Source organism: Peromyscus eremicus, chromosome 3 (genome assembly GCF_949786415.1).
Source record: "Peromyscus eremicus chromosome 3, PerEre_H2_v1, whole genome shotgun sequence".
Classification (NCBI taxonomy): domain Eukaryota; kingdom Metazoa; phylum Chordata; class Mammalia; order Rodentia; family Cricetidae; genus Peromyscus; species Peromyscus eremicus.
Genome location: NC_081418.1, coordinates 98,307,858 through 98,379,404, shown reverse-complemented (window position 1 = coordinate 98,379,404; position 71,547 = coordinate 98,307,858). Strand labels below are relative to the sequence as shown.

Genomic DNA, 71,547 nt, shown 5'->3' with positions numbered 1-71,547 from the left:
CTGAAGAACGGCTTTGAGACTTGACCACAGAACCTGCTCGTCACAACACTACAAGCCGCAGGAATTCCTAATACCTTGTCAGGTTATTTCCTATCATTGGTCCAAACCTCTGTCTCCTTAGTGAATTCTCTGGAAACTTGCAGACCCGTGACCTGAGGACTGGTTGTTGACCCCTGCAATGTCCAGCCCAGATTCTTGTGTAGTGATGTCCAAATCTTAACTCTAGGAGTGTGTCATTACTGCTACCACTGCAGCGTGACAAGCCACACCCAGGAAGCTCTTTAGATGATGACTATTTCTTCTGATCATAAATCTTGGGTTGATTCAGTTTTGAGGGGACTTCTCTGAGATGTCTTTGGTCTGATGGTGGCAGGGATATCATCAAGGCAAAGGCACCTGGCATAGATCCTTATAAATCTTCATTTTCTCTCTATATGTTCTCCCCACAGGGCCACCTTGGGGCAGCCAAAAAGGTCCCAGATTGCATATTCTACCTCAAAAGTGCAGTGCCCTCCTTTCAACATCCCTTCGGGCAATGTGAGTCACTAAGCCAATTCAGACCCAAGGGAGAGATGGTAACTCTGCCTCCTGCCGACAGGCATATTGACAAATTCTCAATGAATGCATCAGGCACACGGGTCACGTGTGAGTTCCTTGCTATGACTGAGCTTAAAGAGTGACCTAAGGTCCCTCCATTTTCCTACCAGTCCAGGCCACAGACCTCTTCAGACCCCAGATTTCCTGGTTGGGGCTTCAACTTAAATTCTTCATGTCTCTTCTGTTTTCAAACACAAGGGACACATGCCAGGACCTCTCCTTTGAAGAATCAACTCTCACTACATTTGAACTGATGGGCAGCTGCCCACCCTCCACCCAGCTCTGTTTTAACTGTCAGCTAAGTAAATTAAGATGTGTCAGCTGTGAATTAACAATCACTAAAATCAACTTTTATAGAATATTTGTAGATGTGGAAAATATTTTCTAATAGCATAACAGTTTTCCTTAAGTCAAATCATTTTTAGTTTTTAAATACTTGGTAACCCAAAATATCTTAAAAGTACATTCAAGCCAGAGATACAGACCCTTTCAGCCCCCCTGCTTTTTGTATATTTTAAATCCATATTTATCATTCCTCCTTTTGGAACTACACAACAACAACAATAATAATAATAATAAACACAACTCATCTGAAGTTACCTTACCAATCAGTAGAGGTATCCATTTTAACACCAGATTTCTCAGCATCTAATATGAGGACTCAGTGTCATGCAAACAGGATGTTTCAGTGAAATTTTGTCCTGACATTTCCTGGATACAATATTTTTTTGATGAGGCATAAAACAAAGAACTCCAGATTCCACATGCTGCATTTCGCATTTTCCCAAACTTTCATGAAGGTGCTTGAACAAATGTCAGGTATTAACAAATAAATCCAGCCAAATATTGTTCTGTTTTAAGTAGGAGCCACGTGGCGTGCATGAATGCCACCTGCTTGAGGAGTTGCAAAGCGAAAAGCAAAGTGCCTTTGAGACAGCCCAGGGCATGGTGTTGAAAAGCTCTGTGCAGAGAAAGCGAAGACTGAAGTCTGTGTGTCCCCCAGGATGTACAGTAACCAAGTCCCGTGATCTGTCACCTTTGGTTTGTTGTGGTTCGCCATGGCAACTTCTTATCTCTGAGAGATGTTTTTGGATCCAGAGTTGACACTTGAGGAAGTGGCTCTACTTGACTAGCTTGATGAATTGGGACCAGCAATGGAGTAACGGATCTCTGCAGGGCAGATACGGTGGGTGCACTACAACCAGTGTTTCCAAGGCCATAAAGTGATACCAAAACAAGGCACCCATGGAAACCTGATTATTCCAAAGTTCCAATTTTACCAATTAGATGAAATTAATCAGCCACCTACAGCTGCAGGTAATCTGCTACTTGCAGTCGACATGAATGCATCAAAATTCTCTCTTTGGAGATTACACAGTATCTTAAAATTAGTGGTTGGAGATGCCACTAGCTAACTCCTGCTCCCCAGTGATTCAGTCTGACATGAGGTCTGCTGTGGCATATTACTTTAACTAGGCAAAGATGTGTTGCATTTGGTTATGCTGCAATTGTTTAATTATGTAACGATGTGCTGCTGTTTCACCTTGCCTGCCTAAGGCATCTGATTGGTCAAATAAAAAGCTGACTGGTCAGTAGCTAGGTGGTAGAGGGATAGGCAGGGCTGGCAGGCAGACAGAATAAGTAGGAAGAGAGAAGAGAATGAGAAAAGAGGAGAGAATGAGGGAGAAAGAGAGGGAGATGCCCAGGGCCAGCCAGCCAGGCAGCCACCAGCCAGGCAGACATGGAGTAAGACATACAGAATGAAAGAAAGGTAAAAAGCCCCGAGGCAAAATGTAGATGAAGAGAAATGGGTTAAATTAAGTTATAAAAACTAGTGGGGCAAGCATAAGCTAAGGCCAAGCATTCCTAACTAATTAGTCTCCATGTCATGATTTGGGAGCTGGTTAGTGGCCCAAGAGAAAGCTGACTACAGAGGTCCTTGTACGGAGCTGGACCCTTCTCTGCTGCTCTGAGACTGCACAGCTGTCTTCCTGCCATCGATTAAGCTTTTGGTCCTTCTTAAGCCATCAAAGGATCCAGGGCTCTATGGACTGTCAGAACGGGCAACCCCAGGAGCCAGGCAGACAGCAGAGGTGAGGAAGTCTGTGGCTGTGGGGCCTGGAGAGCATGGGTGTGCAACTCAGCCAGTGCCAAGATCTAAAGTAGAAACAGAAGATTTAAAAGTTGAGACGTTTTCCATCTGATTCCGGAAAGTAGACCTCTGCAATGGACAAGAGAGCACATCTGAGAGCTGAGTTTGAATTTCAAGTCTTCCTTTCCATCCTGGTCTGGGGCAGGCCCTGGGAGAGTCCCTCCCTCCTGACTTACTACAGCTGTTCACACTCACCTCTTCATTTTGATGCTGTATATCAAACTGCACGGTTCTTTCTTTCCCCGGCTTTTAAACTATGATAAAGCACACTTGAATGAATTTGCTATACTAATCATTTGTAGGTGTGCAGCCAAGGATGTTAAATATAATCATAATGAGAAACTATCCCCACTGTCTCATCATTGGATAGATGAAAATAGCAAAAATTTCACTTGGGTCTCTTTTTATGGGACTTTCACTGCCAAAGGATTCCATTTCAGACCAACCCCTCCCCTCCAGGGTGCCTGCTCTGAGGAGCTGGAAAATGTCTTTGATGTCATTGGAAGTGTCCAGAAGGTGCTCCCCAAGAATTCTGCTGAAACCCCCCAACTTTGTCTGATTAAGCTCATCCCATTAAAACCAACAATCGAGTTGAGGATATCACTAGCTCAGTTGTGTAGAACACTTGCCTAGCATGCGTGAATCCCTGGGTTCTATCCTCAACACTGCATGTAGCTGGTGTGGTGCCACATGCTTATAATCTCAGCGTTTGGGAGATGCAGGCCAGAGTTCAGAAGTTCAAGGTCATCTTCAGCTATATAGTGAGTTTGAGGTCAGCCTGGTCTACATGAGACCTTGTCAAAAACAGATAAATAAATGTATGATAAAGTCAGCTTCCAACTAAGCCCTTTCCTGGGAGGAAAAGAATAAAAACATGTCACAGGGAAAGGCGGGCATAAATTGGAGGCAGCCAGAGTCTCCGTGATGCTGTGAGCTGGTTTCTGTGGCCCCTCGCTACTGGCACACACTTCCATTGAGGATTATCACCATTAATCCTCACAATTGCCCAGGAGGCTGATACTTGTTTTCTTTTGACAAGTAGAACAGCCAGTTCCCTTTGCTCAGCTTCATACCTCAGCACAGGAGGCAGGGCAGAGTGAGCCAAGGCAGTGTGGCCATCTGTATGTTTCCTGAAGCTTGGGACCCGCGGGGACTCTCGATCTTCCTCCCCATCCCTCTAGCCAGATGAGCTTTGCAAGGCTTTGGGCAAAATGCTGTCACTAAAAGTTTCAAGAGTCCTCTGTCTCAGCTATTCAAAAGCAGCTAATATCCCTGGCAGACCCCCCAAGTAAGCATTAGGCAAAACATGGGCGTGGGTCTCAGAGGAGGAATGTTGCCCCTAATGCCACTGCTTCCTTATAACCTCCAGAAAGCAAGTTTCGCTCAGAGTCCCATTCTGCTCCTTGTAGAACTGCCCCTTTGGTGTCCAGAGACACTTTACTTTCAAACACTGAAGGAAGGAGCACCTGGGAGCTGGGAAGCACAACACCACCTCTGGGTTCATTGTGGACCTCTGTGGGCCTTGGCTTCCAGCTAATTCATGTTCTCACAGAGAAAACTGGGACAGTTGTGGCTATTCCTTTAGCACTGCACAGAAAAGGGGAAGTGACGTCATGGTGAGGCTTCAGCTGTCTGCCCCTGTCTGAACACACATCCTCTGTGGGCTTCCTGGTCTATGTTTCTCACTATTCTTCCTCAGTCGTCTTGGTATTTGATGTTCTTTCCTCAAGACTCCACTATGACCAGTCTAAGTGTGTTGTGGGTGTTGGCCTGGTGATCTTAGGATATTTATTTCCTCAGCCTTCGAGGAAGCAGATTTAAGTATCTGTACTAGATGTGGCTTCCAAATCCATCTAGTTTCATCCTCAGGAGGCTGAATGGATCTCCAAGACCAGGAAGCACTTTCTCAGTGCATTGGCTGGGAATTGCCAAGGCAGGAGCTGACTATGTCTCAGAGCCTGCATGTTCTCTGGGAACCAAGTTCCAAGATTCCCTTGGAGCATTCGCTTAAACCTTCGGTTTGCCCTAAGGCTGACACTGAAGACAGTTATCATACACCACTGCATGCCCAGCACAGTGCCTGGTACAATAGGAGCCAATAACTTTTGTTCAATGGACAAATAAATGAATATTAAAGCATAAAATATGATATTTCTCCCAAAAAGTCATCCTGCAAAGGACTCTGCTGCCGTTGGAATTACATCAGAGTATCCCAGAGTATCTGGGATAATTATATTGGTGCTAAAACTAGTGAGTGGCCTCAAAGAAGTTGTTGGTATTAGGTCAGAGTGTCTCAATGGAAAACCCTTCTGTTTATTTCCAGTGTCCAATGTGTTTTGAAATTGGGCGAGTGAGGAAGTTACGTCACCTGGTCCTCTCTCTGAGGCATGATTCTTTCCCTTCCCTACTGCAGGAATTCCAGACCTGTACAATCTTTTCTGTTTCCACAGGGACAGAGTCTCTGAACCCCCAGACCAGGCCAAATCTGCAGGTACATATTCCTCTACATCTGCCATACTCTAGACCGATGTCTGTCTTCCCAAATACACACTAAGTTTCCTTCCCTGCCTAATGTCCTGTGGCATCGCCAGGTTCTTTAACATACTGCTTCCCTAAAACAGAACTGAATTTCCCAAGTTAATCAGAATGTCTGGAGATGCCTACGTGGCTGGTCTCATTATGGCAATCTACTCAGCCTGTCATAGAAGCAGCCCCTCTCTCCAGAGCTAACACTTCACAGCGTTTCCTGCTGCCTGCCTGCCTTTCAGACTAGGCTCGTGAGTCTTCAGACCCCGGTGGCACTTTATTTTTAAATAAATAAAGTGACTTTATTTTTTTCATGACTCAGGCTCTCTGCCCCTTTCTTTCCCAGAATTTTCAGATTCCCTCAGTGGGAGAGAAGGAAGGTGGAGGAAGAAAGGGAAGGAGAAGGTGAAATAAAGATCTGTTCTGAAGTAGTACACATGCCTGAGGTCTGGAAAGAATGCATTTAAGAAGTATATCCAGAAACAAAACCAGCTGGCTTCATGAAGAAGTGGATTTTGTGGGAACATAGGTAGGGGGTTCCTGGTGGTTCTGAGTGGTTCCTGGTGGTTCAGGACTGGTGAATGATGATAAACTGTCAGGTTGTGAATCTGAAATTCCCCCCTACAGGGTCATGTTTTAAATGCTTGCCCCATAGCTGGTGGCACTCTTTTGGCAGAATTTCCGTTACTTCCTGCCTTCTTTATTCTTCCTCGATTACTGTGGAGTAAGCCATGGTAGCGGCCCAAGCAGGTGCTCTCTAGCTCAGTCTATAGACCAATGACCCCGAGACGGTACACAATCCTTCCAGGGCATCGTGGCCATCTGTGAGGCCCACTTAGTTAAAGGATACTGCAAATCCATTATGTTTTCATGCCCTGGAGCCCTTGTCCACTTGTGGTGCTCACCTGTCCTGCAGATTCTCAGGTTCTCAGGAAAAATGAGATCCCTTCTCTGTATGGTGTGGACTGTGGTGTGTATAACCCAGAGAGAACACAAAGAGTTACACAGTGACTGAGCCGCCACAGCAAGGGGTGATGAGACAGAATAAAAATGATTAAGATAAAAATAAAAAATAGTATCTAACACTTACTTAGTTCTTAGTAAGTGCCAGGCAGTGCTCCAAGGGTGACACCTTGCTAATCCTCATGACAGCTTTCTGAAGTGGGCAGAGCAGATCCCCTGTTTATTCACGCGTCTCTGCTAAGAGATCTCAATTTAGTTCATCCCCATGGCAAGGCAGAGGAGCCAGGATTAAACACACAAACCTATTGACTCTGAGATGGAGGCTGAGAAAAGGAGTTTGAGACTAGCAAGGGAGAATCATGAAACTGAAGCTAAGAAAGACTGAGGGTGCAGCTGAGGGTCTAACTGAGTTTGTGGAGTACTTACCTAGTCTGCAGGAATTCCCGAGTTCAGTTCCCAGCACCCTGCTAAACCGGGTGTGGTGGTACACACCTGTAATAACAGCACTCCAGGGAGGAGGCAGGAAGATCAGGAGTTCCAGGTCATCTTCAGTTATCTAGTGAGTTCGAGGCCAGCCTTGGATACATGAGATTCTGTCTTTAAAAGAAGTTATTTCTGGGGAGTGCCCCTAAATATGGAAGAAAGACAGGGACTTCTGTCTTATGAAAATGGCTGTATCTCTTCACACTGTCTCCAAACAGGCTGGTGAGTAGCCTGGCCTGGGGCATGGTAAATCATGTAATAATAAAGACCAGGATCTTCTGCTCGACTGATGCCACGTCCAGAGTGACTCCTGTCCTCTAGAATCCCCACCCTGACTCTAACTCTTCTACCCACTGCAGTGTGGAGTAGACCCAAAGCATGGAACAGTGGAGTCAAAGAAAGAAGCAGATGAGGAATGGATGGCACCAGGTGAGATGTACAAGGTTTACTTAAATTCTTAAAACAGAGAGATGCACAAGTCCACCTAAGGGAAAAAAACGTTGAACACCGGAGTTCGATTTAAGGACGTGCACCTGTTCAAGGCTGTGAAATGAGCTTAGGACAGGCAGCGTCTACCTCTGCTGCTTGGATGTCAAGTCAGTCGTTTTTAGCCTCCTGTGACCTGGTTCCACATGGCTGGTCCAGTGACTCCTAAACTGATTGATGGCTCTGCTCGGTGCACCGCATCTCCTCTGCTCTGAACCCAGTTCCTCCGAGAGGTCCCATCACTTTCCACATACAGGATTAGCTCTCTAGCACCATCCCCTCCCAGCAGCCCCCTTATCAGCACCAGGGGATCCTTTTCCTGTCTGTAGCACTGTCCTGTACAGGTCTCTGTCACAGCACAGCTGATCTGGAAGCATCTACACTTCAATAGCTTAGGCCTCAGTAGCTTAGCAGCTGTTTGAAAGGACACATAGAAATGGAAAGAAAAACAATGCTTTTAGACTCCCGTCTGTAAATAAACACCATTATTAATGGTCTGTGAGCTCTTGCTGCGTTCTGTGTGATTTCTCGGACCTGGAAATTAGACTAAGCATTGCCACTCTTGTTTCCTGTCCACCTTGCTTTGTGTGTGGTGTTTGCTGTGACTGGAAGGAAGGCAGACACCCCAGACCCAAGCTACGAGAACCCACAGCTGGCAGGCTGCCCTGGGCTTCTGTGGGTGCCAAGGGTCGTGGTATTTCTCTCTGAGGTGTAAAATACAGAGCTGGTGGGCCAGCTCAGTGGGGAAAAGTGCCTGCCACGCATGCGTGCGTGCGTGTGTGTGTGCATGCGTGGTGACCTGAATTCGCTGTGATCCCACTGTGGAAGGAGTGATAACCGGAAGCTGGCCTTTGACTCCACGTGTGCTCTGTGGCACATGTGCTCACATTCACACTCATGCACACAAACACATAACAATAACACAGTAAAAACTTAAAATGTAATGTAAGCTAGCACTGTGCCCCTGTAGATTTGCTTTGGTACACGGTCTGGGACTCTCCAGAACCATTCACTTCCATGTGTCTAGAATTCTTCAAAGAACTGGGTCTGATGCAATGACCCGGACAGACAGTCTGTGCCTCATAGGTCTTATAGGTGATTAGATGTGACCAACATTAATAAGATAACCTTACTCTTAAATACATCTGCATCCGTGTTCTTCAAACCTAGGATGTTTAGGAAGGAAGGGTGAGCAGTGGCTTCAGGAGCCTCATGCCAAACTAGCTGTCAGGTCACCAGACTCCCAGAGCTCACACTACAGGGGAGTTGTCACTGGCCTCTTGACTTCTGATCCAGAAAGACCAGATACCCTTGGTTCTGGTTCTGGTCTCCAGGCTGTAGCCAGTGTGCGGCATGGGCCAAGGGCTCCCTCTAGTGGCAGCAGTGGTTCTTACCTTGATCAACTCTAAGGGGAAAGCTGTAAATGGTGGTTTCTGTGGATTTTCCTGGAACAATGGCTACCCTTCGGCCTTTACGAAAATCTCTTCATTGGTGATCTCCAAAGACTCAGGCATAGGACAGAAATGTAAAGTCATTTGATTCTTTTTGTACCACCTTTACCTATACACACACACACACACACACACACACACACACACACACACACACTTGTACCCACCTTCCTCTCTAGCCCCTAACCCAGCACCACCCCTGTTTATGGTTTTCCCACTCGTCTGCCAGAGGGGAAGTGTGAGGATGGCTGGGAGGTATAAAGTTGAGGGGTCACATAGAGCACTTCCTGCCTCCTTTCAGGTTGATGTTTTCTTCGCTCTGTTTTTCTCTTTGCCACAGGAAGGGATGGAGGAGACTTCTGGGACATCCTTGGGTGTGAGATGCAGATCCACTCTGGAGCCAAGTGCAAGAGCCCTGTGTTGCCTGAGACCCATGACAGACCCTTTGGGAACAAAACTATAGTTCAGAGCAAAAACTTCATAGAAATACAGAATGTGCTGGTGGCCACCTTCCCATGGACCTGTCATGGTAACAGCTGTTTCAACATGGGGCCAGGCCTTCAGGGCTCCTGAATCATATTATCACACAAAACTAATAAAATGTTATTAGACCACTTTCTGACTATAATCCAGGGCCCTTCTTATAGTATCTATGGGTGGGTTGACAAGGTTTGGGAGTCTGATCTTACCTCCTGGGGCAAAGACGGAAAAACAATCAAATGAAAAAGCCTCTGGTTCTAGCCATTCGGATATGAAGGCATTTGCTGATGTGTGAGATTGTGAACAGCGGGACAGCTAAGCGGCAGCTCTAACGAAGGTGCTAAACACTCTCGGGCAGCGGTTCTCAGCCCTCTTAATGCTGCCATCCTTTAACACAGGTCCTCATGTTGTGGTGACTCCAACCATAAAGTTATCTTCCTTGCTATTATAGCTGTAATTTTGCTGCTGTGATGAATCCTAATCCCCAAGGGGGTCTCGACCCACAGGTTGAAAACCACTGCTCTGTGATGAATCATGCTTCCTTAAAATCCACATGGAGCCCCCCCCCCCCCCCCCCCGCCACTCCAACAACTCAGACTGTGACCACATTTGGAACTGGAGACTTTAGGTGATTATGATGAAATTAGGTCGTGGATATGTGACTGGGGTTCTTACAGGGTGAGATCAGGACACAGCTAGACACACAGAAGGGTGACACAGATACTTAAGGGGACACGCAAAGAGAAGCCGCCTCTCAGTCATGGAAGGAGGCCTCAGAAGAAACCATCCCCACCCACACCTTTATTCGTCAGGCGTCTGGCCTCCAACACTGTAACTACAGAAGTTTCTGCTGCTCAAGGTACCCCAGCTATGGCTTTGTTATGCATCCTGGAAAATATTCACCCCATGGTTCAAGTTTTTCTAACAGGCTTAATGATGGTGATACAGAATTCCAAATGGCACCAAGTAGAGCAGAACAGGGATTCCAATTCAGATGACCCTCACTGTATGCAAATGATGAGAATTTTTATCACCCTGCTTGTTTCGAGCCAAGGGCTTTCAAAAGGCTGTTAAAGAACCCAGACATTATCACTGTAAAGAGGACCCACACTGTGAGCCCCAAGGAACTAGGGAGGATTTCTGCCCTGCTGGGAGACTACTGCATGGTGGTAGGCCTCACTAGGAGAGCCTTGTGCCAACAGGGACAGCGGGCCTACAGCCTACTTTAAGGGGACTTCTTTATTCCAGGGGCCTTGGATGCAACACATCTTGGTCATTATGCTCATGGCTGAACTCATACAGCCCGCTTCCTTCTGCGGCAGAATAAGAAAGGCCCAACTTCCCAACCCTGTCTGTCTTTGAGAAGAAGCAGGCCTTTTCAGGACCCTCCTGCTCACCCAGCCTTTTCCCTGTAAGAGACCATCAGCAAACTGCAACCCTCCTTCACAGCCTGGGAGAGAAAACGCTTGTAAGAAAAACAAGGGCTTTGGAACTTGCCAGAAAATCAGCAGTGATTAAACACAAGAAACAGAGGTCAAGTCGGTGTTGATGCCTCACAGCCTTGTTCACAGTGGTCACGTGACATTGATGCTTTTGCTTACTGGCCCAACAGGAGTGTTTAGCAGCCGGACCACATGAAACAGGCCCAGGACATCCGAGTCAGCGTGGGCTGTAGGACTGTGAACTTCCATAGACTAGATCCTATATCAACTCAGAGGCATCTTAAGGAGGTGAGGAATTTGTGACCCAGCTTCCTCCCACCACGCCCTTTGCAGAGTCCTCCACATGCACGTGGAGGCCACCTGTCAATGTCAGGCATCTTCTTCCATTGTTCTCCGTCTTGTTTTTGACAGTTTTTACAAAACCCAAAATACACCAGTTTAGCTAGACAGGCTGGCTAGGAAGCTCCAGGGATCCTTCCATCTCTGCCTCCCCAACATGTGCCATCACACCCAGCTTTCTTAAAAGCTGGATTTGGAGAAGTCAAACTTATGCTGGTACAGCAAGCACTGTATCTACTGAGTCATCTTCCTAACCTCTAAAAGACAGTGTTGGTGTATTCTGCATAAGGGCATGGTCAATATGTCTCTGAACAAATTAAACAGGTTTTCTTTAGTGCCTAGCTCTGCTGTATTGAAATAGATATATATGTATATATATAATTGAGAGCTAAGAGAAATGAACGTATAAGATGCTCTGCACAGAGCCTGGTGAAGAGCGCAGTATCTACTGCTTGTTAATGGTAGTCATTGTTAAGGTGTTGGGACTGTTGCTAAGTAAGAGCCTGGATAAGTTTAGCACAGCGAATCTCCACAGGACAAAGAGGACAGCAATGGGGCAGCAGAGGGCCGAGAGGAGTCAGGGTCACAGCTTTGGCCAATTCTTAGACATGCTTCAGGCAAACAGGCTTTTCCACGCTAAGTCTGATCTTTCTGTAGTGGGTATTTTTCTCACTGTTTTGACATAAGGAAAGGAAGGTGTATTTTGGCTCACACTTTGAGGATATCGATCACTGTCATGGGGGAAGGTGTGGTGGTAGGGAGGTGAGGCATCTGGTCACATTGCAATCACAGTCAGGAAGCAGTGAGAGATGGACTCTCATCCTCAGCTCACTTTCTCCTTCATATTCAGTCCAGGCCTCCGGTCAATGGAATGGTGCCTCCCACATGTAAGGTAGCTCTTCCCACCTCACCCCAACCTAGGAACTCCTTCACAGACTTGCCCAGAAGTTTGTCTCCTAGGTAAGTCTAGATCTTCCCAATCTGACAATATTGTCACACTCTGCTCAGAAGATGCTAACATAAATATGTGTTAATGGTTATAGGCTATCCCCATAACATTGCACTCATGGTGAGTATCCCAAGACTGCTCAGGGATTCTTGCTCTAATATGGTTCTTAAAGGGAGACAGTTGCAATTGAGCTACCCCCAGGACTCTAAATCCAGCCTCAAGTGTTTACCTTCTTTGCCGATGCATTGACTCAAACTTCAAAGCAAGTTGAACAGCCCCCATTGTCAAGGGAATCTCAGAATCCCCAAATTTGTCCATGACTAAATTACTACGGAATTTTTTGTAATGCTTTTGGGGTCAGATTTTACCATCTGTGAAATGCACATATAATAAATCCCCACTTTGTCTCTTAGGCGTCTTTGATTCTTACAAATTTTACTTTCTGTATTAGTCAAGGTTCTCTAGAGTAACAAATTATAAAATGAATCTCTCTACATATATAGAAAGGGGATTTACTAGAGTTACTAATTCAAAAACCACACCAAAACCGGCATGTAGGGAAGACCAAAGAATGGATCTGCGTGGACAGGGGACAGGAGAGGGAAGGTGTCCATTTAATATTATTATTAGTCCTGATCCACACCATACTTAGCAGTTTACAAATGTGTTTAACCATCCTGGTTACAAATACAAATAAGGATCAACTGGGAATTTTGAAAGTATCCAGTTCTTTAGGCCTCCCTGCAAAGATTTTGATTCAGTGGGTATGGAGCAACAGCTGAGAATCAGATTTTTATTTTTGTTTTGTTTTGTTGTGTGCAGGATTGAACCCAGGGCATCTCGCATGCTGGGAAAGTGTGGTGGCTAGTCTTAGTTGTCAACTTGACTACATCTGGAATGAACTAAGACCCCAAAATGGAGAGCACACCTGTGAGGTGTGTAAGTTTTGCTTAATTTGAAGTAGGAAGATCTACTTCTGATCTATGAAGTGGGAAAGCACACCTTTAATCCAGATCTTGCGGTGGGAAGACCCACCTCTAATGTGGGCCATGTTCTCTGCTAGAAGCCTATATGAGGACATGGAAGAAGGAAGTTTTTATTCTTTGCCTGTTTGCTCTTGCCTTGCTAGCAAGTCCTTCACTGGCATTAGAGTCTACTTCAGGATTCTAGCATCTACTGAAGACCAGCTGAGACCTCCAGCCTACTGGATGTTTGGACTGCTCATTGACAGCCAGCCGTTGTTGATGTAGCTGGACAGCAGCCTGGAAGTCATTCTTGTAAATCCCCTTTCTATATATGTAGAGAGATTCATTTTATAGTTTGTTCCTCTAGAGAACCCTGACTAATACAGAAAGTAACAGCCACCCAGGGAATCCCCCAGCCCTCTTTTCATTATCTTCGGATTCTATTGCTGGGATTGCTGGTCTTCACCCACTGCATCCCGTAGCAGAATGCTTGTCGAAGACCATGAGTGATTCTAGTGTGTGGCTGACACTAAGAGCTGCTGTCATAGGCAGTACTGGCGATGCAAAGGAGGTGAGAAAAACAGCTCCACATCCGGTGGGTCTTAGCTGTGACCGTGAGCTGAGGCCAGCTTTGCATTCTGCAAGTACTTGGCAGCTGATGCCAGTGGGTTTCAGCCCATCACTGAGATTTAGGGAAAAGGAGCTCCTGGAAAGATGCCAAGAATCTCCAAACTGTAGACTGTAGGTCCCCCACCTCCTTAATCTTCTTGTTCATTACTCTGGAAACACTGGTCAGGTAGCTTATGTCTCCCACTCTGTTTCCCTGGCCACCGAATGCCCAGGCTGGATTAGATACAGTAGGAGTTAGTCTGTGATGCTGAGTTTTCCTGACAGGGGCACGAGGACCTGCAGTTACACTCATTTTCCCTGCACACTACATTTTGGATGCTGCTCTAGGAATCGGAGCCATAAGACCCAGCTCTGTCTCTCCGCTGCCAATGCCAGATGCCAGCCTGGGATGGGTGTACCTGGAGCCCCATCCTGGGTAACACCTTCTCCTTATGTGATGGGCTGAAAGGCCATCCACTTTACTTGCAGCATCAACAAGTGTTCCCTGGCTTCCTGGTGAGCACATGGCCTGGTCCTCACTGGTATCTGCACAGGAAGTGGTGGAATGCGGACGTTTACCCAATGCGAGTACTCAAGCATCTTCCCATGAACCTGTGGAGCCCAGCCAGCACTTGCTGAGGCACTGTGCTCTTTGCCCTCCTCCCTCATCAGTCTCTAGCTGTCTCCTGGATCTTGTTTCCCTGAGCAGAGCTTAAGGAAGTTCACCAAACAACAAAGTCAGTTTATTGTTTACATCCCATGTTGCAGGCTCTGTACTAGGAACACCACACTTGGCCTCTCCAGGCTTCCAGCCCGCCCCAGCCCACCCAAATCTCTACCAGGAGGAGATTTAACAAAGCCTGGCACAAATTGTCCCATCCAGTCTGTAAACTTGCAAAGAAAGTACCACATCTGCCTTATGCTTAAGACAAATATGCACCAACGCATGCCATGCTCAGTACTGTGAGGGAGAGGAAGCCTAGCTGGGCAGAGGGCAGGTCGAGGGTGCTTTAATCACGTGACACAAGAGAGAGAGAGGGGAAGTGGGGGTGTGGCTGGAGAAGAGTAGGATTCACTATAATCCTGTACTGTGTGTAGGCAGGGACTCCTAGACCTGACAGAGTACCTGACCTGTGAGTCCTGGATCCCTCTCTCACTTGTCCCGTCCTTCTGAAGTGGGAGCTGCTGTTCCATTGCCTCAGCACGAGGGGGAAAAGCACTGCTGGACCAGAAGAGGGTGGGGTTCAAACAGCACTTCTACCCATCCTGACTGCCAGCTGCCAAACCCAAGCTCCTGTATTCCCGACCTTGACACAGACTCCAGGGATCCCTGATCGTATTTTTAGAAAACTATCCTCTGTGGAATTGTGAAACTGCTCACTCTCATGCTCCACTCTGTCAGCACACAAAGAAACAGTGCGAGGTAACGAGAGGACGTGTGTTGGCAGAAGCAACTTCAGGCACTCATTGATTCAAATCAGGTGTCCTGTGCACAGCACCATGCCGGTCTACAACTTACAAATGGATAGTTCCTAGGAAGCCAAATGTCATACTGCCTCTCTTACTGCCGTGTGTGTGTGTGTGTGTGTGTGTGTGTGTGTGTGTGTGTGTGTGTAGGTCAGAGCACGATTTTGGGGAATTGGGTCTCTCCTTCCAGCATATAGGTCCTGGGAATCTCTCTCAAGTCTGGTTGGGTCTGTAAGCAGTGCTGTCACCCACTGAGGCCCCTCAAAACCCCTGACTGCTCTTAGTAATGCTCTGCCGCCCTCTTCCCTGTCTTCTGCAAGCATGTCTCAGAGATGATGCTCTGTGCTCTCCGTGTGCTCTCTCCATCAGTACCATCTTTAGGGCACTGGGGGTGGGAGAGCAGGACCCATCTATCTGTACATTTACACTCTGAACAATAAACCATGGCCAAAGGCAGATGACATTAACCACAGTTAAGAAAGCAAAGAATAGTGCCAGATGCCCCTCTCAAGAGTAAACTCATTTTCATTTTGGTGAAGTAAAAAAATAATAAATAAATAATCTTGACTATTAGCTATACAAATCCACACTCCTGAGGTCACCTCATAGTTGAAAACCTTTGCTTTTAGGTTTGGGCCACTGGAGGGTAACCCAGCCTAAGCTCTGCTCACACAGCCATGTGCTGTGAGAGACACTCACCTGCTTTAGTCAAGAGGTGCCTTCTCCTAATTCTTTTTTCTTTGTTGTTGTTGTTATTATGATACTTATTTATTTATTTATTTATGTATTTATTTATTTTATGTGGATGAGTGTTCTGCTCGCATGTATGTATATGCACCATGTGCATGCCTGGTGCCCTCAGGGGCCAGAAGAGAGTGTCAGATGCCCTGGAACTGGAATTACAGATGGTTATGAGCCACTGTGTGGATGCTGGGTCCTCTGGAAGAGCAGCCAGTGCTCTTAGCCACTGAGCTCACTCTCCAGCCACTCTCTACTAATTCTTAAAAAAATGTCTGACAGATGGTCAATATCCTTGCTCAATTTTTGTTTTCTTTTTTTTTTTTATTTGAACATAATTTTCTTGCCAATTTTGTTTTCATAAATACACCTCATTGTTTTGATTCTGGTTCCAACAGTCCAGCCTCCCCAAAGAGTCCTCATTGGGTGAGTACTTGAGAGCTAAGTATCATGTTCTGCGCATGTCTCAGAGCTGACCAGAGTCACCTGACCAGGCAAGTTAGCCGCACAGAAAACAAAGACCTGAGGCCTCGGCCTAGCTCTGGCCTGGGGTCCTTAAACATCTCCTTTGGACATTTGGAAGATTCCAGTTCACTCTTTCCACAGTGGAACAACAGACCCTTGAGTACAGTACACGGCCACAAGTGTCCTGGTATACTGTTGCTCGCCCCCACATTCTGGGTTTTTGTTTTGTTTTGTTTTGTTTTGTTTTGTTTTGTTTTGTTTTGTTTTGCTGAGGACTGTAGCACTTCCCCTCAGGTAGCCTGTCCATCTTAGGAGGTGATTCTGTTTTCCAGTCATCAGGAACATGGAGAAATGGGGTAGAGTTGACTGTCCCCACCACACACCTAAGAGCCTCAAGCCTCGGTCTTTGTCTCGGGCTTCTTCATTGACTTCACAAACTCCTTGACTTCTTCTTCCAAGACCTTGTTCCTCCTCTCAACGTCCTCCCTGGAGCGCTCCACATTTCGAAGGCTGATTTCCAGGGCTGCGAACTTCTTCCTCTCCCCCTCCAGCTCTTCATTGAGCCTTACCACCTTAGCCCAGACATCGTAATTTTCCTTCTCCAGGCTGCAAGGGAGAAAACCAAAGGAACGCCTGAGTATTAATTCTAAACCCTTCCCTCACAGCCCTTCACCCACGTTCACAACCTCTTGCTCATTTGTCTTTCTGAGACACAAGATACCAATTGGTGAAATGCCAATCCAGCCATTGTATGTACGTATGTCCTGCCTTCCAGGAGAGGACTTCACAGAAAACCTGACTTCCCAAGGCACTTCAGGGTCTCACTTAACACCCTGGTGTCGTCTTCCCCAAGCAGTCTGCCTGTGCTCATCTGCAGACATAAGTTGCCATCTGAGCCGAGGTGTCTCAGAGACTGCTGTACTTGGAAGGAGCAGACATCTCTATGGTTGTTGTCCTTCTGCTCTTCAGTGGCATTTGGGCTAGGACACAATGAGAGCCTTTTCTAGAACTGATTTGCTCCCTGAAAAAGTATCACAGAAGTCTTATGATTCTACAAATGGTTGATTTCAGGTTATCAGACAGAGGACATATGTTTTGCTTGAGGGCCATTCCTCTGTATGGAACAATGGATGGAGACTCACGATAGTCTTTCTTTCTGGTACCTAAATCTTAGTAGAAGAAGTATTTGTAAATGTGAAAGCCCGTTATTCTCATTATGACAAGTGTTCTTGTGGGTCAAGTTGGACTAAAGTTATCTCTTTGAAAAAGAATTTGCCAAGGGAGAAGAATGAGGAGAGAATCACAATGACCAGCATGGCATGACAGCCCAGGGTGTAGTAGTGGCACACACATGACCAGCATGGCATGACAACCCTAAATGTGTAGTAGTAGCACACACATGACCAGCGTGGCTTAAAAACCCTAAGGGTGTAGGAGTGATACACACATGACCAGCGTGGCATGACAGCCCTAAGGGTGTAGTAGTGATACACATACTTTGGCAGTAGCCAGCAGCTAACAAGCCTTAAGACCTGTTCAACAAGAAGGAAACTATGCCAGGTACAGAAACATAGTTAACTACTCAGGACCAGTGATGTTGTGGATCCTGGAGGAGAACCTACTAAACCAGCATAACCCCTAACGATAATCTAATTTGTCCTTATACCTACAGGCAAGTGTAGTCTTCACCACTCATCAAGGAAACTTCTCTCTTTGGACACACAAAGACCACTACAGAAAACCACAACCAATCAAAATGCAGAGTTGTGGATTCTGCTCCCAATGGATACATCTACAAAACACTGCCACACCTAAGGGTCAGCAAACACTGGGGAAGGGGCGGGGGGTGGACAGATTGGAAGAGCCAGAGGATCAGGGAATTTGCTGAGAGGTTGTGTCTCCAACCACTCAGAAACTCAATCCAGAAAGCCTCACCAACATGACTGCCCAAACATAGGCAAGCCAAAGTGAATGGAGGAAAGCCCACAGGCTTCAGCCCTGCACGAAGAACAACAGGCAACCAAAAATGGTGAGAGCAGAGAAATGGTGTTCCCTAGGGAAGAGACCCCACACCAGAGGGTCAGCCCTGAAAACATACATTAATGTAAAGCATCAAGAAAGTTTCAACTCAGATAAGCAGATTCACCCTGAACACTCAGGTTTCATTTTCCAAGTTTCCACAGATCTATTCAGCAGGGTAGGATTTTCCCATCTAATCTCTCTTCGTTTGTCCTTTCCTTTATTAAGTTTGGTTGCTACCGAGTGCTCTGTCCCCTGAAATACATTATGTTGTGACATTTTAGAAGGAATGTTGGAAACAATATATACTTCCTTCTAAACACAGAAGCCAAGTGCACTCAGTGGCCCTCTGCACAGGACTTACTTTTTAATCTGTTCCTCATACATGTGCTTCTGGGTTTCGATTTCCTTTTGCAGGTGCTGGACCATCCTCTGCAAAGAGTCGAGGTCGTCCTCTCCAGAGTTCTTGCTTCCAGACCCCATTTCAGAGTCTGTGCTGACAAGAGCATCTCTCTTGGAGTCACAGGCAGGAGGAGAGAGTGTACCTCCTGGGTTCCCTGGGGACCCTAGTGGGGCAGGGACATTATCGTAGGTAGAAGTCCGCTGGTCATTGGAAAGGTGGCGCAGGTCTTGAGACATAGTTCTCCTGTGCCCTTCCCCTGTCTTCGCCTCTGTAGATGGAGACCAGAACTCATTTTTAAAGATTTCCAGTTTGCTGCTAGTGGTGCCTTGGAATGCTGACGTCAGGAAACACTTGCGGTTGGGGAGCGTTTGAGTCCTTTTGCGGGATTGCACCTTCCAGTCTCCTGGGTTTTCCCTGGGGGCTTTCTCATTGTCCTCCTGATGCTGCTCACCTGGCTGTGGTCCAGTGGGGCTGGTGGCATCAGGACTACCTGCCTGGAAAAAATAGTCATAGATATTATATAAGGTTTTTTTTCCCTTTATGCCCTCAAGATACAGGTTAGAGACCTGGGAGGAAGCTTTTCCTAGTCACACACCTGTGATACCCTTAGTGGATCACCTCATTGATAATTTACCAAGAGGGTATGACAATTAGGGGACTTGATCAAACTCTAGAGAGGAAGCGTGAACTAAAATCACTTGCTCGATTAGTGTGAAATCCTAAGCGAGGATCCTTTCATGACCTTAGGAGGTTTTGTGACTCAAAGCCCAAGATGCATACATAAAGTTCAATAAGCTCCACTGAGTCCATTTCCTTGACCTCCAGAATGAAGAACAGCAAAGCAAGCATGCTGCCATCCACTAGGTGAAAGGCCAAACAGCACTCTGGGAACAGCTTTATGAAGCATGTCCCAGACAGTGAAGGGCTCCTGTTGGCGACTCCCTGTGGTACTGAGCTTACATACACTGAAAATGAAAACATCAGTTGTTAGGATTTGGTCCTTATTTACGTCCTTTAATTACGTCATCAACCTTCGCCGGCTTCCCAGCCTAAAAAAGCGGTTGAGCCCTTTGTGGGCTCTCTCTCTCTCTCTCTCTCTCTCTCTCTCTCTCTCTCTCTCTCTCTCTGTTCCCTCTCCTTTCCGCTCCTTCCCCCCGTCGGTCCCCCTCTCTCCCTCTCCCCCATCTCTCTCTCTCTCTCTCTCTCTCTCTCTCTCTCTCTCTCTCTCTCTCTCTCTGTCTTTCTGTCTCCCCCCCCCCCCAATAAAGCTCTAAAAAGGTAACCATGGCTATGATTCTTTTAATTAGCACACTCCTCCGCCGGCATGGCCGCCGCGGGCGGTGACCAGCCACGAGGGGCAGCGCCACCGGCATAACCAACAAGGGGCAGCGCCGCCGGCATAACCAACATCAGTGACCAAGAAGAAATGGGCAAAGAATTTCAAGAATGGATAGTTTGTGCTGGAGGGATACCTCAGTGGTTAGGAGCACTTCCTCTTACAGAGGACCGAGGCTCAGTTTCTAGCACCCAGAGAGTAGCTCACAGCCACCTATAACTCCAATTCCCAGGAATCTGATGCCCCCTTCTGGTCTCTGCAGGCTACTGCATACATGTAGTGCACATATACTCAAGCAGGCTCACATACATACATATAAAATAAACAAATATTTAACGAACAAAAAACCAAATAGTTCACAGAAGAAAAATGAACTGACTCGGACACTTTTAAAAAGATAGTCAGCCTCTTTTCATAACCAATGGGAGAGGCTCAAGTTAAAGTTACTAAATTATCAGTTCCTTCACGGGGTGGGGACACCCCTAATCCTGACAGCATGCTCCGTGAACCATAGGCCTGTTCATGCATTTCTGTCAAAGGATAAAATGGCACAGATGCCAATAACATTTATGAAAATCACATATTTAAATCTATTTATCTTCTCACCCACTAGTCCCATTTTTGAGAATTTCATCCCAGAATTGTCTCTGCCTAAATACAAATTGAGGTGTGGGCAGAATGATCCATGGCAGCCACGTTTGTGGTGCAAAACTGACCAGTTCATCCCAGGTCCGGAGAGGGGGTCACAAGTAGTCAATGAATGGAACACCATACATGTAATTGCCAAAAATGAGGTCATGTGGGTAGTTATTTATGCCCTGATATGCACTATAGTCTCTGGGATAATACTGGTAAGTTTTAAAATGTGAGAAACGAAATGGAGGAAAATAAAGTTTTTGTGTAAAAGGAGAGATAAGAAAATCGTTTCTATTTACATCGTCTTATATTTGCATAAAGGAACAGCTGAAGGGTGAGGAAAGGCTAATCCAGCAGGAAAGGGAGGGTGTGAGAAGGGAAGCGTGGTGGTCAACACTGTCAACTTGCCAGAACCTAGAATCACTACAGAGACGATCCTCTGAGCATGCCAGTGAGTGAATTAGCGGAAGTGGGAGGACCCACTTTGACTGTGGGCAGAACCATCACAGGGGCTTGTGCCCTGGACTGAAGGAAATGAAGAATGGGAAATGGGCACCCGAGTTCATCTCCCTGCTCCCTGACTGTGGATACAGTGTGACCAGCTGCCCCAAGCCCTCGCTGCCAAGGCTGCTCTGCTTTTGTGGACTGTCACCCCCGTCTACAAGCCGGAATGAACCTCTACTTTCCTAAGAAGCTTCTGTCAGGGATTTTCTCACAGCAACAATGTAAGAATTGACACAGGCATGGAGCAGGACTTCTCAGCTGGTAACTTATTATGTTGTTTTTTTTTTTAACCATATGGTTGTATATAAAATCAAATTGAAAAGAAAAAGAGAAAAAAGTGAGTCCCACATAAGATGGGAAAGTCAGGGGCTGAGGTACCTTCTAGCCAATCCCCTGCTTCGGTGGAGCATGTGGTCTTGCAGGACTAAGACCTCAGACATGAATGACATCCTGCTCTAGAGCATGCTAGTGTTACTGCCTGGATCAATCTCCTGCCTCAGATCTTCAACCAAAAGAAGCGTGCGTGATGAACTGCTCCCAGTGTTGTGTGGACTCCGGAGCTGACAAAAAACCCAATCCAAACCAAACCGAACAAACAAAGAACTCCAACCACAACCATTTATTGTGTGTGTGTGTTTTGTCTCTCATCTTTAACAGCACCATAGGTAGCTTTCTCGGTCAACTAGAAATTTAATTTTTCTTTAACTTGGCCACATTAAAAAAAAAAAAAAAAAACAAGCTGCTATAAAAAGTCTCCATATCCTTTTAAAACCATCTGTTCCTATAAATACATGAAAATATTTGACCTTTGTCAGCTTTCACCCTCTAATAGTCTATATCTTGGAGACTCCAGAGTCCAGCAACACTGAGAACGTGAGTTCTGAGCCTTCTGTCCAAGCGAGGGGCTGACGCTGCAGAGCAGCTTATCAGGGCCTGAGGAGGACTACACGAACACATCCCCTGCTCTGAGGAAAGAGTCACGTTCAGAATCATGGGACACCCGGCCCCCCTGGACCTCCCCTCAGAGTCTTCAGCAGCTCTCACATATTTACTTGTTTCTGTTGAACCTCCCTGGGATTTTGTCTTGGAGAAGATGTCAGGAAAGGTCCCAAGACCCGTCTGCAGGCAATTCTCACACATGTCACTAGCTCCAGGTTTTCCCAGTGTGTTCTGATGGGTCTATGCCAGCTCTACCCACGGCCCCAGCACCACCCACCACTCCTTAAACTGCTGCCTTAAAATTACCGGACTAAAGGAAGAGTCAGGGGGAGGGGGTGGGCAGCAGGCATCTTACTGTGTTATTGAAGCTGTCTGTCCTGGAGAGTGGTGGGTCTTCTGTGGCATCCCATCCCACAGAGCTCCGGGGCACTGGAGCCTTCTTGGCGTTGTTCTTCTGGGCAGGGGGTGACAGTGGTGCATCCTTAGACTTGGGAAAGAGGACCTCGTGGTCTCTGATCATCATGGTCATCACTCTTTGGATCTGAGGAGTCCCTGAAGGAAACAAGAGATTTGTAGTGCTGGTTCATGGAACAGGAGCCTGGAAGCACTCAAGGGTTGCCCACCCTCCAAGAGGATGTTTCCATGTTGGCCCCAAAACTACAGGCTCATTTGCACTTCATGGGGCCCTTCTTAATTATTTGGAGTTGAATATTTCTGGTGAGAGGATGTACTAAAATAAAGATATATGGGGTGTGTGTGAATAGGAGCTGTTGAGGACATTTCCCACCTATACTGCCCTGAATCAGCTTTTATCAGGCAGTAGGTAATAGTAACAGTCAAGAAAACAGACATCTTTCTCTCCCGCTGTGGTCTTCCATGTGATGTCTGTCTTCTCATTGCACCCCAAGCAAACGGGTGTCAGGAACACTTCCTTGTCACATGCATGGCAAACATGAGTCCTTTGGGCCAGGACTTTTGCTTATCAAGCCAAGACACAACCTCACAAAGCTTTTCAGCTTAGCTCTACAGCAGCCTCTTTGTGAATCTACTTGTAAAACAAAACCCTGCTTGTCTTCTTGGCTATGGGTATTTTAAAGTCATACAAAAGACTTGGAAACACTAGTTAATTGGTTTGAGGTCAGACTACTGTGTTCTGTGACCATTGGGCAGGGGACATAATTCCTGCACTGCTCAGGAGGCTGTTAATACCAACCAGTCAGAAGAAACCGCAAGTGGACAAGCTCGGTAAGCTGCAAAGCAGGACACAGACACTAGGGGCAGTGTTCTCGCTGTCACATCCTGGGCTCCTCTATTGCAGGATCAACTCATGTACCTTTCATGATCACAGCTGGGTCTTCAACCTTCGACCTGATGAGGTTCACTCCAATCACAGTGGCCAGGTTGTCCACACTCATCTTGTTGACGGCACAGTTCAGCTGGATTTCATGCAGAAATCTGGGGACAGCCAGGAAACCCCACCATAGACGATAGGAAGTGGCCAGGAGAGAGAGTACTCCCCGGACCCAACAGTACACTTGTTGAATTCTAGCTCTTTCCCCTGTTTCAGGAATGGAGTGAACTGGCTCTGCCTGCAAGAGTTTAACTTGAATCTGGAAGTTTACAGGCCAAGGAGGGATGAGGAGCCATGGACTGTTCAGTTGTCGGGGGAGGGGCAGACTGGAGGGAGTCTCATAGCAGGGTTGTTTGGGAATAAGAGGTGACTAGAAGGACTCAGAACGGTGTCCAACAGCTTCAGTGTTTTGCCTTTACCATTTACTTCTCAGTACCCACCCCATCCATGTCTCCAGAGAGGAAAAAACGTATCAGTGAGGAGGACTTAGAGATGGCAGGAGAATCCATGGTGCCTCCTCTCTCTCATCCTCTGATTGGAGAATGGAGCATTCTCACTCTTAGCAGATGCTCAGCATCTAACAAGGAAGTCCCACTAGACTTCCAACCATTAGAAGCCTGAAACCCTCAGATTTGTTGGAAAAACAAAAATGACTGAACAGATCAGTAAAGCAATTCTGGATATCTTAAAAACAAGCAAACAAACAAACAAAAAACATTTAAAAGTGGGTAGCCTGAAATACCATAAAACTCCAAATTTGAGAAAAAAATTATGTGTTCACATGATGAAAAATGACATATTATGGGATAATTTATTTTATGATAAAGGACATGCTTTTCAGTTGGTTATAAAAGCATCCCCCTGTAGTTACACTCATGTAAGAAAAGACTCATCAGAGAGAAAACACTCAGGAGGAGACATCACTGGATGGGGAGGGTTACATCTAGTTTTGGTTCTTATGTACAGTTCTTGTATCTTTGTGGTTTCCAGATTAAGTTCAAATCATCTTTATAATTTGGAAATTACATCACAGTATTTTTTTTTTACATCACAGTATTTTTGAAAAATAAAAGACAACATGGAGGTAGTATGGGGTGAAGACTCCCAGCACAGCAGATCTGAGCTGGTCCACCTGCAAGGTGTTGCCACAAGGACCTCACACAGCAGGTCCTCAGAAAGGGCTGCAAGAAAATATAAGTGGTGGCCTAGAATGAATTTTTCCAGGGTGTTAGTTTTGGGGACAACAGGGATTCCAGGTTCTCTTGCAGGTCCTGGGACAGGTCGGAAGGAAGGAATATGTTCATTCTGTGTGCAAGTTCTTAGGGACCCCTGACATTCTCATGCGAACAGAACACCCTCTTGGTGCTCCGTGAAAGGAGCTGACCTTCTGTGGTTCTGGACCAGAATCTGTGATCTTAGAGAAACTGCCTCCTCTTCTAAGCAGGGCTTCTTTCTGATGGCTGGGAACTGTGGCTCCACACCAGGAGACTCACCTGCAGATGTAGCTCAGGAGGCTGTAGTTGTCCCGAGGAAGGATGGACAGCTGCTTCACCAGTTCCTGCTGAGCCTGGGAAGAGAGTTTTGACAGGAGTAAGCAAGCCCACTGCCTGTTTGTCGGCAGCGAACATAGGGACATGACTGGTACATCTATGGAGGACAAACACTTTGGTTGTTTCTCCTGTTCCCACAGGTCTCCGAGTTAAAATATTTTGAAATTAAAATTCTGAGAATTCATAAAATGTGAATTGAAGCCCAGACTGCTCTCGAATTCCCTATGTCGCCAATGGTGACCTTGAACTTCGGATCCTCCTGCCTCCAGGAGTGCAGAGATTAAAAGTGTGTGCCGCCATACCCAGTCTGTGCCAGGGCTCTCTATACAGACTAGAAAGCAGTCTACCAACTGAGCTCCATTCCCAGCTGCCATATTTTTTTTCTAAAATGTATTTAAAACGTCTGTTTGAAATAGTGTTGCCCACCCGCTCCTGACCTTGAACGGACTACCTGATAACTCACACCGATGATGGTTTGCTGAATGAATGAGGTGTAATGGTCCAATAAACAATCAAACCACCATCTAATATTTCAGAATGACCTTAAAAATGATGAGAAAGGGTTCTTCTGTGGCGGCTTCAAAGCCCCGTGGTCTTGCTGAGAAATTCTGGGACATAGGCCAGACTGGCCACACCGGAAGGCATGCGTTGGGATGGGCAGCTCGAGTTCTATGACAGCTATAGAAGTCAGATGTGGCCATTCATAAATCACGTGCCCCGGGGAGAGGAAGGACAGGGCTCGCTGCCCTTGCCAGCCCAGCTGTCTGCAGAGCCTGTGATCACCCTCTGAGGACGTGCGGGGTGGCATCTAACATGACTCTCCTTGGGAGTTTTTCCAGTTTTACTCCATATCGTTCACAAAGAAGTTCTGAAATGCCCTGTACGTCAAGGGTTTTCATATCTCCTCTCTCCCCTACAACACCCACAATCAGGTAGACCGTGCAGCCTCGATTTTTTTTCTTGGCAACAGCTGCATGTTGGCTGCATCGGCACAGTTCTCTTCCTACCCCAGCTTTGAAATGTGACATCCTCCGCTGAGCCGGGGTCTTCATAACCATGGCTCCCTCCCATGAGCAGTCCACCCAGGGAGATCTGAGAGCAACAGCATCCCACAGTCTGGAGTTTTGGTAAAAGGAGGAAGGCAAGCTGAGCATGGGCGCTCATCTGTCTGCTTCCTGACTGTGGCTGCAGTGTGCGCAGCTGCCTCTGCCTCTGCCTCTGCTGCCACGCCCTCTCCACCACCGTACACTGTGTCTTGGAACTGAGCCCACATAAAGCCTTCCTTCCACACGCTGCGTTTGTCTGGTATTTTACCACAACGATGAGGTAGTAACTAATACCGTGCACAATTTGTGAAATGACAGAATGAAGGTCAAATCCAGGTCTTTGGCACTGTTTTGCCAGCGGGACTGGCATCATTGGCCTGGCACTGCCGTTGAAGTTCCAGTCTCCTACCAAGGGGTATGGTCCCCATGCTCACTCTCACCTGCCGGAACCCTGTTCGGAAAATGAAATGCTTTCTTCTAAGTAGGACGGTCAGCTAGAGACACCAACCTTTGCCTCATCCGCGTTCATGAGCTGCCCACAGAGCAGGAACCCTTCATACTGGCTCCAGGGAACCACAGGCTCCGGGAGGTCTCGGAGGTAGAGCTTCAATAGAGAGGCAACCGTGTGCACATCTGTGTCCCTGAAAGAAAACAAGCTGTGCTTAGGGAGCGGAACCCAGGGTCTCTCACTGACCCTGACGGGCCACCGGGTCAAAGCATGGACTACAGAGGGATGTGTTACAAAGGACCCAGACACTGGCTTCCAGAACAACTCCAGCCACTGCCTCAAAGGTAACAGTAAAGTTCGCGTTTTCGTGAAATGCTCTTTAACTATTTTGAACTTTTTTCTGCTTTCTTATTTCTTCAGACCACTTAGTACCTCACAGTAGCAATGTCTAATTAGTCTCTCATTTTTTTATGTGAACTCGTTTATATCCTTGGTCCATTGTTCTCATCTATTTCCAGAATGTTCAAAGAAGTTCTGAGGTCCAGTCATGTATCTCAACAACAGTTCATTTGATCATAACCAATGAGGAAGCTTGCTTTCATCCTGGTTTCTTTTTTCCATTCTTTTCCTGATGTCAGTAGCAAGTCTGAGGGAATACCTAGTTCCACCAATGCTTGGAACACACAAACGTTACTAAACAAGGTGGTGGGTGCTGGGATGTGAGAAGCCCAGGACTCAGTAGGTCACAAGTCTAGAAAGGGACAGCTTGAGAGACAGAGGTGACTCTTCAGATGAAATCGTGAGGTGGGGGAGATCTGAAAACCACAGGTGTGTCAGCCTGGAGTGGGAACAGCATCCCCTCCCCCACTGAGGGTCTGTGACATTTAGCTTCTGATGTTTATAGCAAATGTTGCCTCAACTCAGGAGATGATCTGGCCTGGAACCTTCATTTTTGTAGCCTGCTGGCTGAAAATGACTATTTCTTTTTTAAGTGTTTGGAGAAAAAAAAAAGCCAAAAGCCGTCTATCTCCTGACATGTGAAAATCATATGCACTTGGAGTATCAATAAAATAGGTTAGAGGAACACAGCCCCACTTGTTCACTTTCGAACTGTCATTGCTTCCTTACTGTGAGAGAATACAGACGTGACAAAGCCCCGAAGAGCCTACGAATGTAATCTGTGGCCCAGCCTGGGCAGTCTGCTGGCCCCTGAACTGCAGTGGTTGCGTTTATTCTGCTAAAAGAGAAACTAACTCTGCATCTACCACAAAGCAGTGAGTCACTCAATGAGGGGTGTGTTCTGAGAAATGCGCCATTAGGGAATTAGTCACTGCATGAACGTCCTGGAGTGATGTTCACAAGCCCCGGTGGTATGAGCTGCTCTAGTCCTAAGCTACGTGGGAAATGCTGTTGTGCTCTGTCATTGAGGCTTTTGAGGCAATGCTAACAAGAATACCGAGTGTGTGTGTGTGTGTGTGTGTGTGTGTGTGTGTGTGTGTGACAGAGAGAGAGAGAGAGAGAGAGAGAGAGAGAGAGAGAGAGAGAGAGAGAGAGTGTCTTTTGTTTGCGTTTCTGTTCTTAGTTGCCAATTTCTTGCTTTGGCCTCTGTGCCACCCCCAACACCACACCCCGTTCCCACTCCCTAATCCGTTATCCCCACCCCTGCCTCTGAAGCCTGTGAACTTGTTGCCTCTGAAGGAGAACTCAAGCTGCAAAGGATACCATCTGCACTCCAAGGCAGGAAATTGGGGCCAGGGATGTTCCCTTAACACGGATATTCAAAAACATCCTACCCTACTGAGTCACGGTCTAAAAAGAAAAACGCGGCTAGAGAAAGCATTTTTGGTGAAAACGTGATGAGAGGTGGCAGGAGAACCAGGGCCTGGCAATCTGCAGAAGAATTCTCCAAAGTGCTCCTGTGTCATGGTCCACCCTGTGTCTGTTTGTGGCCTCTACCACATACACAACGAAGCTCCCGCGTCCCAACCATCATCTCAAGCAATCCCTAATCCATTACCCCCACCCCTGCCTCTGAAGCCTGTGAACTTGTTGCCTCTGAAGGAGAACCCCTCTCCTTCCACTCCGGACTTCAGATAGCCACAGCCTTCCCCAGCCGCTGTCCTCTCCATCCTATCCACCGACGGCATGGCCCCAACATACAAGACACACCCACAGAATGAATGGAGAGGAAAAAATGTCGGTGAGGAAAATAGCATCAGTGATACAGGGAGAAACAGACCCTTAAGGAGAAACTGCAGCTTAGAAAAGGCAATTTTATCACAAGAAACAAGGATGGCAAGAAACAAGGATGCCAAAGTTAGAAATAGAATGGGAGGGCAGTGGTGGTGCACGCCTTTAATCCCAGCACTTGGGAGGCAGAGGCAGGTGGATCTCTGTGAGTTCAAAGCCAGCCTGGTCTACAGAGTGAGTTCCAGGACAGCCAGAGGTGTACAGAGGAACTCTGTCTCAGAAAACAAAAAAAAAAAAAGGGAAGAAATAGAAAGATGTTATAGCCATAGACACAATAGGATTACATGGTATTATATTATATTCTTAGAAACTTCCAGAAAGCCTAGTTAATTTTGAGAAGGATGAGGCTGACAATGCCTGAGGTTAGCCTGGGCAACTTCTCATTTTGGTTTATCGGGTCTCATCATTTTCTCAAGGACTTCTTGAGTTCCACCAGACCCACACGGCTCCCTTTCTCTAAATCCGGTTATCTCTACTCACCATTTTTAGCAGTAACACAATGGAACTTGTGCTGGTTCCTGTGTATTGGGGGCACAATGTCACCCCACTGTGTTAGTGCTGATTTGGGGGTCACCCTATGGTCTAAGTCTCCAGGATCATTTCTCTTGAGTTCATGTCCCTCCAAACCGAAGGGTCAACCTTAAATGACTTTGTCAGTTCTGAGTTCTGACCCATCTCAGGTGGCCCTGCCAGGTGGCCTTGGAGTCCTCATATGTGCCATGCAGCACACCTGTCCGTTCTCACAGAGAGGCACAGGGATGGGAAGGACATCACATCGTGACCAGGAGGCATCCAGCCCAGTAAAAACAGATAAGGAGATCTTTTAAAAGTGTTTTTGCATGTGTACGTGTGTGATGTGTGTATTTATACATGTTTGCATGTGTGTGGGTACACATACGTGTGAGTGCATGTTCCTGTGGAGGACAGATGTTGACATGGGTGCCTTCCTTCACTTCTCCCCACCTTATGCAGCGAGGCAGGGTCCTTCACTTGAACACAAAAGCTCGAAGATTTGGGCAATCTAGCTATCTGGATAGCTCAGGGGGCCTCCTGTACTGGCCTCTGGAGGACTGGGATTGTAGACAGGGCACCATGTCCCTGCCATTCATTACTGGGGATCTGAACTCCCACCCTCATTTTTTTGTGTGTGGGAAGCTCCTTAGCCACTGAGCCACCTGCCCTAGCTGTACAAGAAGGCATTTTATTTGCTTTTCTCCATTTGGTGAGAACCATGTACACCTGTGCTAGAATCTCACCAAGCGAGGGACCCATGTGACATTTATTCAGGTGAAAAAACAGCAGATCATCTGTCAGAACCAAGTGTGTGGCCTTGGGGAAGATCTAGGGGCTGCCCATTGGCCCCATGTGAGAGATGCCAGGAAGGGTTTCCTTGACCTTCCAGCTCCCATAACTCACTGATTGATAAACACTATGTTCAGGGTTCAGAAAAGCTGTAACCATAGGAGAGGTGTAGCTTACTCCTGTGGCAAAAGCCTGCAAGGTGCTAAGCTATGGTTACCTGTAGTTGCTGGGACACACTCTTAGCCTTGGCCCTAAACATGTTGGAAGTTAGCTAAATGACAAGAATAAAAGAAGCCTGCATTCTTCTCCAAATAAGGGTTGTCCACTCAAGGGGCATATGGACCCAAGAGCTCCCCCCCCTCTCTGCATGTGTGTGACTGTGTGTATGTATATGTGTGATTGTGTATATGTGTGTGAGGGAGCAGCTGTCCTCCTCCTTCCAAGCTCCCGAATTTCATGGGAACCATAGACTGCAGTACCACCCCCACTCCCCCACCGACCTGGCAGAATTCAAACTGGCATCCAAGGCAAATTTAGTGAATCCCACTATAGCCTCTGTCCTTAAGCAATAACCCACCTATATCTTTTGATCAACTCAAACATAATTTAAACATGAAGAAGAAAATTGAATACGACAGTGAGCACACAAGAATAGGCACCTGCTTATGAACTCTAACCGATTGTGCCGTTAAAAGGGCCCGTAACTTGCTATAGTTCCAATGATAACTATACTACTGCTTACTAAACTACACAGGCAAATTAGCCTATGGCATACTAAGGGTGGAAGAGATAGTCGTATGGCAGGCCAAACTAAGACCATGGCAGAGTGAGCATGGAGAGAAACCGATGGGCCTCAGAGATGTTTCAGAAGAAAAACGGCTGCATTGGTGGACAGAATGGAGCTGCAGGGGAAGAGTGAGGAGACTCCTGCATAAGAGTGACTCAGGCCTTCGTCATTTCCCTCTGTTCTGAATAACTCTAGGGGATTTCAACATTTGTAAACTGGGTAGTGCTCAGGCCTATTGTACCAAATCTTGTTTGCTGAGCTGCTAACTAGGTAAGAGTGCTTGGTCTTAAGCCAGCAAGACAAGTGCGTGCAGGCAATCAGGTACTGCACAGTAAACAGAGCGTGCAGTGTGTGGTGGGGCTGTATCAGCTAAACATGCAGTGTGTGGTGGGGCTGTACCAGCTAAACATGCAGTCTGTGGTGGGGCTGTACCAGCTAAACATGCAATGTGTGATGGGGCTGTACCAGCTAACATGCAGTGTGTGGTGGGGCTGTATCAGCTAAGCATGCAGTGTGTGATGGGGCTGTACCAGCTAAACATGCAGTGTGTGATGGGGCTGTACCAGCTAAGCATGCAGTGTGTATTGGGGCTGTATCGCTAAACATGCAGTGTGTGGTGGGACTGGACCAGCTGAGCATAGTAGAGAAGGACATCCTTTCTGGGTGCCTGGAGAGTGAGAGGAACTGACTGTAGGAATTTTCACCACATCAGATAGTCCCCAAATAGGGCTGGAAACCTTTGATGAGGATAAGAGTGAATGCCAGGCTGCCATGGTGGTGTGTACTCCAGTCAGACAGCTCAGAGCTGAGTTTAGAATCACATAGTACTGTGGATTTGAAGACTTACGAGAATTACTAGTTCTAGCCACTCCTGGAATGCTGGAGAAGACTACCGGTGCCTGTGCACAGACGTGGTGATCCTGCCTCACATGTTTATGTTGATAGCTCTGCTCTTGATGTTTCTCATCTGCATGAGGGTGCTGAGAGTGTTCCTAGGCTAAGCCTCAGTTTCCCCCCATGCTCTGCATCTCCCCTTCCCTCATGTCCTAATCATCACCTGAATCTGCCCAGAACATACTGTGTCTTGTAAATTGTTTGCACACTCTGCTAACTGTGCCCAGGTCCCAAAATTCGGAGTGATGAACAGAACAAACTCTTCCTCCTGTTGTGATCCAGGGCTTTTGAAGCCTCTGCAAGAGTTCCTGGCTCCACGAGGTCCTCTCCCTAGTCAGCTGGGCAGGGCAGAGGTGGACGGGGCAGTGCAGGGTAAAGACAGCATACCTGTCAAAAGAAGGCCGTTCCCCTGCATCGAATGCATCTCTCAGCTGCTTCACTAAGTTGTCCTGCCCAGGCAGGCGGAAGATGCCCTCTTCACTCACACCGTGCTCCAGGATGAACTCTGCACACTTCTCCACCAGGATGGGCACCGGGTGAGGACCAAACTTCTGCTCGTAGGCTACAGTCTCATCCAGGCGCTGGCCAAACACCGCTGGGAAGAAATGGAAAACCCCTGAGTTATTCTGACCTTCTCTGAGTTGATGGGTAGTCAGAGGCTTTGCACATTTCTTCTCTTTTTAAAATTATTGTTATTGTTATTGCTATTATTATTATTATTATTGTTATTATTATTATTATTATTATTTTACATGTATGGGTGTTTTGCCTGCATGTATGTCTGTGCACCACATGCATGAGTGCCCTTGGAGGCCAGATGAGAGCATCGGATCCCCCCAGGATCCAAGTTACAGATGGATGTAAGCTGCCATGTTGGTGGCTAGCTCCTCTGGAAGAGTATTCAGTGTTCTTAACCACTAAGGCCTCTCTCCAGCCCCTTTTTTTTCTTTAAAAATAATATTTATTTTTAGTTTAACTTTTGAGAGTTTCATACATGAATACTGTATTGACATCATTTGCACCCCTCGCTTTTCCACCTCCAGCTCTTTCCACGTGCCCTGCTGCTCCCTCAAATTCATGCGCTCTTCTGCTTTGATTATTGTTTTACATACACATACACAAGTACACATACGTGTGCATACATACACACACACACACTGCTGGCTAAATCCATTTAGTGTTGCTGTATGTACTCGTTTAGAGCTAACCACTTGGGGTTGCACAACCTATCAGGGGTCTTGTCCCTGAAGAAGATTAATTCTCCTTCTTTCAGCAGCCACTGATGGCCTGTAGCTCTTCATCTAGGAGTAGGGTCTTGTGAGAGTTCCTCCGTTAACATTGGCATGTCAACTGGTACTGTCATTGTTCAGGTCATATTTATTTGACCACATTTTTGAGCTTTCATGGGTATAGATTCCCTGTCATAGACAGCAGACACTATCTCACAGCTAAGGTCTTGGTCTCCCAGCTCTTACAATCTTTTGTCCCCCTCTTTCTGGACATTCCCTGAGCTTCAGGGTTGTGTTTTAGGTGTATTAATTGGGGTTGGGCACCACACAGTCTGTTGATCTCCGAATTTTGGACAGATGTGAGCCTCTGTAATGATCTCCAACTGCTGCAAAAAGAAGCTCTTTGATGAGGGCGAGAACCACGTTCAGTGAGGAATTATACTGGTTTAGGAAAGTGGTTGTAATAGGTTCTCCTCCAAGGTCCAACACCTCAGCAGCCACAAGTAGTTGGCTGGCTTTGTAGTATCAAGCATGAATGCCTTCCTCTTGAGTAGGTCTTCAATCCAATTAGACAGCTGTTGGTTGCTCCCAAGATACAAGTGCCATTATTGCACCCTTGGGGCTATCTTGCCATCCTGCTCATTGTTGTGGTTTTATAGTTGGGCAGGATTATTGATTACTTATCTCCTTTGGCAAGTTGCATAACACCTTTTGCTACTAAGAAAGCTGGTCCTCCGGGAAGAGCTTCCGAGTCGGTTCCAGCTCAATTCGTCTAAGTCCTATGTCTAGCATGTGTGGTGTCTTCAGCAATAGGGTTTTACATTCAACTTCTGGGAGGAAACCAAGGGCAGCTGCAACAGCCTATGTTGGGGGAGTCTTTTTCACTGCCCCAGCCAACAGCTCAAAAAGAGGTTCTATGCCTGGCACTGGGGGGTTGTTAGACAGTTTATGACTCTTGGAGGGAGTATTATTGATGCAGAAGAAACTCAAAGTGATGTCATTGGTATTATAACTAATAGATTTGCCTAGGAGACATTAACTCACACAAGTGAAATTTAGATATCGCAGCACTGCCTCTAAAATACCCCCCCAAAATAAATAGTATGTTAACCAGGTCTGTTAGAGATAAGAGAAATTTAAGGTGCTAGGATGCAAATGTTTATTCACTGGGATTGACCAGTCATTAGGTTCTGTGGTGGTTTGAAAGAGAACGGTCCCCATAGGCTCATAGATTTGAATGTCTGGTCATCAGGGAGTGGTATTATTTGGAAAGATTAGAAGGTGTGGCCTTGTTGGAGGAAGTGTGTCACTGGGGGTGGGCTTGAGGTTTCAAAAGCCCAAGCCAGGCCCAGTGGCTTGCTCTTCCTGCTGCCTGCGGATCCAGATGTAGAACTCTCAGCTACTTCCCCAGCACCATGTCCTCCTGCATGCTGCCACGCTCCCTATTTTGATGATAATGGTCTTCTGAAACTGTAACCCAGCCCCAATTAAATTATTTCTTTTGTAAGAGTTGCTGTGCTCATGGTGTCTCTTCACAGCAATAGAACAGTGACTAAGACAGACTTCTTTCCCTAATAAAGACATACCTCTAAGAGACAGCTCAGGGAGGGCAGTGCAGAGTTGCAGCCATCATTAAGTCCTGTCCCGCCATTAAATTACCTGTGCTCTAATCAGGAAAGGCATAATCCTGCCGGGTGGGCAAGGTGACCCTGGCTAACAACTATTTGAAAGAGAACAACAGGAATATGCTTAAAATAATTCTGGCACTATGTAACATGTGTGCTGTCCTACATCTCCTATCTGCCTAAGCAGGCAGACTGGCAGTCTCCTGACGCTGTTGAAACTATTTGAAGTGTAACCTGGGGCCAGGACCTGAAGGAGATGTAAGGATGGCAGCGTATGTAAAATGCATATACCTAAGGTGCAAGCAGCTAATGAAATCTTGTACCGGGGAGTCAACTCTTACTTGGCCATTAGCCCCAGATAACTCAGCACTATTAAAGAGATTTCCTTCATCTCTAAGTGTATTTCTCACTGAGAAAGCATATTATTTCCATTCCATTATGACAGACAGCCCACTGCATCCCAGGGCCTCAGCGCCAGGCTTGGCTTCTGAATGTGCCCTGCCCCAGCTACTCATCTGACAAGTTTACCAATGCCTCCAAGGCTCAGTGTGGTTGAGAGGGAAGTGACTATGATGGTACTGTCACCTCAGGGCTGCTGTCAAGATGAAATGAATGAGCAGCGGTAAGCAGAGTGCCTGACAAGCTTCCAGGCACATGGTGCTCAGCAGAAGTTTAGTGCTGTCTTAAATACGTAAAAAAAAAAAAAAAAAAAAAAAAAAAAAAAAAAAAAAAAAAAAAAAATGGGGGGGGGGGTCAAAATGGAGACTGACAGAAACAGCCCCAAATGTACAGCCTCAGGAAATTCAAATGACTTGTCTTTGGGTCTTGTTTAAAGGTAACACAGGAAAATCAAGAACTGAATTCTACTGGTAACATTGAGCATGGAAGCACAAGAGCCAGCCCATGACCTGGTTATCTCATACCCAGTTAAGCGTTAAGGCCTTTTGTAGAACTCAGAGTGTTTCCTCTACTTTCAAAAGCACAGCTGTGGTGAACATGTTCACTGGAATGTCCACACACGAAGGCCTAATATTTGGTTATTGTCGAATTAATTAGTGTTTGGATAGATGAGCTCAGATATTTCATGCTGTTGAACTATTTTCCTGGGGCGACTTTCTGCATGTTGAACTACAGGGTCAAGTGGTTTGACCCGATGGTATGCAAATTGCTTTGCAAAAATATTTTTCCAAATTGCACAGCCTCCAGCAGAGCAAGCGTGGGCCAGCTCCACCTTGGCTCTGTCAGCACCCGGCTCTGTAATTTCCCCACCCCTGAGCCTGACAAGATTAGATCTACATGAAGGCAGTCAAGGCCTACCTGTTCTTCCCACAAGCTCCACGGCTCCCCTGTACCCTTCAGGTTCAGAGGGCGATGGATTCAGTTCTGTCCAAACCTGGGCTCTGTCCTAGAAGCTGGCCCTTTGCAAAGTCTCTTGGTTCTCCCCCTGATTCACTGGCTGTTCTCCTCCATCCAGACACTATTTAATATGGATTCCACCTGTGAAGAACGGTATCAGACTCCTGAATCCCCGTGTCCTTCTGACCTCTGCTCCAGTATCTGGCATTTTCAACCCCTCTGGCACTTCTCTAACCCACTGGTCTGTTAGAGTACCACTGCCCTGCTTCTAAGGTCATACACCTCTTCCTAGGTTGCCACAGCAGTGTTCTTCAATTGGCCCTCAGTGCCAGATGGCTCCTCCCTTGCGGTATCGGGTCCTGGGAGCTGAGGGTATTGGCTCCGATCCTAAATCTGCCCAGATGTCACCTGTTTGACTTCAGTGCATCTCAGTGCTGGCCTAACGTCCACCTACCATTTTTGTATGACCTACTAATGTGTATTCAAAGGCACCTCACTCTGATGCTCCCAAAACACGGTGCTCTCCAGTTTCCATGTTCTCGAACGCTCTTCTCCCTCCCACGTTTGCCCCCTTCCCCGCCTCCTGGAATTCTATTTGTCCCTCCTGGGACTTTTCTGACGTCATCATCATCCCTGCCAGGCCTTCTTGCTCTCAGGTAGAGAGATTACATCCCACTGTGTGTGCCCTTCTTCCTCTCTGTCCGTTCCACCCCTCTCACATAGGGCTATTGGGACCGTGTGTCTGTGTCTGGGCATGTGACCATACGTTCCTGTGGATAGAAAACACAGGTAAGGTCTCTTTTTCCCCGCTGTGAGCCCAGCACAAGGAGGGTGGGCAACAGATTCTGCTCAATTACTTAGTGGATTAATATCTTTAAACAAGTATTTTCCAAAACGCATGGCTATTCTGGCATTTCTTTGCTTGGAACACTAGCAGTCATCACGTAAATTAATCCAGTTCCCTCTGTAACCGTCATCAAGTGCCCGGCATGGGCCAGCAGCAGCCTTGTGGAATGACAGGGAGCACAAAGACCTTGTCATTGCCTCCAATTACCCAACTTCCCATTATGAAAATGAAAGGACCACGTAGAAAATGCTGAGACAGTCAGAATGTTCAAGACCCCACAGAACTGGGCTTCTGTCTGCTATGAAAGGAGCTGGATAGATATTTCCACTGCGCCAGACCATGATTGAAATGACTTAAAACACAGACTGTCATGCCACACTGGAAAATTCTCTCTGAGAGGCATGGAGAACCACTGTCAGAGGGAAAGGCAAATGTCTTCTGGAGCATGGAATGTGGGCATAGGTGGGCCACTAGATCCAGATGGGGACAAATAGCCCAAATACACTGAGAGCCAAGAAAAGTCTGACTTCCCTCTTCCGCCGGGTCCACACTCAGCTGTTCTCATGTAGCTCTTAGCAGGATATCCATTTCTCAATATTACGTTCCCCTCCAACAACCCTGCCCTGTCAGGTCTGACTTGGTCAGTCCACTGATACAGCACAGAGATAGTGCCGTATCCCAGAATGCACTAGTCCAGTCTTCGTGAGAGCTGGGTTCCGAATCTTCACCACTCTTGAGCCTCACTGCCTTGTCACTCACTTTCCCGCCTCCTCCCTGCTTCAGCAGGTCAACTGACTCCTCCCTGAGGGAAGACAAACAAGGCTGGCACCCAGGCCCTGCCCCCACCCTCCTCCTCAACAGGGTCTTCCTCTCTCAGAGGAAGAAGAACCCTGTTCTTCCTCCACCAGCTGCTTTCTGAACCTGTCAGATCCATCCTCTCCAGCTCTTCCGAGACTTGGTCTTTAAGAGTCAAGAGAATCTGCATCTTTGCCAATTTATAAAGACTAATCCCTTACCTCAGCTCTGCAAAGCAGCAATTCTTACCTTTTTCTATTTGCCATTGTTCTCACAAAATGTGTGTCTACTTCTGGAGGGTGTTTCCTCCCTCACAGCCCACTGAATTTATTCAGTTTCCCAACTCTCAACTCATCATAGTTTAATTTCCATAGCTCATCTCTTTGCATTAAAACTTCTTGGTGATATCTGATGCCCTCCCAGTGGCCAAATCCTACTTTGGACTTGGATGATTCCATACTTGCTGGTCTTCTCCAAACACTGATACCCTTGTGTTGCCTTTCTTTCCATTCCTCTCTACGTGCTTACAGAAATTCCATTCTCATCCTGGTGGCTCCCCTGTGCCTCCTTTCCATGTCTCCACACATTTGGGTACCACCTAAAAACCAGTGACCACTACAGCCACACCCTGCTTCCCCTCCCTCCTCTATTTTCCTCAGTCCACACAGAACAGCGCGTCTCCCAGGGTCTTCTTCAATCCCACACTCATCCTGCTTCCTCTTTAGTCCCAGCTCCCCCACTCCCACATTCCTCACAACCCACAGCATTTAGACAGTCAACCAAGTATCAAGTGCCATGAGAACCCAAAGCCTCTGGCAACAGGTGTCTAACGCAACCGGACCAATTAGCGAGACTGAGGGCATCACATTGGAGTTATCCCGAAACACAATCTGCCTCCAAGCAGACTGGGCCACCTGAAACATGTTACCCCCTCCTGCCTCATTGCCACTGTTCACGTTGTTACAGTTTGGAGGGAGAGACAACTGCGTTTCTTGCAAGTTTCTCCTGCAGAATGCACAAAATCATTCAGCAAATCATCTGCAGGATCTTTGAAGCTTGAGGTCATGTTAGAATAAAAAGGAGGCTTGCACTTAAAAACTCGCAAGCTGAAGCCCTTCCTCTTACACCCCCTAAACACCCAGACTTCCTGAGTTTGGAAGACTTAGGAAGGGGATGGAGCCTTCTCTGAATCCACAGATCTCCCCGTTCACACCCTCTTTTATCGCCTCTGACGTAGTTTTGTGATGATTTATTTAAGCAGCACTCTTCCACGGGCTGTGAGAGCCTCAGAGACAGACAGCCCGTCTGCTTCACCTATTTTTATCTCCTGGCACAGAGGCTGCCTTAGACCTCAGGAACATTCCACCTGCTGTCTCCTCCCATGCTCCCCACTCTCCACACTTCCCTCTGCTCAGCATTTCTCCAAACTCCCTCTTGTCAAGGAGACCAATGGCCTTTCCATTTTTTGATTGTGGGGTTAGATTTCCAGTGCTCATCTCAGCTGTTCAGTCGGCAGCTTGGGGCCCAGTAGGTCACACTTCCCCTCTTGTAACACTTTCTAGTGGCTCCTGGAACTACCCTCTCTGGCTTCCTCATTCATATCATCATCTGCTCTCACCCTCCTCCAGGGCTTCTTCCTTTCTCCCTGACCTCCAAGCATTAGCTTGTCCCAGGCACTCTCTTCCCTGTCCTAACTCACTTCCTTACAAACCCATGACTTTAAATTCCTCCAGGATGAAATCCCCAAACTTCGTATCTGTAGCTTAGAACTCAGTCAAAGCCATCCCTCTGTGGAGAACTCAGCAACGCCCTAGAAACAGGAGGGCCACTGTGTCCCTTCTTCCATGAAAGAAAGTATCCTATGGCTGGGCAGTGGCGCAGGCCTTTAATCCCAGCACTCAGGAGGCAGAGGCCAGCCTGGGCTACAGAGTGAGTTCCAGGAAAGGCTCCAAAGCTACACAGAGAAACCCTGTCTCAAGCCCACCCCCCCCCCCAACACCCACCCCCTCCAGCCCCACCCTCCCGCAAGTACCCTATGCTTGTCTTGGTCAGTTTGTATCATTCCTCATGCAGACCACGTGGGAGTGTGGCATCCAAAGCATATCCTTGAGTCCAACACACACACACACACACACACACACACACACACACACACACACACACACACTGAACTGCACCAACTGTACTGGTCTTGTTCTCTGGGTCCTTGCCTTTACCTTTGTTTGTTTTTTTGTTTGTTTGTTTGCTTGCTTTTTGTTTTGGGGGACAGGGTTTCTGTGTATAACAGCCCTGGCTGTCCTGGAGCTCGCTTTGTAGACCAGGCTGGACGTGAACTCACCAAGTAATCCCTGAGGGCCGGGAATAAAGGCATGCACCACCACCCAGCCCTTGTCTTTACCTTTGCTTCCAGGCACACATGGAAAAGCCTGGATACGGGGATAGAAGGAGAGGCAGCCCAGGGACAAAAACCAGAGAGGCCAGTGAGGCCGGCCTAGGTGGTGCCCACTCCTTCAGGGCATCTGGACTCCACAGTTCTGCTCTTGGCAGCAATGTGAGGTCCAATCAATTCATTCACCAGAGCTCACTGTCACTCTGAGCCAATCAGTTAGCAGAAGCACTTCCATCTTAGCAGTTATAAAAGTCAGCCTATCAAGTATAGCCATTGTGTGGTTGCAATATAAATTTATAATTGCTAAATGCAACACAATCTTCACAGCAATTGACTGGTTTATTTTTTTTAACTTTATTATTAAAAACTTGCAAATAAAAATATCATACACCAAAATAAGGTGGGTTCAGATTAGGAATTTTTCTAAGACCGTATTTCAGTCAATTGGTGAATGCCAATTCTAACTGTATAACAGTTCATTAAGCTGTACAAGCTTTGGTCTGGCTAATTTTTGAATGGGGCAATTGACTGATTTACTTGGGCTAATCTGAAGCTGGAAACTGAGAAGCTAGTAGACTCAGGTTAGAAATTTGCCTAAATCCATATTTTTTTTCCTGGGACTCTCTGTGCAGCAGTTTTATCTGGTTTTATTAAAGTCAATGAGAAGTCAGGCTACTGTCTTTAAAAAAAAAAGGTAAGAAAACAAAACAGGGGCTGGGGGGAAAGCTCAATGGGTAAAGCATTTGCTCTGCAGGTGCCAGTACCCGAGCTTGAGCATCAGTTTAGTCCGAAAGGTGAAGACCGTCAGGTCCCAGAGCTCGCTGGTCACCACCCTAAACCTGAGTTCCAGGCTTCCAAGAGACCACATCTCAAAATGTTAGATGGATGGCTCCTGAGGAACGACACCCGAGGTTGATCTTGGCCTCCATGTGCACATACTTAGTGCACGTGCGTGCATGTACACACATACACACACACTTTTCTTTTAAGGGGATGGGACTATAGTTCATAGCATTTGCCTATCATACATGAAGTTTTGGATTTTACACCACAGTACCCCCCTCCCCAACTCACTGTAACGATATTTAAGACATCATCCATGTCCAGGGAGGATCCAGGGATAGAGCCTCCTGGTGCTTTTCCCATAGTGCTCCAGTGACAGCTATGCCATCCTATCTTTCTGATATCCTCTCCAATTTTTCCTCAGTCCTCAAACCTAAGGCTTTGAACAGGAGCTGCCTTGTCCTGACAGCCCAAGACAGTGACATCCTGTTCTCACAGATAACACAGCTGCCCCTTCTGTTCCCTGTCCATCCATCTTCCGCCCTCAGCCCCAGAGATCCCTCCCCAGAGCGGCTACAAAACCCCAGGGCACTGAGTGGTTTAGAGAAGTGAAAATGGCTAGATCAGCTGTGACCTCCCCCTTTATCTTGTCCCTCCTCTGTCACCATTCAGTTTCTCTGAACCCTTCCCCCCTCCCTCCACCCCCCTGCAGCCAGACCCCAGCACTGCCCTGTGCCGGCTTCACGGTTTCCCAGGGCTCAGTTTCAGATGCATACCCTATCCCGAGGCGAGAGCACAGAGCAGCTGAGAAAAGTGTCCTTTCCTGGAAGAGTGTCAAAATAGGAAAGAAATACCTCTCTTTCGGAGCTTGGGGGCTCTCTTCCTGAAGTTCCAGCAAAAGAGGAGCGCCAGGGTGGGAAAGCCGCAACCCAGTTCCCAGTGCGGCATCTTGGGGACGTGAGGCATGGCTGCTGAGCACTCTGCCTCGGAGAGAGAAGCCAGTCTGGCCTCTTCCTGCACTGCCAGAGCTAACTGTCCTCTCCGGCTTCCAGATCAGCACATGCTTGCAAAGGCTGCTCAGGTTCTGACTCCTGGGCGGAACCCTAGGGATGTGTCGGCACCTGCCCGGCCCTTTCCCAACACTTCTCCCTACTCACCTTTACACACAAGAGGCTGGCTCCCTTGGCTTTCAGAGAGTAAACATAAAGCTGTCAGAACACAATAAAACTAAGTGCCTCCTTTTACTTAGCAGCTAATTGTCAGCCGCCATTCAGGGGACAGCTCTGAGGTGCGTTAAAAGAAAGAAAGAAAATCCCACACGCAAGCGTTTACCAGCATCGTGCCATATATCAAGCTGTCTGGCAGGAACACAGAATGCCACTTAGCCTTTATGAAGCCAGCCCACCCTCTCCTGGAAAGGCTTTCAGAGACACACATGGCTCAGCCAGGGTCTTCTGAGACAATGATCTCAGAGGTAGGCTGTTGGGTGAAGCAAGCCAGTCCCCCCACCCCCTCCTCTTGAGAAGACATTGCTGCAGCTGACCCTGTGTACCCTAAAGAGCACCGCAGAGGTACAGGCAGGGAGAGAATTGCCAGGAAGGGCCTGGGGCAGTCTCGTCCTGCCAGCCAAGTGTTCACCCCTCTGTCATTCCCCAGGCAGGAATCGGGACCCATCTTTGACACCCCCCCTTCTCCCTCCGCACGGAATTCACACCCTAGTCCTGGCAGTGCCACCTCTAGAGTGTTGTGCAAACCTGTTCGATTCTCCCAGCTCCACTGCCCCCTTCCTGTACAAGCTGCCACCCATCCACTCTGGCCTGGTCTACTGCCTTCTCTCTGGGCCTCCCGCCCAGGCTATGATGCACAGAGCAACTAGAATGAGCTTTTAAATACAATCTGACTTCATCGCCTTCTTTCTTGAACCTCTCTCCTGAATGGCTACCTGTTGGTCCTAGTAACCAGCACATTCACCAGCTGTCCCTACTGCTACCAGCTACCCTCACCCCCACCCGACCCCCACCATACGCTCACCTTCCCATCTCGAGACATTTGCAGGTGCTCTTCCTTTTGATACACTGTTCCTTTCCCCGCTTCTCTGTCTGGTTAACCTCTCCTGCCCATTTGGAGTTCAGTGTGAGTCATTTCTAGGTCAGGGAAGCCTGCCTCCATCTCCTTCACACAGATTTACTTTGTTTCTGGCATTTTTATTCTGACACATTTTCACTTATATTTTTTAAGGCAGGTTCTATCCCAGCCTGACCTAGAACTCATTGTGTAGCCCAGGCTGGCTTCAAACTCTCAGTGAGCCTTCTATCTTAGGCCCCAAGTGCTGGAATTATAGGCATGAACACTCACACTCGGCCTTCAGAGTGTTATTCAAAATTATCATTTTATATTATCCCTTGGTTTTTAAATTTTAATTTTAATGTGTTTTAGTAGCCTATGAGTTCCTTAAGAGAGAAATTTCCTTCTCTTGCCCAATGGGGAGGACCAGTGAGTCTTTCTCCCTGGTGCTGGCATGTGATCAATAGAGAGTTTTAGAGTAAATGAATAGATACATGCCTTTCTTATGTTTAGGAGCTAGAGGAAGGGGAGATGAGAGAGTTGGTAGAAATAAGTAAAAGCTATCAGGCTTAGCTAGAAAGAAAGACTAGGCCACACAGAATAAGGGATGGCACATCCCATAGCTGCACTGTGCTGTGGGTTGTGAAACCATGTTCTGAAGGGCATAAAGAAATAAAAGAACAGAGGAAGAAAAACTCCTTGAGGCTTACAATAAGTTAATATTTACATGGCATAAGCCTTGTGTTGGCAAATCCACAAAGAAACCTAAACAAAGGAGCTGAACCCTGTCTTCTGACTGGAGCATCAGAGGGAAGGATGAAACCTAACACAGAATTCCTGGGTCCAGGAGCCACTGAGCAAGTATCCAGAGGGCAAGGCAAACAGTCAACAGAGATGCCATCTGCAGCATGGATTGCCTGTTCCTAGGTGACAGAAACCAGATTTCCCCATGAGGACTTGAGGATGTGGTCTCCATGCAGAGGAGAGGAGTCTAGAGAATACACACACACACACACACACACACACACACACACACACACCAGAATTGAGGCCTGGGATGAGCTATTAGAAGTTGATTGCCTCCGTTCTCCTTCCCTGCTTTACTTGGCAAGACTTTGGGGTTACATCCCCAACTTCCAGGGTATTGATGCTCAGCCCGTCTATCCAGCGGCTCCTCTGCAAACAGCTAGCCTGCTAGAAAACACCAAGCTGCTTCTCCCAAAGGAGATGTGAGGACCATGCAGAGTCTGCCAGAAGGGAGGAACATCTGAGAAGCCAGGAGACCTGGGGCCACCTCTCCAGTGACAGGAGCAGGAGAAGGTGTCAGTTCTACCCAGAGTGGCTTCTCTCATTTAACGCTGGCACTCAGGCAGGCTACAGGTGTCAGAGAACACCCTGCTGTGGAAGGCGAAGCTCTTCGAGTTCAGCTATCATTCTGGCTAGTTTCCATGCTTTCGTTGGATTTCCTAACGATGTCTTTGGATCAAAAAGAACTTCAACAAGGCTTGATGTTGACACGCTCCACGGGAAATAATTCTAGAAGGAGCACTTTCCTTCAATGAGTCCTTTCTTGGCTGAGCACCAGCCAATGGCAAGAGTAGCCTGGGAGAACGACCCAGAGTGATTCTGCTGTAGAGGAGTTCTTCCTTAACCAGTCCACTTAACACAAGCCAGGTACTATTTCAATCCTGGGGGACACAGAGAAAAACAATTCCTGCCAAACAGATTGAAGACTTTATCCCAGTGAGGGGGACTAGGAAATAAATATTTATCAAAAGTTACAAAGGGTTTACATGCTGGAGAGAAAAATAAATAAATAACAGAGGAATAGGGAGGGCTGGGCTAGATAAAGACAGCTACTAAATGTCTTTATCTAAACAGAAATGCCCCAGAAGGGAATTACTGAGGTGATTTTTAAGCAAAAGCCCGAAGAAAAACAAACAAAAAATACACAAGTAAGCAAGCTATGTAGAGAATTCTGAACAGAGAACAGGATGTGCAAGGGCCCTAAGGCAGGGGCATGCCTGTGGTGTCTGAGGAGGCTGGCGATGCTAGAGTGCAGTGGGTGTGGAAGGAGGTTTAGAAAGCAAGGACTAAGAGGTAATTAAGGGGACAGTGTGCATTGTGAATCAGTATACAGCTTTTAGCTTTCACGTGGAGAAGGGAAGAGTAGGAAAGGGTTGAGCAGAGGGGACTTGACCTGACCGTTGTCAGGCCCATTCTGACGGATGGCATCAGTGTGTTTGTCAGAGGGAAGACATGCAAGTTTAGCAGTGGGTTTGAGCAGGAGGGATTCTTTTTCGACCAGGTGGAGGAGTGAGGGTAATGAGAAGTGGTCGAGCTATGCATGGGAAAGGCACAGTTGCCCTAGGGTTGGAATGAGCTGGCAATGTGTCTTAGTGACATCACAGTTTGGGGACTACGTCCTGCTATCCACTTGCAGTTCATTGATGGCACCGTACGAAGAGCCCTGGCTCTGTCCCTGGCCCTCTCCAGATGGTCTCCTGGTGGTGGCCATCCACTCTTTTGGGTCCGAAGTTCCCTCAATTAACATGGGAAGAACTGGAGCGATGTCACAGCTGCAGTGAAGCTCTGTTATCTGCAATCCATGTTTGGTCTGTGGGAACGACTTTTCTAAGAAGTGCTGTATGGTACTTGCCTTTACAAACCAAAGGCAATCCTGTGCTTTGAGATCATTGAGAACCATGTGTTCATTCTTCTTACATACTGTGTCCCCAGCCTGCTTAGATTAACTGACTTCTAAGAAAAGCAGCCTAATCGATCTTACTGTACTTTGGACTCCTGAGGTGCCATGTATTGCTCGTTCCTTTGAGGCTCAGTCATGCCCCTGCCTGGGAACAATGAATGTGCATTTAAGATGTGGTTCCTAGACTAAAGACTATCTGCTGAGATCAGTCAGGCTTTGACAGCAAGGGCCCAATGAAGAGGACAAAAACAGCCTGCAGGTACAGGCTGATCCTAACTGGCTGTGGCTTCGCATGCTGTTCTGAGTTAGTAGTGTCCTTAAAACCATTTTCTCCCTTTGAGACCCCTAGAAAAGCTTGATCAAGACAGGAGTTCTTTGTTCCTTTTTGATGTCCTATTTGCTAGGTTGTTCAATAGATAGAGAGGGCAGCCTTTGTTCGAGAGGAGAGATCAGAACTCTTCAGTCTCGGGTAAATGACACCAAGGGTCGGTTTTCCTTAGTTTACTCTGTGACATTGCCACATTGGTCCAATGGGTAGTCATCACAGCACAGCTAATACCGTTCCCTGAATAAGTCCACAGTGCTCCCCCACCCCCAGGACTAAAACTCAATTTCCTCCGCAGGGTGGAGGCTGAGAGCTTGATAAGAGGAAGTTTTGAATGTGGGGACAGAGGTCAGCATGGCCAGACTCATCCAGGCTGGTAGAAGGCACAGGGCCCAGTGAGAGCACAGAGTAGATGCAGTTAGATAATACCCATGACCTCTGTCAATGACCAAAGCCCTTTACTGTGCAAAGGATGTCTCAGCAGGCTTTTGATCTTGCAGTCAGGGGCTTAAGGAAGGTCGTGGTGAAGACACTCCAGGGGGAAATAACACAGGATCAAGCTTTCATATGTTAAAAATAAATAAATAAATAAAATCTTCTTCTTGGCACAGTTACCACAATAAAAGCTTGTGTTTAGGACTTGGGAGACATCCAGCAGAGCCATGGCGCTTTCTGTGCATTGGTGCAGATGTTAATGAAAGCCTTGGCAGCAGACACACTCCTATCCTATGGCTTCTTTCTCCAAGCCCCTCCTGGCAGGCCACAGGACCCAAGTCCCCAGACGGAATCCTGACCTCAGCTGAGCCAGGAGGAGTTTCTTTCTCAGGAGTTAACAATGGGGCTGCAGAGGCTGGGCTGGTGCTGGCAGAGACGTTGGCTGGCATAAGAATATATGTGGGACGAGTGTGGGCATGAGGGACTGCTGGCTAGACAGGAACCAGGCAAGTGTGCAAAGAAAAGCCACTGGGTGAAGGCATGGCCCTGGAGAAACTGATAGAATTCCATTTCTCAGTTCCTGTCCCTGTGGAGCCCAGGGGAGTTCCTGTCCCCAGTGCATCTACCCAGCAACCCTTTTGGCTACTTAACAGCACTGGACAGGATTTCTATTCTGCATCAAAACAGTCTTTGGAATGACTCAATAAGATTCTGTGACAGGGACCAGAGAGATGGTTCCGCAGTGAAGAGGGCATCTCTCTATTCAGAGGATGAGAGTGTGGCTCCAGCATCCACAGGCAGCCCACTGCCTATGGCTATGGCTCCAGGAGATCTGACACAGTTTTCTGGCCTCCACAAGCACCACATACATGCGCATGCACACACACACACACACACACACACACACACACACGCATGCACAAATCATAAAAATAAACTTTTAAAAAGATTTTATAATAACATGGAATAACTAAATTATAAAGCATATAAGATTTCATACATTCTACATTTATCTTTCAGAAAAAAAAATATATGTACACACCACGCTGGTTGGAACAAAGAAGCTCTAAACTGAAATGACTAATTTTTTTCAATTTTACATAAAATTATTTTGGTATTCTTGTAATTTCTGAAAGAAACTGTTGGGAAATCATATCAATATTTAACTATGAATGCTCCCATAAATGAGTTCTAAATAAGAGACAACATCAATAATTAATTACATATTTATAGTTTTCCTGGAGTCAACACAAATAGTTCATTTTCCTAAAATGTTGGAAAATGGCATTTTGTGAACTTACCCATTTGAGTTATTTTATGGTTTTATGAAATGAAGAAAACATGCTACACTCATATCTGTTGATCTCATACATACTTTGCATCAGGTTTTTTGTTGTTTGTTTTTTTGTAGTCAGGCCGTTGCCCAAGGGTGAAAATATCACTAGAATGCCCAGAGCCCTCAAACACTGTGTATACCCTAGAAAAGGCTAAATGCAGAGTTTACCGCACATCTGTAAGGCCCGGAGAGATCCTCCCCTCCCTTGGGGGCAGCTGTCCTTCTGTACTGACCAGCCTTGGTTGCACATCTTGTCATTAGACTTCTCGGATCCATAATGGACATACCCATGGCACAGTAAGAGTTAAGGCTGCCAGGAACCCAGGTCAGCTAGCCAACCTCTTCACCTCAGAGACAGTACTTTAGTGAAAGTGGAGAAGGCCCTGCTTTGGGGCGTCACACTCCTCCGCTGGCCAAGGCAAAGGACTCACTATGATTCTCTTTGATCTGGAGTTGGCTCTCTGAGGTGAGCTAGGAGGGTGTCGAGATCCCCAGGAGCCTCTTTCCCCGGTACTCAGCAGAGGACCTGACTGTGCCGGTGACTTCAGAGGTCTCTGATCCTCTCCCCTGAACACGGCACAGAGAGAGAAGGTGTCTGGAGCCTGCTTCCTCTTCCCAGGAGGCCTGCTCAGAAACGGTTGTGGGTGCGAGTCCTTACCTCCAGAGGGCGTGCCGGCCACTCTCCTGAGGAACTTAACCCACTCCTCCATCTCTACCTGAGAGCTGGCCATGAGGATGTAGGAGTCTTGTCCTATGCGGTTCTGGTCACATGAGGCTGGAGGAAAGAGAATACATGGGGAGGTTGTAGAGTGGGAGGAGCCCGAGCCAGGGGATGGGGGGGCAGGGAGTAGGGGAGGGTTGGGGGGTGAAGTGAGGAGGGTCTTGAACCTGGTTTCTTAGTTCAGTGAAGCGCTTAGTTCAGTCAAGTGTTGTCTAACCTTGCCTAGTGGCCCCGAATCGCAGTCCACTTTTACGGCTTTAGCCAATGGCTTATTTCTATTGACAAGTCACTGAATACAGGGCTCGCTGCTGCCCTGGCTTTGGCAGAGAGCCGCCTCCACAGAGGCCAGAAGCCATTTGCTACTGACAGGAAGAGCAACTGCAGCACTCAGTTCAGCGTTCAAGGAGACTTCTGGTCCCCATGCCCACAACAGATGCTTCCCAAGACAGCCTGAGCTCAGTTGTGGAGATCCGGAAGGGAACAAAAACCCCAGGCAAGAGGGACCGTGGATACCAGAGTGCCTTTCTCATAGAACTGGTGTCTCCCGTCACAGATGTTGGGGCCACGGAGCCTTGCAGAGGTGGGGTTCCAATGCTTAGTTAAGGGGCACATGGAGATTGTCAGGGCCTTGTTTACCGTTTTCACTTTAAACTAAATAAAGCTTAAATGTATCAAGTGAGCAAAAAGATGGTGGAAAACACAGAGAGGACAAAGGGGTGGCACAGGAAGGGACAAAAAATGAGGAAAAGTGATAAAAGAAGAAATGGGGGACAAAAAGGAACCTAACATCTTCCTACACCTCCCCGTGGGCAGAAATCTGTAGAGAGAGAATTTTCTTTAGCTGGTAAAGGTGTTAGAAGGGACAAGCATAACAGTAATCCCTTCGATCACTGGATGCTGTTGAAGCCCCCCCCCCTTCCTACAATGCCACATCATCTGAGAGAGCCCATTCCAACTGTCCTGGGACCTAGCCCTGGATTTTCCTGCAGAAAGCAGCTTTCCAACCCCGTTGGTTCTGGCCTCCTGGACTGAGCATCACCAAGCCTTCTTTCACAGTTTGGGATGAGCTGATTCTAAATCCATCTTGTCATGGTCTCATCTCTGTAAAAGCCTTTCTTGTGGGATCTCCAGGGGTAAAATTGAAAGCAATAAATGCTTAAGAAAGAACTAAAAACTACCTGAGTAGCCACAGGGTCCCAGGAGTCATGATGTTACCAGTTTACGGTTATTGGGACTGAAGCCCAGAGATGCCAAGTATCTACCCACTGGGGACCAAATGCCAGGCAAGGCTGCTGCTCTCCTCCTCCCTATGGACGTCCTGATGGGCAGAATCTATCTGACATCCTTCTCTGCTGTGAACACACTTCAGTCTGCTGCACTGTCAAAACACCTCTTGGTTTCCTGGCTCCAGGAACCCCTTTGGTTCTGCCTTGAGAAACCCCACTGGGAAACATTTTCTCCGGCCACTACCTCTGAATTGCCTTGTTGCACAAGTCTCCTCACTGATATCCATCCCCATTCTGTCTTCACCCCTATAGCTTACATTTTACTCTCAAATGACATGAATTTTAAACATGAGCCGTGTCATGCCACTGTTCTTAGAACTTCCCAGTGGCTTCCCATCCTTCTGCCATAGACGTTCAGTTTCTTATAATTGCCAAGAACTACCTATCCAATCCCCTACTCCTAAAGTCATGTCACCCTGACCACATAGTCCACTTGGAATTCTCTGGCACACAGAGGCTTGGGGATGCTGCACTGGCCATCCCTGTCCTCGGAAAGGCTTCCTCCAGCCAAACACTTAAGTTTCTCTGTTGGCATCTTCCTAAGTTTACCTCAATCCCACCTTCTCAGGGACACATCCTCTGCCTGCTCCACCGTCAATGACAAAGCAACCACCTCCACCCGCCTCAATCAGAACGTCTTCCCTCCTTGCTTTAATTTTCCCATCAGGAAAAATGATACAGTTCACCAGGGCTATTTGGTGTGAGGCTGGATTGTTAGCTGTGTGTAGCTGTTTCTGTTCTTTGACCACCCGCCCTCACACAGCTCCAGCTCTGAGCAGATGCTCAACACATTTGCTGTTGAATGAATGACAGCGTCTCCTAAAGTGCTATGTGTGAAGGCTGAATGAGATGTGTTACGCAATGGGAGGAGAACCCCACACACTTGTTCTCAAGCTAACGGTCAGGCAGAGAGGGATGCCCTTCCTCAACAGTTGCCTACTGTACATTAAAGGCATAACAATAAGTACACACTACTGTGTGGCCCTGAACCTGGGGACTGCAGAGAGGGCCTTGATTGGGAATCCTGTTTCTTATGGCAGCATGACCTTCTGCAAGAGGAGGACAAAGAGATGAACTGAAAATTTTATGTAGCTTAGTCTATGCTAGGTGGAGCCTTGGAAACAGCAGTAGGAATAGAGGTTCCGAGTTTAGGATTGCTATATACCCACCTGTGTGGGTAGAGGAAGATACCGTGACAGGAAGAGACAGATGGACAATGAGTTAGACAGAAGGAAAGACAGAGAGACTGAAAGACAGAATAGGGAGAAGGAGAGGAAGAGAGGGGGAGGGAGAGAAGAGCTAGCATCCAGGAACTCCTGCAGGAGGCGATATATGTGGGCAAGATGATGAGGGACAGCCTCTTCCCTTCCCTCCCACAGAGCAGTCTTCTAGGGTGGGGGTTCATGGGGCAAACCCACAATGCACTTTCAGGGAGCTTTCCATGGGACTTTCTGGGTAGAAAATGCAGTCGTTGGGACACACTGTTGTGGGTGGTTGTAGTCCAGGAGTTGCATTGGAAGAGAGATCCTAGAACATCACAGTTCAGGCGGGAAATTGATGGAGTTTTCCTGGATGGAAATGGGAGGAATGACTGGGATGGTGGGAAGAAGTGGCTAGATCTTCAGATTAGAAAACAAGAGAAGTCAGGAAATCACCTGGACTTCATTTTTCCTTCTCTTTGGTGTAAATTGTCAGCCAACATTAGGATTTTTCTCTGCATCGTGATTTCCACCAGATGTTCCCAAAACCAAACATCTGCATAGCACTTACTATATGCGAGGAACCATACCAAATGTTTTATCCAGACATCTCCATGTAATCCTCACTGTCATCATTGTCCTCATTACAGATAAGTAATTACAGAAACATCAGGGAGAAACTAGAGGGGCTGCTATACAGTGAGGGGCGTGGTCAGGATTTGGGTGTGGGGAGGTTGGTTCCAGGGAGGGTACTTTACTCCTCCGCCATGCTTCCTTCTCTACCCATGGCTCTTTGTACATGGCTGTCTATGTGAGCAAGAAGGAGAGGTCTAGGAACTCGTGACCTTCCCTGATAGGATCAGGGCTGTGGCAACCAGACAGCATAGCGCTATTATCATTCCTGGCTGGGCAGGGGCAGCCTCAAAGCAAGAGACAGTGGCAGATACGGGGGTATGTGCTAAATTCCCATTGTTCCTAATATATTCTTCTTGGAGAAAAGGCACCTTCCAGCATGTGGCCCATGTGCACGCAGGTGACATGCAGCACCTATAGTGTTTTAAGTTCTCCAAGGCTAATTTCATTAGGTCCTGTTGGAACATAAAGGACCACTGAGATTCTACCAATGCAACCCATTCATGTGGCAGTATCACCCAGCTCAACATGTATTTCAACTGGTGCTGTGGGATGGTCTGTATGTCAAATGTGTTGCTCTGATTGGTCAATAAATAAAACACTGATTGGCCAGTAGCCAGGCAGGAAGTATAGGCGGGCCTAACAGAGAGGAGAATTGAGAGAACAGGAAGGCAGAGGGAGACACGGCCAGCCGCCACCATGACAAGCAGCATGTGAAGATGCCAGTAAGCCACGAGCCACATGGCAAGGTATAGATTTATAGAAATGGATTAATTTAAGATAAAGAACAGTTAGCAAGAAGCCTGCCATGGCCATACAGTTTGTAAGCAATATAAGTCTCTGTGTTTACTTGGTTGGGTCTGAGCAGCTGTGGGACTGGCAGGTGACAGAGATTTGTCCTGACTGTGGGCCAGGCAGGAAAACTCTAGCTACAGACTGGTAGTATGCTGCAAACTGGGTGAGGGAGAATGGATGATGGCTATTCACAGTGAGGGCCCAGAGCCTCATGCTACAACTCCTGGCTCCAGGCACTCCTGAAACACTCACGGGATTGCACCAAATGAGCACCCACTTGTCATGGGTGTCCTTTACGCCAGTTAATCACCTTGGATATGTTCACTAACTATATAAAGAGCCACTATGAGTTCACAGCATGGTTGATTGATGGATTGTCACCTTGACTTCTAGGTATGAGATAGAAATGCAGGCTACCTACCTGGAATAACTTCGAAGACAAATTTGCCAGCTTCTTCGGGGTTTGTGGCGATTTCTTTGACTGTACTGCCTGGCAGATACATGGAGCCCTGAAAGATCAAAGGTTATGCTTTTTATGTAATCAGCAATTTCTTACCTAGGAAGCAGTTAACTTGGGGAAACAAACGAGATGCTAACAGTAGAGTGAGGAGAGCAAGCAGAGGGACGTGGGAGCTGCTCCCAGTTTAAAGGGCATCCCTCTGATGCAGGCCTTGGCCGAGGTGAGTGGCAGCTGCTGGGTGCCTAGGGACACCAGGACAAGGGCCTGGCTGGAGGCAGCTTGTCAGCGAGCCAAGTAGCTTCCACCCTGCATGCACACGACGCTTCAGCAACCTGTTGGGCTTTCCCACACTAGATCCTCACAGCAAGGACTGTCACTTCACCATTCAGACGCGGTTTAGATTGGGAGCTAAATGACACAGTTGATTTCTCCAGACTTAGTTACTCCTGATTTATAAACACATCCCTGAGGTTGAAGGTAGGACATCAGGTCCTGAGTTGTCACTATTCCCAACAGTCTAAAGAAAAACCAGCAACAGTGAACGTGTAAAGGATTAGAAGCTCAAGACATTTCCAAAATAACATCAGAAGCCTGGAAGAAGAAAGTTTCCTGAGATCTAAGAATAAAGATGTCTGAGAGAGAAAAAGAAAGAATAAGAAGGAAGAGGAGAGGGAGGGAGGGTGAGGAGGGGAGGGAGGAAGGGGTGGGAGGAGGGAGATGGCAAGAAGGAGCAGAAAAGAGAAAGGAGGAAAAGCTCCCTGTCTATGAAGTGGAGCTCAGCAGGACCTCTGTAGTCTTTAGTGCGGTCACCTGCAGGTCCCCACTGTCCAGAGACCACCTCTCACCACACGCTATAATATCACATAGCTGCTGTACTAGTTTGGGTTAGTGCCGCTCCAGAGGAAAAAGCCATGTCGTTTTATACAGGAAGGAATGCCACCAGGAAGGGAAGTCCCCTTCAGAGGTACCTCTCTAAACTGTCACTTGATACCCCAAATAACTTCATCACAAAATTGTAAAGATAAAGTATTAGTGTTACTGCATGTATGTGTAATCTGTTGAGTACCTGCCGGATGACAAACCCTGCTCACTGCTCCAAATAGGTAAGTGGAGCAGATCCTTATGGGAAATCCAGGAAGGATTGTTCTCTCAGCTGGAGAGGTGAGGGAACGAGACCTCAAGAGGTGAATTAGCTGGAAAATGATGACTTGAACACTGGACAGCGAGAATCCAGAATTCCTGATCAGGACTTCCTAACCAGACTTGGCGCAAAGAAGCAACAGAATTCAAATCACTCACACTGACCAGAACGCTCCCTGCAGATCTCCCCTCTCACTGTGCAGGGAGACCCTTGGACAGCATAAGCAAACAGGGGGTGACTAGAGGAAGATGCCCTGGGGGGTAAAGGTGGGACAGCATGGAGAGAAGGGTCTGAGCTGTGTGTAACTACTGTCACTAACTCTGCCAGTTGGCCTGGGTGGCTTCTGAGTGGAGATGGGGCAGAGGCAGAGTGCATGGCTCCTGAGAGCAGATCGCGGCCCATTCAAACTCTGTGTTAGCCAGCTGCTAAGCACCCCATCACTAGAACTTACACTATGTGAGCGCATGGTAAATGATTTAGTAATCAGAAGAGTAATGTGGGGCTGGAGAGATGGCTCAGCAGTTAGGAGGAGTGCCTGCTTCTCTTCTAAAGGGCCCGATTTGGGTTCCCAGCACTGTAGCCCACAACTTCTCCAGGGAATCTGACACCTCAGGCCTCCTTGGACACCTGCACTCACATGCACATACCCGCCCCCAGCCCGCCCATTAAACACTAAATAGAAGTGATCTTTACTTGAGTGAGATGATGAAGAGTGCAGGAAGGTTATAGAGCAGCCACCAGCTGTGGTTTGGGATATACTGTGCCCATCAATTAGATTTCCAACAGTAAGAAATTCGTTTTTTTAAACTTCAGAATATTTGCCAGGCAGTGTGGCACATGCTTTTAATCCCAGCACTCAGGAGGCAGAGGCAGGAGAATCTCTGTGAGTTCAAGGCCAGCCTGGTCTACAGACAGAATTCTAGGACAGCCAGAGCTACACAGAGAAACCCTGTCATGAAACAACAGCAAAAAATGTATGTTATGTTTCAGAAAGTCTGTACAATATGTTATTTACCATGATCATTGGCTACATTCTAGACTAACAGTCAACACTAGAACAACATTTGTGACGTGTTGCCACTTTTATGAAATGATATCCTTATTTCACATGTACGGAACAACTTCCTAAGTGTCTGTGGACAGGGAATGCTCGATTTAGGCAGCTATTATTCACATGGGATTGTGAATAATTTTTTATTTGTGTTTTTCTGATGATCTAAACTTCCTACCGTGTACAAGTGCAGCTTTTACAAACAAAGATGCAGAGCAGCATGCAGTAAAATACATCCTTTATAAGGAATAACCATTCTCTCCCCACAATTTGTATTTTTAGATCTGAAAGGAGTGTGTTGTTTTATCAGCCGTTTCTTTATTTCAGCCACCGGGTGGGGGTTGTGCGGTTTCCTCCCTTGGCCTCTTGGTCTGATTACTGTATTCACAGATTTCATAATAAACTGTCCTTGAGGACCGAGAACATAATTGCCTACTCATCCTCGGTCAATTGAATCACGAGAAGCTGTGAGTTTCTCACGTGGGGAAGAAGCCAGGACTCACACGTGACAACCGCTGTCACTGGTTTGCTTTTACAGAGCAGGGTTTCATGGGGGCTTCATACTATGAGACCACGTGACAAACACAGGCCCGGCAGTGTTGTCTGGTTATTAACAAGAAGGGAGGATCCAGAAAAGGCAGTGATAAGTGCGGAGCCCCGGCAAGAGCACAGTGCTCCACGGGAGGCACCTTCCCCTTTCCACACGGAGACGGCCACTACCCAGCAGCCCTTTCGGTGGGCTTGGGGTGGCCGAAGCGGCGTGGCCTCCCAGAGGATTCTCACATCACTCTGATGCACCAGCCACCGTGATCTTGTCCTGTGTTTGCCAGACTTGATAAGATCTGTGCTGTTCATAAAGAACAGGAAGTCCAGTCACCACACTCAGAGGCCCGCAAAAGCCGGTGAGGCGGAGTCTCCGTGACTGTTTCATTTTGGTTCCACCCATCTGCTTGTCTGTTCACCTGCTTAACTACCCCCAGTATCCATATGTGGCTTGTCTTCACCTTCTTAATTTTGGGAGTCTATTTTCTGTAATAAGTTCTAGTAAAGCTCTTCCACCCTGTTTCCATTACCACGGATATGAATTCCTGGTGGGTATGCAGCATCTTTCGGTGCTAGGGACCTTAGTTTATACTCTGGAACCCATAATGGTGGCTAGTGGTGGCCTCTCACACTCTCACTTCCCATTGTGAGCATCAGAATAGAGGGGACAGGGAGAAGAGACCGGCCTGAGGCTGAGGATCGCAGCTAGCTTGAAGACATCCTCACCCTAGGTGTGATGCTGTCCTTCTGCTCCCACATACCCTGAATCTGACCGCTGAACTTCAGCCCACAGCCCCCTCTGACATTCCTAGCACCGTGACTGCTGTCTATATTACCTGTGCTGCCTACCCAAACTTCAGTCTGTCTTAGGACACACAGAACCATCTGTTTACAGCCAGATGAAGACTGCCTCCCTCTGTTCAGGATCCTGCAGTGGCTCTCCATGACACTTGGTGTAAACCCCAAGTCTTTGCAGTGACACTCACAACCTGCCCCCTAAACCCACACCCCTGTCCTCACTGCTCTGACCTCTTCCCCTCTGGTTCTCAGAACTGGTTCTGTTCCTGCCACCCGGAACCCCTAGTGCTCCCTACACAGGTCACCTACGTTCCTCTAGTCTGTGGGTGGCCATTCCTCTGCCCAGGAGGCCCCTGTCCCAGAGACCCACCTGGTACCCCCTCTCCTTAGCATTACCACCACCTGCATGACGTCAGTCTGCATTCCTGCCCCATTAAAGATCGCAACATGTCTCCCAAACTTCCCCTCACCCTCTTCTCCTCACATAACTCATCCTTTTTCTAACAACTCCATGCTTCCCTTATCTGTTGAGATTATTTGCTGCTCCGTTCAGCAGATATTTCCCCTGCTTTCCTGACTGATTTACTTCACATGTCTCCGGCGGTAACTGGTGTGGGAATATTTATACATGAATGCATGAGGCATTAAATACAATAGTTGTCCAAGACATACTTATTGAACAACAATAACAATAACAACAGAGTCCCAGATCAGTTCTTCTGAGCTGCTATGATGGGTTGCCATCTCAGTGGCACCGTTACGGTGTGAGACTGGACTTGGGGTACCCTAGGAACCCTATTGTGCTAGTGGGAACGTTTCTTCACACTCAGGGCATGTAGAGAAAATCTATGACAAGGGAGCAGCACCAGCTGGAGGTGTCTGGCCCCACTGAGGAGGCCTAGAGAAGTGAAAGTAGCCAGTGGGCCCCTGCCCAGCTCCTCTGGACCTGAAGCAAGGACACACACGCAGCAGGTACCTGCGGCTTGGAGTCCTCTTCGTCCTTGTAGTAGTAGAGCTGCTGAGCCCTCAGCACGAAGTACCGCTGCTGCCAGTTTTTCACGATGGACCTCTGCTTCTTCAGCCAGCCCATCTTAATCGGCCTTTCCAGGGGGTTGGGGGTGCTTGGTGGATGAAAGGCCGCCATCTGCTCCCCAGTCATCACGCTCCTTGACCGAGCTATAGAGAGGAACAGACAGGCGGGCTGACTGAGGGACATGAAGCAGGGAGTCAAGAGCGGGGTGGGGTAGGGGGGCTGAGAGGAAGCCCTGCTGTCCCCCACACCCCAGAGAGGAGCGGGGGGGCCCTCCTCCTGAAAGGAGTGCAATCGACCAGCGCCTGCAGTCCAGCTGCCTCCGGCCCTGTGAGCTGCAAAGCGGAGATTGGCTGGGGCCTCTGAAGAGGAAGTGGCCACAGCATCTGACAGAAGGTGCTTCCTTTTCCTGCGTGGGAGTATCTGACAGAGGACAAAATAATGCCCTGCTCTGTGTCCAGAGTAAGGCCCACGCAGCTGCACGGACCACCGGAAGCTGTCCGTTTTTCTTCCATGGCCCTTCTGAGGAGCCAGCCTGTAGCTTGGACCCCGCCGCCCCACTCTGTCTCCCCCTGCCAGTCCCCGTGGACTTGGCACCTCCTGAAGTTTCTGGTCAAGTGTCATGTACCCTCCAGTGCCCGCCCACTGTGTTTACATCACTTGGCTGGGCCAAGGGCTTCGGTTGGCACATTTGTCTTATGCTTCTGGTCAGATGGTCAATCACTAGCAGAAGCAGAAGTAGGGCTTGAAGCCCAGCTCCTCCGCCCACTGCATGCGATCATTGGCTTCTGGCTTCCTACAGAGTTCTGCCTGTCATCTGATCGGGTCCTAACCTGTGCCTCCATGGTGACTCCCACCCAGAACAACTATCTCCTTTCTTCCTGTCCCTCCAAAGTGACCCAGTAGCTCTGCTGGCTTCTAGCCAACCCTTTCTTCTAACATCTGCCTTTTTCTCCTCTAGCCAACTCAGCAGTGGCCTTCCAGACACTCAGAGCCACGGCCTTGTGCTGATGTTCTGGACCCCAGTGTCTAGGCTCTGCTCTGCTGCTGAAGCACATCTCTAGCTCTCTGCTTCTTTAGTTAGCTTTAGTTTATCCCTGAGACACTAATAATATGACTAAGTTATTGAGTCTATTCTCATCTCTTTTCCTTGCCTGACTAGAGAACTGGCCTTTCTCTCTTGCTTTTCACTGACACTTCTCCAAGCCCCAGTCAGTTTCCATACTAGCTAAACTGGGTTGCTGATAGTCCTTACAATGTAGAATTGTGAAGATTAAACAAACAAACCATTCAGCACACTTTTAGTCAAGCAGACGCCACTCTTACTTTTGTCAATGGTGACTACTTCTAACTACAAGGATGGAGAGCATCTTTAAGAGCATCCTCAGTCTCTCTCACTTCAAGCTTCAAACCTCCTGATTTCACTCATTCCCATCTTTAGTGCATTTAACTGCAAACTTCTCCCTGTGGCATTTGATTCCTGCTTACCTGCCTCCTTCTAGGCCCATGGTTCTCAGCCTTCATTCATTCGTGTTCGCGGCATCCTTCTAAGTACCAGAGCTTTCCACAGAATGGCAGTCTTTGCTCCAGCGGTATCAAAACCCACCACCTCTATAATGCAGAGTGCTACAGTGCTGTGTGCACAGAGCTCTGCCTAACTGGGCCCTTCAGCCCTGCAATCACTCTGTGTTCCTGTTATTCCGTAACTCCCACTAGGGAACTGGAGGAGTTGCAACACATGCTTGACTGAGCCTTCCACTGGACAGCCTTCAACACGGAAGAGCGCACAGTCAGGGCTTGTGGAAGAGAACTTTTCAGCTTGATGCCACTTTGGTTTGTAAAGAGATTGCTTTGTATCTGTGAGTCTTGACACCCTGACCAAAAAACAACAAACAAACAAAAACCAACAACAACAAAAAACTTTGCTTCCAAACTTTTTTCCCAGCTGACTACTCATTTCCAGAGTCTGTCACTGGCGCTGATCACTTACTCAAAGGAACCCCCAGGGCAGTGAGACGATGAACAGGCACTGGCCATGGAGCAACGAGGAGGAGTGGACCTGAGTGAAGGACCGAAGCCTCTGTGCGGTATCATATCTTTCTATGTGGGAGTGTATCTTGACAAGACTCATCTGTACCAGGAAGAAGGCGCACATGGACAAAAGTAAAAGTGTCCTTCACTCACAAAGCTTTTGAAGAGGATGGAAGAGTGAGGCGATGGGCATTCTCTTCTGCTGTGTTGGCCTCAGTGTAAGCCCATTCCAGGGCAACTCTGACGACCACCCACCTAAAGCAACATCAGATATGGAAGAGGGCCCCTTTCTTGTAGCAGAGTGATGAGGAGCCTCCATAGGACCAAATGGAACCAACACAGAAAAGGAAGAAATTGGACAAAGGTATCTATGAGGACTCGGGTCTCTTGAGTCACTCCCACAACCCCACAGACCTTATTAGGATCACTTCTAGAGGCAAGGAAAGTGGAAGATCTCAGAAGCATCCAGAAATGGGACAGGGGTCTGAAGAAACCAGAAAGATTCTGTGGATTGGAGGGAATTTGATTAACATAGAACCTAGTGGGTAAGGTATTCTTTTATAATTTAGTTCTGGAGGAACATGACTCTTTAGGGTGAAAAACAATAACCAAGCCCAAAATGATCACCCCTAAAAGCATTTGTGCCCTGAAGAATGGCCTGGGAGAGGCAGGAGGAGGAGGTGTGAATGCTTGGTATTCTTAAATATGGCCCAAAGAGGACATGATAGCCATGAGACAGGAAGACAGCATGACACCAAGACGTGGCCTAGAAATACCTCTCACCATATGTCCAGCCAGTGTGTCTTGAGTACGTGCCATCATCCTACCATCCCTGATCCGATAATATGTCCAGGGTCACCCATTCCAAGTTACAGCATGTGGAGAGATCTGTACACACTCTTCACAGCTGGAAGTCAAGCCCAGTATTGGGGGACAGTAACAGCGCAGTGAGCCAGCAACTGAGCAGAGCAGCTTCCTGTCCCATCTCAGCCTCTAGCCACCAGGCAGGCCTCTTGGGGATGATGCAAGTACGAGAGAAGCAGCCTGGTGGGTCTTGGCTTTGACTAACATTCTTTGTTACTTCTTTGGAGGGGAGCCCCTCTTTGTAGGTGATCTGCTACTGTCAATGGTTAATTCCTCGTAATAAACATGGTCATGGTGACAAGCTTTGCTGTGAGCTGGTCTTCACACCCATGGTAAGTGTTCCCCTCAGGGAGGAGGTATGAACTAGGTAGGCATGAGGCTGCAGAGCAGGTTACAGGGAACAAGGGAAGAAGAGTGAGGCCACAACTGCTCAGTGTTCGTAGAATTCCCTGCAAGAGCAGGGTGAGAGCTTCAATGAGGCCAGGAACCCAGTAGAGAGAAGACCAAGCCCCCAGCTAGCACTGTGCTAGACAACACAGCAGTCATCGTAAGTGGCTGTAGGCAGTTACGTGTGTTAGGGTAAATAGAATTAAGTAAAAACACATTTCCATCAGCCATATTTCAAGTACTCAGTAGCCAATGGGCTACTGGGCCCAGAGAAGTGGCCCTTAGGTGTAGAGTGAGGCTTCAACCTTCTTCTGAGAGGGAAAAGAGGAGCCATTTCATGCCCCTGAGCAAGGGGAGACCATAACAAAACATAAGCACGTTATGCAATTAGATTGTCCATGCTGAATTTCAGTGTGCACCAAGAGAAGAGAAATAGAAGATGTGTGTACCCAGGGTTTTCTTTCTGCACAGAAGTTAGCTTATTTTTGCCCCAAGTTGTAACAAGAGAAGATTAAAGAAGGAAGTATGAGCAGAGAAGTTGCCTCGGAAACACTGCACTTCCTCTTCATCTCCCATCTGCTGACCCACTGACCTGAAAAATAACCACAAACTTTCCTAGGCCCACCTTTGAAGTATCTGTACCATGAGCTCTCCAGTCACCGCAGTCAAGGCTCTGCTTTAGGGGGCTGTGGGTGCAGGGAGGAGGTTCACCAGGATTTAAAGCTGGGAGGGCCTGTGGTTGCTTTCTTACCATGATCTGTGGAAACCTGTCTGAATGAAGTAGAAAGGGGAGGAGAATTCCTACGGCTTCCCTCTAGACTGCTCTATTGGGTTACAGACCCATCACCCGGCTGCTTACAGGCACCGGGGAAATTCTCAAGTTCACCACATGGCTAGTCAAACTCACCACCCTCCCCCTTCGCATCATCTGCCATTCCTGTCTTGTGCTCACGAACATACCCCAGCCTGCCCGCCTTGTCTGGCCTCTATAACTGGTGTCCCATGACTGTCTATGACTGACCCAATAGGGTGTGGCTCCTCCAGTCAGTACTGATGAGACTGCTGATGTTGTGACCCTTCTTAAGCACAGACTTAGGTGTCTCCTGACTACAAATCTCCCATGAACCCCAGCACCTCTCTCCTAGAGATCAGGTGTAAACACCCTGTCCATGGACCTAGGGTCTTTGTGCCTTTCTACACATTTTCTGTTCTTCCTACACATCCAGCCTGCAGGATAGTAAGCTCCTTGCATGGATTTCTTCTTAAAAAGTTCTCGCCCATTCTTCGAGACTCACATCAGGCCACATCTCCATGACCCAGCAGCTAAACCTTGCAGTTTTCCAGCCCTGTCCCCTCTTCACCGGGGACATGTCTGCAGAGCAGCATTTGTTACCCTGCCTGGTAGTTTTCATACCCTGTCTCCCTCTCCACTTGCAGTATAAGAGGACAAGGATGCTGCTTCTGTGCCTGTCCTTGCTCATCCTGTATCTTGGTCCCCTGTGAACAGCAGGCAGGAGGAGGTAGAGAGGTACACAGGCTTCTGTCACAGTGGCCATGGCTGAGTCCCCATCTAACCTACTCTATGACATGTTTCTTCTTTCATGAGATTGTGAGCATCAGGGGCACTTGGTATGTGGTTAACATATAAGAGTTTAACAATGATACTGGACATATCTCAGCTAGTGCCTATCTTTAAAACATAAGAATTGACCAGCACTCAGGAGGCAGAGGCTAGTGGATCTCTGTGGCTTTGAAAAAAAAAAAAAGAAGAAGAAGAAAAGAAGCTGGTGCTGTGAACATTGTTATTGTAATTGTGTAGTTAATTTAATGTCAAGCAAGATGGCAGACTAGAAGAGTAGAGCGTAAAAGGGGGAGAGAGCTGGAAGTGGGAGACTAGCAGGACGGCACACAGTATCCAGGTGTAACACACAGGCCTGGATTAGGAAGGTGCTGGTGGGGAGGACACACTATGAATTACAACCAAGAGTGGACGGACAGACTGAGTACAGAATGAACGAGGAGGAGCCCCGAGTCTCCGAGGCTTGGGGTTTGCAAAGCTCAGGAAAGCTAGCCTTCCCACTGCTCAGACAGTCCACATTGCCGAACCCTTGATGGGCTGCAGGACAGTGTCAGCCCCTAAACCATGGACCTCCCTGCCGCAAGAAACCCTCAGAGCCCCAAGACCTAATTGCAGGGGCAAGGTGGAGAGGGGCTTAGAGGCCAAGAGTGCTTGGCTTGCAGCCACGCCAGAGTTCTGGGTTTTAACAGGTAAGGGTCTGGATCAAGAGAGGCTAGAAGGAAGAATTTAACTAACATGGAAACCTCACATCAGAAAAATGAAGCAGTGGATCTTCAGAAGTCAGCGGGGCTGCACACAGCAGCAGCTGGCCCAGAGGGGAGCGGCCATCACCGAAGGCTAGGGATACAATCCTCCGTACAAGAGGAGCATGTGCTGCTTCCCTCAGGACACGTGAGAGGGCCACCAAGTAAGAGTGCCACGCAGTGAGAGTGCCACGCAGTGAGAGTGCCACGCAGTGAGAGTGCCACGCAGTGAGAGTGCCACGCAGTGAGAGTGCCACACAGTGAGAGTGCCACGCAGTGAGAGTGCCACACGATGAGAGTGCCACACGGTGAGAGTGCCACACGGTGAGAGTGCCACACGGTGAGAGTGCCACGTAGTGAGAGTGCCACACGATGAGAGTGCTACACGGTGAGAGTGCCACACGGTGAGAGTGCCACGCGGTGAGAGTGCCACACAGTGAGAGTGCCACACAGTGAGAGTGCCACGCAGTGAGAGTGCCACGCAGTGAGAGTGCCACGCAGTGAGAGTGCCACACAGTGAGAGTGCCACACAGTGAGAGTGCCACACGATGAGAGTGCTACACGGTGAGAGTGCCACACGGTGAGAGTGCCACACGGTGAGAGTGCCACACAGTGAGAGTGCCACACAATGAGAGTGTCACACTGTGAGAGTGCCACACGGTGAGAGTGCCACACAGTGAGAGTGCCATGCAGCCTAGAAGAGGTCTGGCCAGCACACAGTCCTTGGTGAGTATTTAGTGAGTGTATGAAATAAGCATTTTAGGATGCACTGACAGCTACCATCAAGGAGCTTCATATTTGTAAAAAATAATGGCAAATTTTCCTATTTGTGGGACTTCTAGGTGTGTTCACTTGTACCAGTGCAGGCAGTGGCTGGTACAAGGAACGATGCCTACTCCAGTAATAATAGACTGCCAGTTACTTAATACGTACCATGTACTTACAAGTACCTGCTTTGGTGCAGGACTCCATATGTCTCCATTACTTCCATGCCCACACCAGCTCTTCACTGCATAGTACCTGAATTCAACCTCCATTTTAAATACAAGGGTCTGAAGTCCAGAGAGCTGAAGCGATTATCTCCAGCTAGTGGAAATCTGATTTTAAAACCAACTATCCATGCTCAGACCAAGAGACCCAGGAAAGAGCAGCACCCTGTGGTGAAGAGAGCTGCCCACATCACCAACCAAGGTGGTTCTAGAGTAAGAAAGTGTGCCGAGGACAGAGACAACCGTGCTTCATCTGGGCAGGTGCAAAGCCCTGAGGACCGACCACAGGAAGCTCCTGGTCTTTGTGAGCCTCTGCTTCGTAACAGGACGTTGGGAGCTGAGTAATTTACCCAGAACAGAGACCATTTGCTTTCCAGTTCTGAAGGCTGCTCATGGCCCCAGCCTTTGAGCCACAATGCCCATGGTGAGAGGGCTAGAGGAAGGAGCAGGCAAATAAGAGTGTGTTGGAGTCACTTTGTAACAACCTGTTCCCTAGATAAAGGCATCCTCCACTCATGAGGAGAGTCTGTGACAATCACGTCTTGTGAGGCTCCACCTCCAAACACTGCTGCACTGCAGACTGAATCCCCAATATGTGAACTTGGGGGACAGACTCAAGCCATAGGACACCCACCTGGTCCCACCCAAGTTGTCTCAAGCGTTGCATTTAAACAACCTCATGTTTCTGCTTCCGCCCAGCGCATCATATGTGACACTCATCGGGCCTTGAAGAAACACTGACAGAGAATGGTGCTGAAACCTCAAACCTGCCACCAGGCCTTGTTGACACCACCCGGAAGATGGACATATTAGGTAATCCTGCTGCGTCTCACCAGCTCACTGCCCACGCTCATTGGAAGACCATATGCTAATTGAAACCTAGTGTGGGCATGGAGTGGGAAGGAGAGTACTGAGACAGCCCAGCTCTACCCCAGGCGGAGCGAGCTGCTGAGGTAGCCTCTGAGCAGCAAAGCCATTGCTACCTCAACTCTGTCTTCACTTGGGTATGAAGAATATTACCACTTACACAGACAACAGGCTGTGTGAGCCAGGAGGCAGCAGAGGGACTTCTGCTGTCTGCTCTGAAATGACACCTAAACCTTCCCTGAACACTCACGTTTATCTAACACCTAGAATTATCCCCTGAATGTCTGCCTTTGCTGCCCAGGACTGGAATGCATTTTGCTTTCTCCATCTGATGGAAATATCTTTCATGTTAGTTAGGTGACCTTGACAACTGCAGAGCAGAGCCCGCCTTGGAAAGGATTATTGTATAGATAGGATGTTGTCTCAGTAGTAACAAGAGAGGTACTGACAGAGAATGGAAGTGTGTGTGTGTGTGTGTGTGTGTGTGTATGTGTGCGTGTGTGTGTGTGTATGTGTGCGTGTGTGTGTGTGTATGTGTACGTGTGTGTGTGTGTGTGTGTGTGTGTGTGTGTGTGTGTGTGTGTGTGTTGTAGAAGGGAATGGAGCGGGAGAGGGGTGGGGATTAGAAGGGCCTGGATTTCTGTTGCTTTTTATTTATTCAGCAGCCCTAGAAACCCAGGCTAGGAACCAGCCTCAGGCTTGAAAGATCTCCTGCCTTCAGGAAAATTCTCCTAGTCTGGGTTACCTCTCAGGATACCCTTATGGTGTTCACATTTGGGGCTTTCATGGTTCTTAGGGCCATAGAGTGCCATCTCCTCTCTTGAGTCTGTGTTGCTACAGCTCCCTTTCTCTCTCTCTCTCTCTCTCTCTCTCTCTCTCTCTCTCTCTCTCTCTCTCTCTCTCTCTCTCTCTCTCTGCCCATCTCTGCATAACAGGAAACCAAGTGTAATAACAAGAAGTTTTGCAGAGTTGTGAGCACTTCCTACTAAGCAAGGCCTCTTCCTCAGCGCAGACACTAGGAGAGATTTGGCAATGGGTAGCAAAAGAGTCCTCGAAGACAAGGCAGCTGAATCTCTGGCTGTCTAGAAGTTACCCGCCTCCCCAGGTAGGAGTGTGAGGAAGAATGCTCCACATCTACAGGACTGTGGGATAATTAGAGCCGTGAGCTACCCAGTGGCAAGAGTTAAATTAAAAGTTATGCCCTTCTCCCCCATATCAAAACTAGCCGTTTTAGGTAAGAATTTTGCTTTATTATCCACTAACATTCATAAATAAATAGTGTGTCAGGGTGCTTGAGGTCTCTGCATTTTTTACATGTGAGGGCCCTGCCTTCCACAGGTGTAGTCCCTCCAGGAAAACAATACTCCAGACTCATCGAGACCTGAGTCTTGGGGGCCACAGGCCTTTGTCCTTCATCAGACATTGCTCTAGGTGTTTCTGGGGCCCCTGGACTTTGGGAAGAATACTTTCTGCCTTGAACCTTACCTAGTGTATAAACAACCATTGGGATGTGACCGCCAGTGATACAGCATGATGAAAGGATCCCATATCTCATTAGAAATTAAACTAATTCATGTATGATCAGATGACCTAAGATATTGATTAGCGTTGTTAAGCATGGTCAAAGCAACGTGGTTAGGAAATAAAATATCCATATTTTTAAAGATGTTTATTTCAGCATGAAGCAAAGGGTTACATTGTGTGTGGAAGTTGCCTTAAAATATCTCAGCAAAGAAGAAATAAAGGGATATATTCAAAGGTGACAACCTCAATAAACATTGAATTTCAGAAACAGGATATACAGGAGTGTGTGTGGGGAGCACGTACTGGAGTTTCTGCTGTGAAGAACGCCTCCTGCACAGTCACCATGCTCAAGCACAGAAGGCCCGAGGGGAAATAAAGAAGGAGCAACCTTCGCATCCCTACCCCCATCCTCAGCCCTGGCACTTAGGTCTCTGAACTCCAACGACAGTGCTCCTTTACAGACTGCCGTTGAAATGGCCAAGGCTATCTCAGCAGCAATCAAAAGAAAATCTGAAAAGAGTGAAATAAAACCTGAGGTTGTAGGTGGAGAGAGAGGAAGGGAAGGAGGGATGGAGAGAGGGAAGGGAGGAAGGAAGAGAGGGCGGCTACTTCACACAAAATACAAGGGAAACAGTGAAGAAAAAAAAGTCTCTACATGGTAAAAAAGAAAGACTTCCAAAGCAGTTTGTAAAGTTAAATACTTAAACAAAGCCCACAAAGTTAGACAGCTTTCCTGTTCTGTCACTCATCTGTGCCAAATGTCTAGACTATCCTAGGAATGTAGGGACACTTAAATAACTGGTTTATATCATCCATAGTTAAGACAAATTTTTAAAAGCGCCGTGTTCTCAAAAGACTGTGAACTTGTATGCAACACATTCAATATCAGCCTTACTGAGAGTCAAAATCAAGAATGGAGGGCTCCATTCTTGCCCTGGTGTGTTGGAGCACTCCTACAATCACAGCATTTTTAATTACGTATTTTTCCTTCCTTCATTATGTGGTTTGTTATATTGATTGACGTTTTAAGGCTGAGTCATCCTGGAGTTCTAGTAATGAATTCCATCATGACAATGCATGGCCTTTGATACTGTGGGATCCACCATGACTGTATTGTGTTGGAAATGTTTACAACAGTACTATAAAAGACAACAGTTTGTTGTTTTCTTGGAGTATTTTTGGCTAGCTTTGATTTCAGGATGCTGCTACCTTCTAAAATGAGCTGGGAAGTGTAGACGAATTTCTAAAGTCTTATAAAATAAGAAACACAGAGCCAAATATAGGAGTGAAAGCTGTAGAGATCAGGGAACTAATGAGAGCCACCAGCTAACCTTAGCTCACCACCCCGACCCGTAGCTTCCCAAGAGAGGGAGCTACTTCCTGTCTACCCAGGCTTTTATTGCCTTGCTGTTCTGCCCTCTCATTGGCTCTTAGCCCAGCTACCTCACTTCCTTGTCACTGCCTGTCTATACAGACCTCCGCCTCTATGGTTGGTACTGGGATTAAAGGCATGTGTCACCAGCTTGGCTGTTCCCTGGTGTGTCCTTGAACACACAGAGACTCTGCTTGCCATGTGATTGGATTAAGGGTGTGTGCTACCACTGCCTGACTTTTGTTTATGGCTGCCTGTGTTTTCTGATCTCCAGGCAAATTTTATTTATTAACATACAAATAAAATATTGCCACAGGGAAGTTTCTCTTATTTTTTTGGAAAAGAGAACAATTAGTGCCAGTCATTTTTAAAAACTTGATGGCAGGGCTAGAAAATGTCTCCGCAGTTAAAAGCATTGGCTATTCTTCCAGAGGATCCAGATTTTGTTCCCAGGGCCCACCTGGTGGTTCACAACCATGTGTAACTCCAGCTCCAGGAGAGTTGATGCTCTCTTCTGGCTTCCAAGGGTACCAGGTGCACAGACATGCACGCAGGCACAACAGTCATCCACAAAAATAAAATAAAATAAAATAAAATACATTTAAAAACAAAGATTTGATGGAGTTCACTGGTGAAGTATCAGGTCTTTCCTGTGTCGGAATTGTGATTACTGATTCAATCTCATCCATGGTTGTAGGTTTCTTTTTTAAATTCCTTAGCTCTTCCTGGGTGAGTCTTGGTAGTGTGGCATATCTGGGATTTTCTTCCATCGATTCTAGTCATCAAGTTGCTGATATGTAACTGTCCAATGTAGTAACTTTCATTATGTGTCTGTGGAACAGGTGGCAATGTTTCCAATTCCATTTTTTATTTCAGTAACTTGAGTCTTTTCTAGAAGAGGTTATTCTACAGGTCCAGTGCATTTTGATCTCTGTGAGTGTGGTTCTCCTTGCTTTCTTTCAGTTAGTATTTGCAGGGAAGGTTTCCCAAAGCTTTCACTTTTAATCTACAGTGTTTTTGTGTACACAGTGAACCTCTTGTAGACAGCATATGGTTGGGTCATGTTTTCTTCTCCATTCAGAAAATCTCTATTTTGTCATTTACATTCAGAGTAATCATTGATGACGTTGGACTTAATTCTGTACATTTGCTACTCATTTCTCATATTCCTTATAGCATTTGGTCCCTCATTTTCTCTATTGCTATCTTATTTAATTGCATTTTTACAGCAAAGGGTTTAAATTTCTCACTTCTTTTGCATATGTTATTTATCTATTTTATGTTGATTACGATTGGAATTGCATTTAATGGTCCAAACTTATTCCATTCTAATTTGAATTTATCCCAATTTAACTTTAATAATATGCAAATACGGTTCTTTAATGCCTGTGTCCCTATGCCTTCAATTCTGAATATCATCAAATTACATTTTTGTATCTTGCAATTCCAAGAATATTAACTTTTTAATCTTAAAAGTTTTAATCTCTTAAATTATTACAAAACTGCATAGTTTATAAACCAAAATTGCTATTATGTTAGTGTCTAGAGTAATCTTTAAACATTTAAACCGTGCAGAAAAAGGGTAGAGTTTCACAGCATTATTATAACTCGTTTAGTAACTGTAGGTCACACACACACATTTTCTGTGGTCTGAATGTCTTTATTGTCTTGGGTTACAGTTAACAACCTTCCACTTGGACCTGCAGCATGAGACTAACAAATTCTCTTAGCTTTTGTTTCTCTAGGAATGTCTTGCCTTCTCTCTCACTTTTTAAAATTGCCCTTTATTTACTTATCTACCTAGAGTGTGTGTGACACACATGCACACATGCACACATGTGCCCGCACAAGCTTCGTAGAGCACACGTGGAGATCAGAGGTGTCTTACAGGGGTGTCTTAGTTTGGGTCTCTATTGCTATGAAGAGACACCATGGCCACAGCAACTCTTATAAAGAAAACATTTAATTGGGGTGGCTCATTTACAGTTTCAAAGTTCAGTCCATTATGATCATAACAGGGAACATGGCGGCATGCAGGCAGATGTGGTGCTGGCGGAGCTGAGAGTCTTACATCTTGCAGGCAACAGAAAGTCGACTGCCTGTCACACTGAGTGAAGCTTGAGAAAAGATCTCAAAGCCCACCCCCACAATGACACACGTCCTCCAACAAAGCTACACTTCCCTTTGGGGGCCATTTTCTTTCAAACCGCCACCAAGGGTCAGGTCTTTCCTTCTACCTTGTGGGTCCCAGGGACTGAACTCAGGTCATCTGGTTTGGTGGAAGGCACCTTTATCTGAGTTGAATTAGCGTTATTGAAGGGTAATTTTGCTGCATGTAAGATTCTTGGTCAATAGTTCCTCTTCTTATAGAAGGTTGAATTTATCAGACCACTGCTTTTTAGATTACAAAGCTTCTGATGAGAAATTTTCTCACAATCTTATTGAGTATCCTTTGTAGGTAATCAATTGCTTCTCCCCATCTGCTTTGACATTTCTCTTTACCATTCTTTTCTGAAAATTTGGTTGTAACGCCTCTCTCTGGGCCCTTGAGTTCCTCACACTTGTAATTAACTCAGCTTCTTGGATCTTTATATTCATGTCTTTCTTCAAGTGTGGGAAGTTTTCAGTTATTATTTCTTCAGACATCCTCCCTTCCCCTTTCTCTCTTCCCCTGGGACTTTCATAATGAGTATGTCACTCTGTCCTACAGACCCCTTAGGTTCTGAGCATTTTCTTTAATCTGGCTTATATTCCCCAAACTTGACAATTTCCACTGCCCTAACCTGAAGTTTGCAGATTCTTTTTTCTTCCCCCTCATGTCTGGTTTTGAAAACCTCTGGTAAGATTTTCATTTCATTTATAGTAATTTTTAGCTTCAGCATTTCTTTTTAATTTTCTTTTACAGTTTATATTTCCTTTTCACAGACAATTTCTGTTGATCTATTTTCCCTTTGAAAGGGCCATACTTCCTTGTTTCTTTATATACTTGGTGAATTTTTTCCTGTAAAAATAAAGAAGGAAGGAAGAAAGGAAGGAAGGAAGGAAGGGAGGAAGGAAGGAAGGAAGGAAGGAGGACTCAGCATGTGAACTTAATAATGTGACTCTGGAAATCAGATTGTCCCCTCTTCAGGGTTTTCTGCCTGTATGTTTGTGGTCAGAGCACAGATTCCTATCATTTGGTGACTCAATCTCTTTGTCCACCCTGGCTCCAGCAAGCTGCTCAGGGAATACATTCAGAGTTGCCTGCCACAAGGCTAGTTATGAGAGACAGATGAGGACTCATGTGCCAAGACCTTGAATTTACCAAAATTAAATACAATTTACCACTCAAATCTTCTCCTGGAAAACTGAAGCCCCCATGAGACTCAGAGTTCCAAAAAAGTTGCACTGGGTGGATTCTGAAAGGTTGGTACCCAGGTGGGAAGACAGATTGCTGGTGCTTTTGTCCTTGTCCCAGTATCCTCCATGGGTTATGTTTTAGGGGATAATTTCATTCAACTAAATCTAGCAAAAAAAAAATAGAAATTTGTTGAAAATAAAAATAGCTCATGTAATAAACTGACTTGGGATACATTTATAAAAACAGCAAATGTTTAATTTTTATTTATTATTATTGGGTGTCCGATGTACGTGTTTGTACACGTGCATATGTGTGAGCATGTGTGCACATGTCACAGTGTATATGTGTATAACTGGAGGTCAGAGGACAGCTGTCCTCTCCTGCCACTGTGGAATCTGGATGGGGACCATACTCAAGTCATCAGGCTTATGTGGCAAGTACTTTTACCAAGGAGCCACCTTGATGGCGTGGGGAAACATTTTAATATGAATTGAAAATAAAATTAGGGAAAAGGCAACTGTTTCATGCGCTTCTGGATGAATTACTCCTTTGCTCCTCTGACGTCGTAGCTCAGCCATTGTCCTCTCTGCTTCTCTTCCTTGGCATTTCCTTCTCTCATCAGCTGTGAAAGGGGATGATTTAAAGTCAGGCCCAAGGGAAGCAGGAGGGAGTTGTACTTAGATTCAGGAAACGCCTCCAAGGATATCTGCACTTTTAGTATGTGGG

General features: G+C 47.1%; 1 protein-coding gene across 2 annotated transcripts; it reads right to left on the bottom strand.

Annotated features, from left to right (window-relative positions):
* Nucleotides 1-16,469: 16,469 nt before the first annotated feature.
* Nucleotides 16,470-58,833, bottom strand: Arhgap25 (Rho GTPase activating protein 25). Of its 2 annotated transcripts, XM_059258120.1 has the most exons (11): nt 58,614-58,833; nt 57,072-57,271; nt 52,524-52,611; nt 48,127-48,243; nt 31,965-32,172; nt 26,405-26,537; nt 24,794-24,867; nt 23,283-23,404; nt 22,305-22,501; nt 18,496-19,028; nt 16,470-16,718 (listed from the first exon to the last, which is right to left on the bottom strand). In XM_059258120.1, exons 2-11 carry the CDS (start codon nt 57,252-57,254, stop codon nt 16,505-16,507), a joined length of 1,869 nt encoding a protein of 622 aa, XP_059114103.1. In that variant the 5' UTR covers nt 57,255-57,271; nt 58,614-58,833; the 3' UTR covers nt 16,470-16,504. The 2 variants fall into 2 exon arrangements, with proteins under 2 accessions (XP_059114103.1, XP_059114102.1); XM_059258119.1 differs by lacking the exon at nt 58,614-58,833 and having other exon boundaries at nt 57,072-57,671.
* Nucleotides 58,834-71,547: the final 12,714 nt, after the last annotated feature.

Coding starts and splice junctions, on each gene's coding strand:
- Arhgap25 (XM_059258119.1), bottom strand. CDS start 57,311: ATGTCCCTCAGTCAGCCCGCCTGTCTGTTCCTCTCTATAGCTCGGTCA. Junction 26,538..31,964: donor GAACGGCCTTCTTTTGACAG/GTATGCTGTCTT, acceptor GTTTTCTTTCAG/GGACACAGATGTGCACACGG. Junction 19,029..22,304: donor CAGACAGCTTCAATAACACA/GTAAGATGCCTG, acceptor TATTTTTTCCAG/GCAGGTAGTCCTGATGCCAC.